The sequence below is a fragment of the Aegilops tauschii genome, chromosome 7 (assembly GCF_002575655.3).
Source record: "Aegilops tauschii subsp. strangulata cultivar AL8/78 chromosome 7, Aet v6.0, whole genome shotgun sequence".
In the NCBI taxonomy this organism is placed as follows: Eukaryota; Viridiplantae; Streptophyta; class Magnoliopsida; order Poales; family Poaceae; genus Aegilops; species Aegilops tauschii.
In genome coordinates, this window is record NC_053041.3 from 461,314,806 (window position 1) to 461,386,894 (window position 72,089).

At 47.6% G+C, this 72,089-nt stretch overlaps 3 protein-coding genes and 2 pseudogenes across 5 annotated transcripts; 2 read left to right on the top strand and 3 right to left on the bottom strand.

Moving 5' to 3' along the window:
• Positions 1–689: 689 nt before the first annotated feature.
• Positions 690–2,249, bottom strand: LOC109745835 (F-box/kelch-repeat protein At1g80440). The gene has a single exon (XM_020304945.4). The coding sequence runs from the start codon at positions 2,234–2,236 to the stop codon at positions 896–898; it is 1,341 nt and encodes a 446-aa protein (XP_020160534.3). The 5' UTR covers positions 2,237–2,249; the 3' UTR covers positions 690–895.
• A 4,350-nt stretch (positions 2,250–6,599) lies between these two features.
• On the bottom strand, positions 6,600–21,904 carry LOC109745834 (3-hydroxyisobutyryl-CoA hydrolase-like protein 3, mitochondrial). 3 transcript variants are annotated; one of them, XM_020304944.4, is made up of 11 exons: positions 21,613–21,904; positions 20,567–20,668; positions 20,370–20,414; positions 20,075–20,127; positions 18,625–18,759; positions 18,428–18,524; positions 17,697–17,826; positions 10,348–10,526; positions 9,852–9,979; positions 9,673–9,774; positions 6,600–6,839 (listed from the first exon to the last, which is right to left on the bottom strand). In XM_020304944.4, the coding sequence occupies exons 1-11, from the start codon at positions 21,818–21,820 to the stop codon at positions 6,741–6,743; spliced, it is 1,278 nt and encodes a 425-aa protein (XP_020160533.1). In that variant the 5' UTR covers positions 21,821–21,904; the 3' UTR covers positions 6,600–6,740. The 3 variants fall into 3 exon arrangements, with proteins under 3 accessions (XP_020160533.1, XP_020160531.1, XP_020160530.1); XM_020304942.4 differs by lacking the exon at positions 20,370–20,414; XM_020304941.4 differs by lacking the exon at positions 20,075–20,127 and having other exon boundaries at positions 20,350–20,414.
• LOC141027625 (uncharacterized) lies at positions 13,804–14,893 on the top strand. The gene has a single exon (XM_073504711.1). It carries the CDS (start codon positions 14,015–14,017, stop codon positions 14,861–14,863), a length of 849 nt encoding a protein of 282 aa, XP_073360812.1. The 5' UTR covers positions 13,804–14,014; the 3' UTR covers positions 14,864–14,893.
• A 629-nt stretch (positions 21,905–22,533) lies between the features above and the next one.
• Positions 22,534–25,999, bottom strand: LOC109745833 (uncharacterized; annotated as a pseudogene).
• Positions 26,000–70,975: 44,976 nt separating this feature from the next.
• The window catches only part of LOC109745832 (UDP-glycosyltransferase 75C1-like), a 3,189-nt pseudogene continuing 2,075 nt past the window's right edge, over positions 70,976–72,089 (top strand).

Here is a 72,089-nt window from a genome sequence, read left to right on the forward strand (position 1 = left end):
TCTGTAAAATTACCAGAGCCAACGTGGCATGCCAAATGTCGCCTCCACAATTGTTTTGTATGAATTTGTTACAACAGTCAAGTTGGAGGACTAGTTTTGTGGGGTTTTTTAGTTTTTTTATGAATCTATTCCCACCCCTACAAGTTTATGTACCAATTGTGGTATTAACTCGTTCTAAAATATGTCTATATATATCCGTACGTAGTTTATATTGAAATTTCTAAAAAGACTTATATTTAAATTTAAGAACGGAGGAAGTAGATTCCAAAGAAAGAGTACGCAGCAAGAACGCCAGCCGACCGGGTCGTATATGATTTTTCTCGCAGAAGTCACGGTTCAGCCCGAGCACGAACCCAAAACCGAGCGAAGGCCACATCTGGAGTGAGAAGACGACAAAAGGTGGTTCGAGTCTTCGAGGTATGATGAAATTGGGCATCGTCGTCCTTCCAAATTTAGGATAAGCCGTTGCAGAAGCTTCCCAAGACTTCACTCTCCAAAAGGACTCTTGTCTTGTCCAGCACAGAGCAAAGCAGACCGCCTCTGTTTGCAACGACATGTTCTAGAAGGCCTATCTCAATGTCCCAGCTGAACAAAACAAACAGAAAAACGGCACCCATTGGTCGGTGTAAAACAGCTCCAGAATCCTCTCAGTGGCGATCGACATCTAGTGTCGTGGCAGAACAAAATCGAAAACAGAACCGGCATCTTATCATTGAGCTTTGTTCATTGCAACGATCTTTCTGGACTCGTTTAACCATCATTTTCTTACATGGGTGCTATGCAAGCTCGAGTCATGGCGCAAAAAGGCGCAGCCCTCGCAGACGCGCATTGATGCGTTATGTGCACATATACCTCTATATACACTATTCATGGTTCTGTACATACGCTCAGGTGGTCAGATCTCTAGGAAGCATGCAGCCTGCACGTGCCCAGAGAACTCCGGCGGTGCCGGGGCGCGTGCCCAGGACGCGGCCTTGCCGGCCTCGTCGCGCAGCATGTACACGGTCTGGTCGCCTCCGTGGCAACCTGAGCCGATCACCACGACGCGGCCGCCGGGGATGGCGGAGACTGTCGAGGCGGTACGGGCGTCCTCCGGCACGGACGCCACCGTGCGCCACCCCGCCGAGGCGCCGCCGTCGCGGGCCACGAGGTTCCCGTCGCGGAGCATGTACATGCGCTCCGCTCCCGGCGCCACGCAGCAGGTTCTCGGGCACGCGCCGTCCTCTAGCAGGCCCTCCTGGACGGTGGCCCAGGCCGCCGTCGCCGGGTCGAAGGCCTCGGCGGAGCCGGCGAACCGCCCCTGCGCCTGCGTCGGGTACCCGCCGACGACAAGGAACCTGCCGCCGACGCAGAGCCCGCGCGGCTCGTCGCGCTCCTCCGCCATGTCCGGGAGCGCGGCCCACGCGTCGGCGTCCAGGTCGTACGCCAGCGCCGACCGGAGCGCGTTCTTCTCCTCATCGTGCCCGCCGGCGACGTACACGGCCCCGCCGACGGCCGCGGTGGCGAAGAAGGACCGGCGCGGGCCCGGCATGGGCGCCCCGCGCCGCCACGCGCCGGTCAAGAAGTCGTACACGTACACCGAGTCGGTCGGCGCCCACGACTCCGGGTCCCACCCGCCGACGACCACCAGCCGCTTCCTCCCCTGCGCGCCGTCCACCGCGGCCACCTGGCAGAACAGGGGCAGGCTCCCGGTCGGGCCGGGCAGCACCGGGAGCGGAGCCCACCGCCCCTCCAGCGGGTCCAGCAGCACCATCCTGTAGTTGTTCGCGGGGCCGCCGTTGGCCGCCGACGCCGACGCGTGCTTCTGCGCCGGGCCAGGCTCGACGCGCTCGGGCTGCGCCTGGACCATGGCGAGCACCGGGCGCGCCAGCCCCTCGGCGCGGCGCAGGCGGCCGTAGTCGGGCGACTCGACCTCTTCCTTCCACTGCCGCGAGATGCGGCGCACGGCCGGCAGCTGGTCGAAGCCCACCCGGATGAGGCACTCCCTCGCCACCTCCTCCGGCAACCCCGGAATCAGGTCGCTCATCGCTGACGCCGCAAAGCAGCTGCTCATTACTGAACAGCACTGGACTGGAATGAACTGAGCAAGAAACGAGTCAGAGCTTGAGCTTGCTTGATTTGTTGTGCGTGAGAGCTGCGTGCTGATGCTCTTGTGTGCGGCGAGTGGCGGGAGTGGCGCGCCGTATTTATACGGGGTGTTGGGGGCCGAGCAGAGGAAACAGAGGAACCGGTACATTTCTGAATTAAGTGGGGGCGTGCGTGTGGGCCCGGGACGGTTTGGAGCTTATCGTCGCGTACTTGCGCGGGGCGGCGGATTCTTCCAGATCTTTTAGCGGCATCGCGGTCCGCGAGAGGGACGACAGTGTCGTGGTGCAGTAAGCGATCCGTATGTAGTATGGCGGCGGTGCAAGGGAAGGGATAAGATGGATTTTCTCAAGGTTTATCACTTGCTATCCTCCTGTATCTTGTTTGTACCAGACGAGACGCCTAGCTCAAGTTCTTTTTTTGGTAATAAGGTTGCAATCTCGTATCTGGGCCAGATTTGCGTCTTCCCAAGCAAAGCCGTTCTCAAGGAAATCTCGATACCACCGGAGAAGTGGAGGGGCGTGGATCATCTGACTTTGCAATCCCTGCCATACCCTGCCTGACACTGGAGTGCTGATTTTCAGGAGTAGGGTGAAGAAAATTTCAAACCCAATTGGCGTCTCCTGCGAAAAGAAAGAAGCCGCTGCCGAGCTCGTCTACGGATGGATCTGAAAGCCGTGGTGGCGCCGGGCAACCAATGCACAAGGCCCACGTTGGCCTGAAAAATCAGTGCACCGGTGCATGATTACCTTTTTTTTTCTAGACATTGGTGCATGATTACCTTGTCGGCTTCGTCCTGCTACGAACGGATAGATTCTCCGTCCGAGTCAGCCTTCTTCTTCCCTTCAGCAGCAGCAGTTTCCGCCGCAGCCCGCAGCTGATTGAGTTCCACGGCATCGGCCCACGTGTGCGGTCCGGATGAGATAGGCATGGAGTTTAATTAAAACGCTCACACTTGAGGTGACGCGTGGCCTTGGTGTTATAGAGAAATAGCACTCCAACGATTGGGTCTCGCCGTTATGTGTCGGAAGCTGCACAGTTCACAGGTCGGAGCGCCGCGCTGCCGGCATCGATCCCGTACGTCGGTCGTCGTCACGAGAGCTGCAGGCCCGCACCAGACGCCCGAAGCCGCATGGTTTTCCATAAGGGTTCCACCATCTCTTTCTTTTTTTCTTTTTCTTTTTTGCGACTGCATAAGGGTTCCACTATCAGAGAGATAATAGCATCTCTAGCGAAAGCTGAACTGAAAGAAGAAAAGCCGCATGGTTTTCGGGCGAAGTTCCCTGTTTTTTGCTAAAAAATAGTACTAGTAATCTTGTGTCGAGCTTGTAAATTTTATATACCAATGGCGTTTTCTCTTCCTCAACTTCGCCGGTTCCTGAAGAGAAATCCCCATTCGAAACGCTGACAGAAGGTAGTACTAGAACATAGAACGATGGAAACTCAGTTGCTAACAAATAATGTCCCGTACACTTGCACTTGCTTCGGTTGGGAATACCTTTCACCTTCACCATGAGAGCAAGAACACTCCGTAAAAACGAGCCACAAGTGGAGTGGACGCATCACATCGTAAATCCGGAGCCAATTATGGAGAAAACAACGGGTAGCGCACAGGGGGACGGAACGGCCCGGCCTGTCGGCCTCGGTATAACGCAGTGGACGGGATCGCTCCCCCGCTCTGCCCGTTGCGATCCGTAATCCTATCTCCTCAAGGAGGGCCCCACGCCACATGCTGAGCCCCTCCTCCCGCGTCATCATCAGCCGTGCTATCATGGCTCCCCGGTTCCCCCGTCTCGCCGCGGCGCCGACCGCCGTCTCGCCGGAACTTATCCGGTTATTATCCCCGGAGCACCACCCGTGTCTCCTTTTTTTTGAAACGGAGGCAAAAAATTTGCCTCATCCATTAATTAAGAAGAAGTTTAGAGTCGCTTTTACAACGAAAAGCAAGGAGATTTAAATACAAAGCCACTACTCTCCCGGCATTATGAGACCCAAATGTTTGGCTCCTGCCATGACCCAAAGCTTAGCCTCCCGCTGAATGTTGAGTAATAGGACGGACGGCAGAGTAGACTTGTGTTGGAACATCCTAGCATTCCTTTCACACCAGATAGTCCAACAAGTTAACATGGTGAGGGAAGCGATGGCTTCCCGGTGTGGCACGCCGACGTCGGACATGTTGATCCACCAATCGTGGATGGAACGCCTAGTCATCCAAACCGAGGTGTTGATGAAGTCTAGATTGAGCCATCCCTTGATCATCCCCCAAATTCTAGTGGAGAAGCGACACTTGTAGAATAAGTGATGAACGGTCTCGCCCGTTTGTTTGCAAAGCGGGCAGAGCCCACAGTTGGGCCACCCCCTTTTCTGTAATCTATCCGCCGTCCAGATACGGTTTTGAATCGCAAGCCAAGCGAAAAATTTCATCTTGGGTGGCGCCCAAGCCTTCCAAACCGCGAAGTGCATGGACGAACGAACCGTCCCAAGAAGTTACGCCTTGTACGCAGAAGTGGCGGAGTAAGCTCCATCAAGAGTGTGCTTCCAGGTAATTGCGTCCTCCGTGTCCTCCGATATAGGAATGACTCGCAATCGAGCCCACAAGGTGACGATCTGCCGAATGTGCTCCATGGTCCAATGGTCGGGAAGCTTAATTGACGATAGCCATTTGTCCTCATGCATGGCCTCCCTAACAGTCCAATTCTTGCGTTTGGACGCCTCGAAGATGAGAGGGGCGATGTTGGCGGGCTTATCCCCATCAACCCAAGGGGAATCCCAGAAAGGAGCGCGCGCCCCGTTGCCTATGGTGATGTACGAAGATGCATAGAAGAGATCTCGGTCCAGAATATCACAAGGGTTGGCCATGCCCACCCACATCTTGGAGGGCTCCGCCCATTCAAACCACAACCATCTCAATCTGAGAGCTCTCGCGAATTTGATAAGATCAAGGATCCCCAAACCTCCCAACTCAGTCGGTCTGCAAACCAAATTCCAGCTGACCTTGCATTTCGCCCCTGTTACCTTGTTTGTGCCAGCCCATAAAAACGCCCTCTCAATCTTGGTAATATTACATAGTGTACTCACCGGCGGTTTGAGAGCGATGATGTGGTAGATCACCTGGGAGGTGAGGACAGATTTGACAAGAGCTCCACGCCCAATGGAGGTAATATTTTGCCCATCCCACGGCACCAGCCTGGCAGCCACCTTGTCTTCAAGGAATTGAAAGTCCGCCGCCTTCAGGTGGCGGATTGACAGTGGCAGCCCCAAATACTTGACGGGGAAGGAGGTCCGAGCAGCGGGAAGCGCGGAGAGGGTCTCATCCAAGTTTACGTTCCCGCACCGGATAGGAACAACTAAGCTCTTTTGAAAGTTTGTACATAAACCTGTAACCTTCCCAAAGTGATTCAGGATGAGGGCGAAGTTATCAATGTCCTGCTTGACCGGGGCCATGAAGACGGCCGCATCATCAGCATAAAGGGAGGTGCGAAAAATTGCACGACGCCCCTTAAACTTGTGCAACAACCCGCGCCTGGTGGCAATGTCGAGGATCTGCTGTAGGGGGTCAATGGCGAGGACGAACAACAGCGGAGAGATTGGGTCTCCTTGGCGGAAGCCACGGCCATGCATAATGAGGGGGCCGGGCACGCCATTAAGCAGGATCCGCGAGGATGAAGACCGGACCCCGCGTCTCCTTTACGCTTGCCTCTGAATTGATAGGGCTGGTCGTCGTCCGTCCGGTGAGGCGGTGACGCGACGAGACGGGAGGTATAATATCCGTCGAGAGCGCCGACGCGACGGCGTCGCTGTCAGTCCCGGTGCCCATTGGCAGCGGCAAGTTGGCCATGCTTTACGCGCACATCATGCGATGCCTCGTCGGCTCGCCGTCCGTCGCCTTATCAGGATGCTGGATGCCTGGATTGGGGTGTGGTCATGCTGAAATGGAAGGTCCTATTGTTTTGTCTCTGGCAAAACACTGGATCCATCACCGGCCTTATCGCCCGCCCGCAGGGCACACGGCGCCGCTGCCTGCTTGTATGTACGGAATATCTGCCTTGACCCACGGAAAGAAGCCACCCACCAAGAAAATTCATGAAGTCGACGACCATCTGGGTTATATACCAACATAAATATGGAAAGGCGCCCGTCCAAAGATGGTGGGGACAAACTGTTTACCATAACAGATAGCGGGCTAATTAAGGGCTGAAAACGAAATGCCGGGTATCTTCCCGTCGCCAGGCAGTTTCGTCAGTCTCCCCCATTACCAAGCTCTCAAATAAGAGTTTTAGAGTGTGGATACGTCAGTTCTACTAGATACATGTATACGCCTGTTAGAATCTGCTCGCCGGACCATGTTTTTCCAGTCCCAGTGTTGTTCCGGTGGGATTCATTGTTTTCTCAAGTAGTACGCCATATGGTATGACGCACTACCCAGTCGCACTGCAGAAGTAAAACCCTGAACCTGAATCTATGTGCTCCAGCTCCATCAAATAAACCGCTGCATCAAATGCTGATAATCAAACTTTGTTTTCAGACGATGCACTCCAGGCAAATTTATTGGCTCAATGGATAGCCGTGTGTAGGTTTGTAGTAATTTCCTATTACATCATCGGAAGGACAAAGGGTGTTCAGGTGGTCACAGCATTCTGGGCTGCTACAGAAAATCACACATTCAACTCAGCATCGGCAGCTAATGGTTCAAACACTGATTCGACCTCATCCATGTTTACCTCTTCCAGAGTTGCTGGACTCCATTTTGGATTCTGCAAGTGATGAGACGATTCAATGGAATGATTAGGGGTATGCTACTGATCCCTTTAGGTTAAATGAACCACTATCACATTAGATTTTAGATAACCCTCCCCAGCATGAATATGTAAATGACGTCGTCACACCATGATAAAATGCACAAAATGTATGCATGTAATGTGTGCCGCTGTGCCTTATACTCCCTCCCTCCAGAATTACTTGTCGTTCAAATGGGTGTATCTAGTATTAAAATACGTCTAGATACATCCATTTGAGCGACAAGTAATTTTGGATGGAGGTAGTATTTTGGTTGCTAGCTTGAACATGAGCTCTCTACCTAATCTTGCAAGATAAACAGACAGCGGTCCAAGGTGCATTATAGTTTAATGTAAAATAGACTTTTTTGCCCAACTTTGCAATACATAGATGACACCAGGGTCTAATTAGTTTATTATTTCTGATTTAATGTTCCAAAAAGTTAATAGACTATCTCAAAGCTTAAATAGAAGAACAAGATTAGGTACAAGCTATCCTACATTATGGGATTTAAGACAAATTTCAATTTATATGTGGAGAGAGCAGTCATTGCAGTTCCTACTTTAAAATATTGCCATTGCATAACAGACCAGGGGTCTACAGCTATCTGTATGCCAAAAAAGGGGAAAAGGACAGACCCAGTGCTAGAAACTCCCACCAGGTGGGGTCTGGGCAAGGATTACACGAGGCAAGCCTTAATTAACTATAACTCCCACCAGGTGGGGTCTGGGCAAGGATTTTTTTTTTTTTTTGAATGTTGGCAAAGCTTGCCAAATTCATTGATCAGAAGGGGAGTAACAAGAACACCTCCAAAGGAGGAAAGCACAGCAAAAGGGCCGGTGCAGAAAGAAAAGAAAGAAAATGGACACCCGCCGACACCAACACAAACCCAAGATCCGCCAGCAACCGTGCACACCATCGGAATCCATCGTCGAGGCCTCCAAGATGACGCCTCCAAGAAGGAAGTGGTATCGAGAACACCACCGTCATCCGATCTGGCTCCGCCAGATCTTAGGTTTTCACCCGGCGACCTCAGCCATGAGGCAGGAAGAGCAATGAGCTCCACGGCGGCACCTCCAAGGAAGAAGACGACATCCATAAATGCCGTTACCGTCGGCACCGACGAGGTCGATGCAGGATTTTCATCCGGAGCCAAGCCTTCTGCCAACCATCCAGAATCCGAGACCAACCCATCACCACCAGGCAGAACAAGGACAAGCACACACTACCAGACACGGGATAGTCGCCGCCGCACGCAGGACCTAGGCGAGCACACGCCAACCTGACCGGTCCGCACCGCCGCTCGCAGGACCTGGGCGAACCAAATCGACTCCGGCCATCCTCCGGCTCCGTGCGCAGATCTGGGCGAGAATTCGCGCCGCATCGCACAGGAAAGACCGAAGTAGAACCATAGTTGACCGGCCCGCACTGCCGCGCGCCGAAACAGAGCAAAAACCAAGCCAAAACTTAACATGCTCGCGCCGCCGCGCGCAAGGACCGGACGTCCGTGCTGGATCTGGTCTGCCCGAGCTTCCTCTATCACCAACAGGCTGGAAGGCGCCCCTGCTCCAGGAGCTGGACGTGCACACGCTTGCAAGGGGGAACCCACCAGCATCCACCGGGCCACCGCTCCCGCCTCCCCTATCCAGGCGCCACCGGCCATCGAGATCTGGGCGCAGGACCGCCCAAACTCAGATCGGGCTTGGAGCCCCTCACCGCCGTGTCGCCAACCCTCCTCGCGCACCGGCGCCGCCACAAAGCAGATCCTCGCTGGGGGCGCCGGCCGCGCTCATCCCGCGCCCGCGTCAGATCCGCGTCAGCCTGGTCTGGGCAAGGATTACACGAGGCAAGCCTTACCCCTGCACAATGCAATGCAGAGAGGCTGCGTCGAAACCAAGACCTCTTGGCACAAGTGGGCAGAGAGGCTGCGTCAAAACCAAGACCTCTTGGCACAAGTGGACAGTACTTCACCACTGCCCAGGCCTGTCCTTCTCTATCTATATGCCCAATGATTATAAAAATGTAGTCACAATTCAGGTGATTTATATAGTTAATTAAGTCAAATTCAGTGAATTGGGTCATATTTGGAGAGGAACAAGCTATGGGGAACATGCTTTTTAGCCTCTGTAAGGGCATGGGAAGAACGCATTTTTAGGCTCTAATAAGCATAGGCCATAATACCCAGGGAGGCTTAGGCCACATTTTTAGGCTCACGTAGGTTATGACACAAGGCCACCTTGGCTCAATCTTTGCTTCGGTGGGCTTTTGCAGAAGGGGAGGCTGATAAAGGCATATAAAACCACTGGATGTTCATGGTATGCACCCATCTTTGCTAATGGTATAAAAACCATGTATGGGCATGGGCCAGCACGGCCCTATGGTTTTGTGCGGTTAGCCAAAAACAGGCTTATGCACAAGCAACAGCTGAGCCAAAATCAGGGGAAGTAGCTCCTGGCCTTTTACAAGCTGAACAAGTCTTAGCTGTCTTGTTTGTTGAAACTGGCATGCGGAGTAAAGCATACTTGAGTGCTAATAATGCCAGTACAACCCATCAGGTAGGTTTAAGCTTATGTCAACTTTGAACTTACGATTTGTAGAACTTATGGTCCAAAAGTTGATAGTGGAAAGGAAAACGTTCTAACTGGTTGGACCCCCTATAGGCTTACAGCATTGATCATAGGTGGAAGTCCATGAAACACATGTACCCCACACATCTAACAATATGCGTATCTGCCTCTAGTGAAAATAAGAACCCTTTTGGACAAAACAAATTAAAATTTTGAGATTGAAAAATAAAACCATATGACTTGCCTGGTCCTTGTCAACTAAGACAGCGCGTACGCCTTCAGCAAAATCATTTCGAACCGACGATCTCAAGGCAATACGGTACTCCAATTTCATAACACCAGCCAACTGAATGTGCCAAACAACAGAATAAGGAAAACTGAAGGAAATAGAAATGTTAAGTGGTACAGGATACAGGAGACTACCTTAGATAGATAATTTTCATTGTTCCCATATGATGATGCAACTCGAGAGAAATGTTTCTGTGTTAAACAAAGAGAAAACGGAGCACCTTTCTTAAGTCCTGCTAAAGCATCATTGGCCCATTCTGACACTGCAGCCGACAAAATAAAGAACAATTTACATATACAGAAATCCAACTCGGTGCCCAGGCTCATATACGGAAATGCATTCACTCTTCTCTAGTCAGTACTGCAGTAGATTTAATTCTTCCCTCCGTTCCCAAATATAAGTCTTTTTAGAGATTCCAACAAGTGACTACATACGGAGCAAAGTGAGTGAATCTATACTCTAAAATATGTCTACATACATCCGTATGTTGTAGTCTATTTGAAATGTCTAAAAAGACTTATATTTAGGAACGGAGGGAGTAGAACAGGCCATTTTCAAATAAAAGTAGTTGGCAATGTTTTCACTATATCAGTGTTGCTGCCTTGAAAGAGAACGCTTAAAGAAGATTACCTGTGGCATCACCACTTTGAGTACGCTTCTTTAGCTCTTCCACAGATTCAGTAGCTGATTTATCAGGACCAAAAGAAGAAACGATATCCGGTAAAAGCTTTTCTAATTGGGGCACCGACTCAGGCTCCTTCTTGTACCCAGTCAGGAGTGACTCAACATCTTTGTGAGGATCAGCAGTGCTGCAATAAGACAGAGAGAACCACAATGTCAAGATACTACTAAAATAGTATAGAAATATTGCAAGCACTTGCTATGTCATGAATCTAAGATACTACTCCCTCCGTTCACAAATATAAGATGTTCTAACTTTTTTTGTGAATCAGATGTATATAGACACGTTTTAGTGTGTTTGTTCACTCATTTCAGTCTGTATGTAGTTCATACTGAAATATCCAAGACATCTTATATTTGTGAACAGAGGGAGTAATACATAGCAGAGAACTACTCCCTCCGTTCCTAAATATAAGTCTTTTTACAGATTCCAATGCGGACTACATAAGGAGCAAAATGAGTGAATCTACACTCTAAAATATGTCTATATACATCCGTATGTAGTCTTTATTGAAATCTCTAAAAAGACTTATATTTAGGAACAGAGGGAGTATAAAATATAGATAGTTACTAAAGTTGAATATTAGTGTTCAGTATGTTTTGGCCGAAATTGGTAACTAGAATGATTTCAATGATGCGGATGGCGCCCCTCCCGCTCCCCTAGCTCTCCTCCCCACCAGCCCCGCCGCCGTCGACTCCACGCCGGTAGCCCTCCTCCCTCGCCCTGCTATGGCGCCCCCCTCCCCCACCCACTCCCTCTCCGGCGAGCGCGTCTCCTCCGGGGACAGCCGCTGGTCTGACTCTGGGTCTGATAGCGCGGCTCCCTCCCGCTCCTACCGGGACGTCGCTCGCACACCACCGCCGGCTCCCGCGCCGGCGCCCAGCGTCCCCGCGCCGGCGGCCCCTAGGCTGCCTGCCTCCGCCCGCCTCGGGCCCCGCTCGGAGGTTCATCGCGTCTCGTATGGAGCCAGGGTGGACGCCAACGGCTACCAGCAGCCGCGCCGCAGGAACCGACGTCGGCCTCGCCGTGAGCCTGAGTTGAGGCCGTCGCCGCGGCGCCAACGCAGCCCATCCCCCGAGGAGCTCGCTGGGCTCTGCTTCCGCTGCCTCGACCCCCGCCACCGCGTCCGCGACTGCACCAACGACATTTGCTGCAGGCGGTGCCTCATCTCCGGCCACGACTTCCGTGGTTGCGACGACTTCCACCGCCGCACCGGTCGCGCCCCACCCGCCGCCCCACGGACGGCCGCACACCGCGCTGGCCGCGACCCACCCGCCGCCCCGCGGACTGCCGCGCCCCCGACGCCGCCCCCTGCTCCGGTTGTGCACGTCGCGCCCCAGCTACCTGCCCCCGCTCCGGTCGCGCACATGAGCGCCGCTGAGCCAGCGCGCATCATCATGTCGCGCTCCGTTGAGATGGAGAAGGCAGAGGAGGTGCTCAGCCGGGCGATGGTGGCCACCATCACTGGTACTCGGCCCCAGGTGTCCGCCGACGATGTCGCTGCGCTCCTGTGCACCACGTTCGGCTTCGAAGACGGCGACTTCACCACCCACCTCCACAAGCCTGAAGATTTCCTGATCATCTTCGGCTCCCGCGCCTCCAAGGACCGCATGAAGGGCGACCACTACATCCGATGCCCGCGCTTTTCGCTGTCGCTACGCCCATGGTGCAAGCTTGCCCATGCCGGCTCCGGTGGGTTCGAACACCGCGTCGAGCTCGAGCTCCGCGGCATCCCCGCCCAGGCCTGGCATTTAGCGACGGCGGAGCACATCCTCGGGACCAGCGTCTGGGTCGAGCGCCTCCACCCGCAGACGCGCTCCCGCGCCGACCTGGCCACGTTCCGCCTCTCCGGACGCGCGCACGACCCCGCCGGCATCCGCCGCGCCGCCACGCTGGAGATTGTCGAGGTCACTCCGGGATGCACCGCCTCCTCCGCTCCTACGGTCACCACTCTCACGTACCCCATCGCCATCGCCCTCGTTCGCTCCGACGTCGACCGAGCTCGCGCCCCCACCGGTCCTGCAGCTCGCCCGATGGGGAGGGGGACGGGCATGCGGCTGATGGTGACGGCGCTGATGGTGACAGCTCACCCGCGCCGCCGTACTGCCGCAGCTCCGGAGGGACGTGCCGACGGCATGGCTGTGGATGCCGGCGGTTGGGCGCACCCCCGTGGCCAGCACCGCGCTGACGGCCTTGCCGTCGCCGATCACTGGTCCGGGGCGTGCACCGCCGTGCGCGCTCAAACGCCGCCGCCCGTACAGTCAACCCGGCGCATGGACGCCTGGCCCACCTCCCTGGACGACGCCCGACACCCTCGTCACAAAGCCAAAAGAGGAAAGAGGGGAGGAAAGAAAAAGCGTGCAAGGATTGCGGCTGCGATTGCCAAAGCTGCTGCGGCTGCTGATCCCAGGCCGACAAGATCACCCCTACGGGCCGACGCACACGTCGCTTCGCCAGCTGGCTCCCTAGCACTGGTGCCGCGCCCTCCCACCCCAGAGGCCGGACCCGCCACGGCTGTGGATCCCAGCCCGACAAGATCACCCCAACGGACGGACGCGCACGTCGCTTCACCAACTGGCTCCCTGACGCTGGTGCCGGGCCCTCCCACCAGAGAGGTCGAACCCGCCACGACCACGCCCCTCCTGTCGCCATGCACCCAGACGAGCGCCGCAGCTGATTCAGGACCGCCCTCCACCAATCGCTGCGCGCCTAGGGATCCCGACAGCATATCCTCATGCAGCGAGGTCCCCGACTCACAACCAGAAGTGCGCCCACCCTTATCCGCTCCAGAGGCTGATGCTGCTGCTGACCTGCTGTCGGGGCAAAGCGCTGCTTTGTCTACGTCAGTTACTACCGCCCCTGACGAGGACTGATCCCCGGACCGTATCGACGCTGCGCGGGGCGATATGCAGGAAGAGATGCGGCAAGCCCACACCACTGCGCCAGAGCGCACCCAAGGCCACGACAATCCTTTGCAGGCTCCTGGCGCGGATGTGATGGGCCTCCCAGTCGCTGCCACTTCGACGGCCCATGATCCCATGCAGATCCTGCCCAGGCCACCTCCCCTCCTGGATACGGCTACCACCGGCCCGGCCATCGAGGATGTGCGCCCCGCACCGCCCACACCAGCCGTTCGGTGCGCGACCCGCTTCGCCTCACCTCCAGTCACGCTATGCCGCTGCCGGCCGAGCACTACCACGACGGGCAACTGGACCTTGGGCGACTTCCTTGCCGCGGCCACCCGACAGCTCAATCCTGTCCTTCCCGCCCCAGGCCGCAAGCAACGCAGGCAGCCTCTCAACTTCGCGCCGCCACGACGTGGGTGATCTGCGACCATAGCAAAGTCCAAGGCTGCCGAACGTCGCGCGCAGGTTCAGCTGCTGCGCACTCTGGGCATCGTTGGTGTTGACGAGCCAATCACACCGGAAGCAATGAAGGCCTACGACAACCTGTTCGCCGCGCCGATCCCCAAGACAGTCCTTGCAGCCATCGCTGCCCTGGTCGGTCGCGAGCTCCCCGCTGACCCATCAACGGCGCCGATCACCACGGTGATCAACGGCAGCCCGATCGAGGTCTGAGCGCGTGCCCTGCTCCTCCCTTGTCGACCATGTTTTCATGGATCACGCCCCGAAGATCATTGTATGGAATGTGCGCGGCCTCAACGCTCGCGCCCGGCGCACCGCAATCCGGTCGCTCATTGTATCCACGAACGCATCTGTTGTCTGCCTCCAGGAAACTAAAATGGAGTTGATCGGCTTGTCCACTGTCCTCGAGACACTTGGCTCGGACTTCGACGACTACGCGTACTTGCCTGCGATCGGCACCCGCGGCGGTATTCTGCTGGCCTGGAAGCGCGGCTTGGTGATGATCAGCAACCCCTCGCTCACCACAAACACGCTATCCGCCCTGGTGACGCCCCCCCACGGCGCCAACCCCTGGTGGCTCACTATCGTCTATGGGCCGCAGCATGACAACGACAAGATCGCGTTCCTCCAGGAAATACGTGATGTCCGAGCCAACTGTGCTGGCCCATGGATGCTTTGCGGTGATTTCAACCTGATCTATCGCGATGAGGACAAGAACAACGGAAACCTCAACCGCCGCATGATGGGGCGCTTCCGACGGGTCATCAACGACCTTGCTCTCAAGGAGATATACCTAAACGGCCGGCGCTACACTTGGTCGAACGAGCAGACCCCGCCAACTCTGGTTCACCTTGATCGCGTCCTATGCACCGCGGATTGGGAAGAGCAGCATGGCGAGTGTCACCTACGTTGTTTGGCTTCGGTCATATCTGACCACAGCCCCCTCCTCCTCGACTACTCGCCCCTACCCCCAGCACGCCGGCGCTTCCACTTCGAGGACTACTGGACACGGGTCGAGGGATTTCATGACGTGGTCGCAGACGCGTGGCACTCTGTGGACGACGCGGACCCGTTTCGCCGCATCATGCGACGCATGTAGGCCACCGCACGCAAGCTCACGAGCTGGAGCGCGCGCACCGTGGGCAATATCCGCGACCAGCTCGCGATCTCACGCGAGCTGCTGCTGCGGTTTGACACGACCCAGGAGTCGCCAATTGACGCCACATGAGGATTGGCTACGAAGACAGGTCAAGCTCTCCTACCTCGGCCTCGCCTCGTTCGAGCGCACCCTCGCGCGCCAACATGCACGTGTTACATCGCTCAAGGATGGAGACGCGAACACCTCCTTCTTCCATCGTCAATGCACGTACCGCAAGCAGAAGAATAGGATCCACACTATGACGGTTGAGGGAGCCATTCTTACTGATCCAGCTAACTTGGCCGCCGCGGCATTCGCGCACTTTGACTCCCTGCTCGGAACGGATCACCCTCGCGAGTGTGCCCTCAACCTCGACGACCTCATCGCGCCCTCCAACCTGGATGACCTGGACGCCCCCTTTGGCGAAGAGGAGATTTGGCAGGCTGTCAAGCAATTGCCGGCGCGCAAAGCGCCCGGCCCGGACGGCTTCACCGCAGAATTCCTGCGCTCCTGCTGGCCTGTTGTCAAGCAGGACTTCGTCCATGTATTCCAGCAGCTCTACGCGCTCCGAGGGCGGGGTTTCAGTTGCCTGAACCAAGCATTGCTCACGCTGATCCCAAAGCGCTCCGATGCAGCCGGGCTGGGCGATTATAGGCCCATCAGCCTAATCCACCTCGTCGCCAAGATTTTCGCAAAGGTGATGTCCCTCCGCCTAGCACCCAAACTGAATGAGCTGGTCAGCCCCATTCAGAACGCATTCATCCCGGGATGAAGCCTACACGACAATTTCGTGCTCGTCCGACAATCGGCCCGTCTTCTCCACCAGCTGGGCGCCCCGCGCATTCTCCTGAAGCTGGACCTCGCGCGGGCGTTTGACTCCGTATCCTGGCCATTCCTCTTTGAGGTCTTGCGTCGGTATGGCTTCAGCGCCCGTTTCCTTGGCTGGATCGCCATTCTCCTATCGTCGGCAAGCACAAAGGTCATCCTCAATGGTGCGCCGGGACCTGCGATCTGGCACCGCTGTGGGCTTCGTCAAGGTGATCCCGTATCGCCACAGCTCTTCGTGCTTGCTGTCGACACACTGGGACGCCTTTTTCGCCGCGCTGCCGAGCTCAACGTGCTGCAAAAACTGCACCCCCGCCGAGCGCTTCCCGTCCTCTCGCTGTACGCGGACGATGTCATACTCTTCTGCCACCCCTCGACAAGCGACACACTCGCTGTCCGGGATATCCTGCAGCTATTTGGCCGGGCGTCCGGCCTATGGGTGAACTTCCAGAAGAGCACAGCCACACTGATCAGATGCGACGGCGACATGGCTGCCCCGGCCATCGCCAACCTGGGCTGCCCAACCGCGGCGATGCATGTCACCTACCTGGGGATCCCGCTCACCCTTGGGCGCCCAACCGCTACACAACTCCAACCCCTTGTCGACAAAACTGCTGGAAAACTCCCCACTTGGAAGGCGCATCTCATGAACAAAGCTGGACACCTTGCCTTCGTCAAATCGGTACTAAGCGCGATCCCTATCCACCAGCTCCTTGTGCTCGCGTCGCCAAAGAAGATCCTCAAGCTCCTGGAGAAAATTCAACGAGGATTCCTCTGGGCGGGCCGCACAGAGGCGCACGGTAGCCACTGTCACGTCAACTGGCAACGCGTCTGCCGCCCAACTCGCCTTGGTGGACTTGGAGTGCATGACCTGGAGCGCACGGGCCTGGCCCTGCATACCAGATGGCTTTGGTTCGCCCGCACAAACGACACCCGGGCATGGTCTGGCCTCGACCTCCAATTCAGTGCTACGGAGCGCGCCTTCTTCTTCGCGTCCACCACCATGATCCTCCGCAACGGCCAGCGCGCGTTGTTCTGGGAGGACCGATGGCTTAACGGCTGCTCCATCTCGGAACTAGCACCACAACTTCATGCCCTCATCCCGAAGAATCGCCGCAAGAGCAGGACCGTGGCGGATGGCCTGCAAGCGCAACAATGGGCATCAGACATCCAGGGCACTCTCGGCATCCGAGAGATCGGCCAGTACCTGACCACCTGGCACGCGCTCGAGCACATAACGCTCAATGCCGAGCCGGATCGCCTACATTGGAAGTGGAATGCGGCAGGCAACTACACGGCGCAATCCGCCTACCTCGCCACTTTCCAAGGCTCGGCCTCCTGCCCTGCATGGAAACTGAACTGGAATGGCTGGGCACCTCCGCGTGTCAAGTTCTTCATTTGGCTCGCTCACCTGGGGCGTTGATCGCCTGGCTCGTCGCGGACTGCCACACCCCCCTCGCTGCCCGCTTTGTGATCAGGAGCCCGAATCGATCCGGCATCTTCTGCTGGAATGCTCCTTCTCCAGACAAGTGTGGCACGAGAGCCTGTCCTGGCTACGCCTGCCATGCAGCGCGCCCTCCAACGAGGAATCCCTGTCCGACTGGTGGCGCTCGGCGCGCCGGAACACGCCCAAGCCAATGAAAAAGGGCCTTACCACCGCTACTCTGCTGATCCCTTGGATGACCTGGAAGCATCGCAACGACTGCGTGTTCAACGGCACGACCCCTTCGACCAACTTGCTGATCGCACAGATCAAGGATGAAGCTACGCTCTGGGCAAGAGCGGGAACCCGTGGCCTGCGTGCCATCCTACCACAAACATGGGACGTACACTGATTTAGACTGCTGTCTGTAATCGCTCCTCCTAGGAGGCTGTAACAAACTCTATCTTTTCAATACAAAGAAACGCAAGTCTTTTGCGTTTTCTCAAAAAAAAAAGTATGTTTTGGCCAAGTAAGTTAGACACATACAAGTTAGCACTCAGGAGGGATTCCTTGAGTGAACCCAAGTCCCCGGAAGGTACATAATGGGTTCCGAGACCTATGAATAGAGCATCAGCAGGTGAAGATATTCTTTTTCCTGTCATCCCAAGGTAAGCTCCTGAAAGAAGATTTTTTATTTATTTTGCGAAGAGAAAGAAGCAGATGTTAGTGAAAAGGAGAAAGTAAATAAGGACGCTATACGATTAAACACACTTTATCCATTTGGGAACAGAGAAAGACGCAACAGTGTCACAGTATTAGTGCAAAGAACAACTCAGGGTAGCATAAGTAAAGATCTGGCATACAGCCCATTCACCATAACTGAACAACAATTGCATAAGTAGCATGAAAGATTCGGAGTTTAGAACTGTCCAGCACGTTCCAGAATACAGAAAACAAAGAACTTGTATTAAATATTCAAATGATTATGCTCCACTAAAAATGATCATCCAGACACCCACACAACAGAACTGGAGATAAAAGGATAGCAAAAGTAAGATAACAGAGAAACACAACGAGGTGTGGATATCAAGACACATAGGAGTGCATGATGTAGGGAGGGAGGGTATGGTTCTGACTACTGTAAAACTAGCTAGCGTTGCAATACATGATATCAAGTTGGAAACATGACGGTTATATGATCATAGAGAAATTAGTAGCAGAAGATACCACCTACAAATTGATAAACTAGAGGGAGGAAGAGGGATACAGAAGCATACCGACTGCACCCCCTCCTGGCGCTTTTGCACCGATGTAAGCAAAGCCAACATCTGGGAACAAGCCAATACCATTTTCCGGCATGGCCAGCAGTGTTCTCTGTAATAGTAGCACATTGAAAAGCATGATCAGTCTTTATAATGCAGAAGTTGAAAGTAGACCTCATTAATAAAGGGAAAATTGAGTTGAAAACAATTGCCTCCGTAATAATGCGGTAGCGCCCATGTCCAGACAATCCAATTCCAAACCCCATGGTCACACCATCCATCAAGCATATATAAGGTTTTGCATACTCATGTATCTTGCAAATCAAAGAGTACTCAGCTGTGAAGACCTGAAAAGGAACAATGTATCTCTTTAGTGATGCAAATGATAAAAATATACATTCGGCTATTTTCATTTAACAATGCAATACAGAAGAGACACCAAGGAACAGAAGCTAAGGTTAGTGCATGCAGAATTATGTGTATTGATCATAGTTCAAAAAAGCGCTAGGAGTTAATTATGCGTTTTGCCACCGACTTACGCTTTTCTAACCAAAGCGCACACTTCTGCACAATTATGCGCAGTTATGCCCTAGGCATTTTGCTATCGCCTAAGCCTAGGCGCACTTAAGCGCCTGCTTAGGCGCGCCTTTTTTAACTATGATATTAAACATTACTTTATACTGGGAAACACAGCAAGGAGCAGCTAGGCATACAAAACCTTAGCACTGCGCAATATTCGCATTTAGCAAATACCAATGCTACAAGAAGGAAACACAGCAAGGAGCACAAGGTGCTAGTAAGACAAGCAGATTTGTATCTATTAAACATTCGTTATTCAACAATAATATATGGAGGGTGCTTCTCAGCAGCGTACCAGTTACAAAATCAGCTAAGAATTACAAAGTCTTAGTAATATGAATAAATAGGTGTATTGTACGATTCTAGAGAACTGGTCCTGATTATATTGGTATCGTAATGTTAGATGGAGAGTGGGTAAAAGAAGCAGATAGTGTTACAAGAATAGATAGTGAGTAGTGACTTGCGGGTGATATATAAACCCTCTTTAAAATATGCACATTCCATAACTTCAGAGATAACAAAAAGCATAAATATCAGTACAGGAAAACTATAGCTCGTTATAAACTTTCATTTCCCATGTAATTGGAATCAATCAATATAATGCTTGTAACTCGGATTTGTCTTTTTCCTTTTCATGCTATGAAAATCAACCAATGGAATGACAATATCTCGTTTTTTACTGTTGATGTGATATACAACATCGCTTTCTAGTCTTTTATATCCCAGAAATGGGGTAACCGTTGGAGTTGATATTTTGTTTGGAATTGTACTCATGGACATTATATATCAATCCTTCCAACTTAACAGGGCACTGAATTCATATGTTCCGCTATATGGCACCATTAGTGGTTCACAGTCAACAATTAAGTAAATGTTACAATGTTTAGATGCATCAATGAGTGAGATATTGAATTATAATTCATAGTGTTGCAGAATCATTTGAATTATTACATTAGTTTGAAGTTGGCTGCGAAATTCAGGTTTTTCAATTGTTCCTTCAGATTGGAGTACAATCTCAACTATGTATTTTATAACAGTGCAACTCATTTCTCGGATACAAACAAGGTCTTATTGCTAGTAGACCTCTATTATCTCTGGCATAGTGCAATCAATAGCAAGTCTCTTCACATCCCCACCTGCAGTTTACACTAAGCAGCAGTCACTATTTGTGCAAATTTAAGCAATGCTATATACAACAACATACTGATGCCACATACTCCCTCCGTCCCATAATATAAGAGCGTTTTTTACACTAGCGTAGTATAAAAAACGCTCTTATATTATGGGACGGAGGGAGTACATTTTTGAACAAAAAAATAATAATAATAAAAGAACCATCAGTTCTAAAAATGAAAAACCTTTTGCACAAGTGATGTGCTCTTGTCCTTTTGAATTTCCGCTGCAACGCCCTTAATATCCATCCCTGCATTGGCCATGAATCATATTTGAAAACATATCCAATGCTCCGGACACAAAAAGGCAATACAGCATGTTCAATGTTCAAGGCATATCTTATTCACCACGTAGAAGAGGGGGGGGGGGGGGGGGGGGGGGCAAAATGAAGAAAATAAATACCAGCTGAGAAGGCACGCGGAGAACTGCTTTCCACAAGAATGCACTTCACGTTTGGATTTGTTTCCCAGTCATCAAGAAATGTCTTGTACCTAAGGTCCATTTCTGCACCATTTGAGGTAACAACTATGTGAGTGGAGCTCAATCAGGTATCAAACAAACATTCTATGGGGGAGGGGGGAGATGTAAATGGGGTAGGCCCATTAGGTGTCGCACAAGGCAGTTAGTTCGTGTAAAACATAACATTTTACTTAATGACAAAACACCTCTAGGACGCCATTTCCGTCCCAAAATAAGTGTCTCAACTTTCACTTGTTTTGGGACGGAGGGAGTATTTCCTAACAAGGGAGTAGTAAATTGCCCTTCGCAGCAGCTCAATATACACATGTTGCACCAAACCATCTTAATTTGGACATCAAGTTCACACAGCAGGAACCATATTTTTCGTAGGACTTCAAGAGATTTTCTAATATTAGAATCCCTCTCATCAATACTATCAATCATATGCCCCCCGGTGTTCATGTTTCCTGGTTCCATCACTTGGCAAACAGAAGACATCTCCCGCCTGAACCAAGCATGTACTCCCGCCATCAACTGCCACACGATCGCTGTGCAGCAAGAAACGAGGCACATGTGTGACATCTTTGTGTGGGCCTACTATGTGAGCATGCCAGCTTCGAGTGGCCAGCCAGATCAATGGACTCCATGATTGCCCAAAAGATACACATGCTGGTGCTGCCATACTGTCATGTGAAATTAATGGCAGCATCTGGTGTTGTCACTGTAGGTGGAGTATTTAGCAGCGAATTTATTCAGTACTAGATGTCTAGTCACTCACTACTTCGGATGTACAAGCCGAACTGAAATCCCGCTAAACACTACTTAAAAAACTACACTGAACGCAGCGCAACGCGAATTTCACCTAATCATCCGCAACCTAGCAAACCAGGGGGGGTCGCGCGAGTAAATCAAGGGGCTCCTGCCAAAATCACGCCGCAAGGCACGCCGGCGCAACCGATCAGCCGAAAGAGGAGGAGGGCGATCCGCACCGAGGTTCATGGCGTTGAGGGCCTTGGGGCGGTCGAGGGTGATGACCGCGACGCCGTTGGGGAAGACGCGACCCTTCACGAACTCCTCCGCGGCGGCGGCGGCCATGGCGACGAAGCGGTGGCCGAGGCGGAGGGGGGCTAGGGTTTGGGATGAGGAGGAGAAGAAAGCAGCAGGGGAGATCGGGATGCGAGAGAGCAGAGCTCGCATAGCGACGTGACTGAAGGTGAAGTGCTGGGCGACAGGTGGACACGAGTACACGACAATGATGCCTCCATTGGTTCGTATCTTAGGATAGGAACTACTCAGAAGCATATGCGCGCTTTGCTGCGCTGTTGTTCTCTGTTGGCGATTTTCCCTTTCGCTCATTGCTTTCTTTTCTCCCAGTGAATCGCTATTTGCTAGCTAATTTTGAAGGACTGTTAATTTAATTCTGTGACCACCATCTTGTTGCACCAGGCATTGTCATTTTAAACAATGCTATTTTCCCTTCTCCTTTTCTAAGAGGTTTGGTTAGTAGGTTGTTCGAGTATATTTGCATAAACCTCAATAGCATTGTAAAAATCTTCACAGTTGGTGTCCTCGAGGATGTGGATTCATCTCAGCATTCCATCCACTGTTTGCTTGAAGAATAGCAAGATCTTTTAGCATGCTCTCAAAGAAAGAGCAAGCGTCAGGGAAGAAGAAAGGTGTGTATTACTCGGCAAAATTATATTTAGCCCAGGGGGTAAAAGGCCACCTGAGTAAAACTATCACTGTTGTGCAATTGCTTTGGCAAGTCAATTAAAATGTCCATATTTGCATTACTGGTCTCAACTAATACAAAATGTTGGTATAAAAATGGTGAATACATGACCAATTACTACAGACGAAAAAATTACTATATTTTGGAAATTGAGTAAGATCCACAGAACTCACAACATGTACACTTTCGTTTGTAATTAAGAGTTCCTTTATAAATCAATTATCTTGGTAATCAGCAGAGTATTGACTGAAAATAGTGCAGCTTGGTACAATAGAATGCAAGCCCCTGATTCAACAAAAACAAGGTAGCTGAATGTATGAGGAATAGAACAGTTTGAAATGCACGTGCCTTTTTTTGGGCATTCTTTATTTGATTCGTTCCCACATGATCGGTCCAAATTAGGGAAATATTGTAACAAACATGGTATTGGAGAATGAAAATGAGCCCTTCTAATGACACCTTGCATGGTAAACCTCTTGTGTGTACTTGCACTGGAACCAGATAACATCTGATGGAGGAGATTCAGAAGTACAACATCATTCATCCACGTTTGATCGAACATGCTTATTATTCCTTTGGTAGTCTGGTATATTAGATTTTATAGATATTTGCTGGGGTACAACCTTCTTGCTGTAACGGAAATCCCGTTTTGGATCAAAATCCAGGGGTAAGTTACCTTGTGTAGGATAAACAGTTAAACACCCTGCACCACATTGTATAAAAGCTCGGACGGTCTTCCGTGAAACAAATTGGGCTAACTTTGTTGTACCATGCCCTTTGGCACTTCCAGAATCAAATCTACCGTTACTCCGTGAGTAACTGTAATGTCATAGACATACAAATGATGTACAAGACTAAGTGCTTGCTAAAGAGTAGAAAGTAAGATAGAGATGCCTTTCATCAACTTTTCTTTCTTCTTGATTATGCATCTAACATACCTTTTTTGTGTGTTGTACGTTCTCTGATCTGAAAGTTTCAGTTCTGCTGATGGTGCTGTCAGTTCTAACATTTCCTCCTTTAAACCTGCAAATTAAGTTTGAAGACTCTGCAGCGCCGAGGGGATCTGGTGGGGCATGTAGAGAACGAAGCCAAGAAGTTCCTTCACGACGCGGAACACCTTTGATCGTTCAAGTGCCACTGCAGCACAAATGCGCATCCACTGATCCTGACCCCGGCTCATGTCGGCTCACGTCATCTTCATCCTGCGCTAGGTCGCCACTTGCCGTGGACCCAAATTGGACATGTATGTATGCACATACCAAGGAAGCATGGTGCTCTCACTTAAATTTTGGTTGTTCCAGTCACTTCTGAAAGAACCAGTTACACGGCACCATGATTGAAACTAATAAGTACACCTGAAACATAGCAGATGGCATACATTGGTTTAGTTGCAGGATTAAGAAGTTATATCTGCAACTTAAATGTAAAAGTAATATATGAACGGAAAAACTAACGCCCACACGTGTGGGCGTTTGCACATCGCTCACACGCCTCCATCACCACTCATTTTGCCACGTATGGACAAATGACATCAGCAGAAATATTTTTGGTTTTCGGCTTAAAAATATTTTATCTCGTAATTAAAAAAGCGAATTAAAAATCCGTTTTCACCATTACATCCGTCTCGACGAGATCTTCAAAACTAGACCCCATGTTAATATGTTTCGACGAAATTTTTTTTTGCCCAAAAGTTGTCATGATGTTTACACTGTAGTTGCCGTAGTGCTTAAACTAAAGTTGCCATGTGGCAATTTTAGTTTGTAGATCATGGCAATTTTAGTTTTTCGATGATGACAATTCCAGTACTTTGACCATGAAAATATTTTTTTGTATGAACCATGACAATTTTAAGTGCATGTATCATGGCAATTTTAATTTATGGTGCATGGCAAGTCTAGTTTCTTACCCCGCTTTATAACATGTCAAAATTTACTTTTAAATATAGAAGAAAATAGCTGAAACATATCATGGCAACTTCAGTGTAAATATCATGGCAATTCATGTGCAATAGACACGGCAACTTTTAACCCAAAAAAATCGTCGAAATATATTGATATGAGATCTAGTTTCGAAGATCTCGTCGCGAGGGATTTAATGGTGAAAACGGATCTTCAATCGGATTTTTTATTTAAGAGATAAAACATTTTAAAAACAGAAAATCCAAAAAGATTTCCACATGTATGCATGCAGTGACATGACGTAGTCTGTGTGCTATAGGGCGTGTGGGCGGGTTTGGCTCTCACCATACGTGTGGGCGTTAGCGTTGTCCTATATGAAATATCAATCTGAAGCGTTACTCTTGTGAGCTTATCTTCCTTGGATTGCCGTAGCTTCAAGATAGCTAGGCTCAACCCCTGCAATGCAAGCTCCATCAAACACTAAAAAAAATCTTTGAACAGATTTATGGTTCATAGGCACGGTGGTTTGCAGAGAAGTGCTACCAACTTATACATAGTAATGTGAGATGTGTGAAGTAATTGCAAACATGTTTCCTCTTATTTATAGGACTGTATCCAGCAAAAGGGGTTGCCTATCGGTTGAAGTCTACACATATTTTAAAGACAAATTCATAAACCGTTAAGGATCTCCCTAGATAGTAAGAACAAACGAACAACGGACCATGCAATACAATGATTTTGATTTGCAGTTTTACTGTTGACACAACCAGATTTACTACGTCATGACAGAAATTCAAACAAAGAACATGTCATCTACTCAGACATCACAAAAGATTGGTCAAAACATACATGAAGCAGAAAAAAAAAACGGATCTGCTATGTTCTAGTTTAATAAATGAAACTACCACGTCTAGATCTGGGCCACAAGAACTTACAGTTTAATAAGATATTAACGGGTGAAGATGGAGGTCGTTGCCACAGGGATGAGGAGGGCCATGGTGGTTGGTGGAGCCCAAATCCCGGCCATCCATGGAGAGCTTGAATCTGCTAGTTGTCAGAGTTGGGAAGGACCACGGCATGAATGTTGCTGCAGAGGCGAGGGAGAGGGTCGTGGAGGTTCTGGATTGCTGCTCAACCGTGCTGGGGACGACTACCACCTGAGAACCACCTCTTCTCCCCGTGGCGACCAGATTTGCCGCACCCCGGGCAAGCATCCCACGCGGACTGCACAAGCCCCAGACGCAGCACCGTCCGAGAGGCCGCATGTCGCTTCGGTCTACTAAACCGCACACGTGCCAAGCACAGCTGCAATCCCCATCTCCTCCGCCGCTGTAAACGAATCAGCGCGTCCACTGCCCTTCATCGATGCGTTCCCAGACTCCCCAGTCTCTTACGCCGTCCTACACTCCCCTCAATCCAGCAAGCTCCCTTGTACCTGTCACCGCGGCTTCTCCGTCGTGGCGTTCCCTTCGCCGTGGTCTCTCTTCTGTGGGCGAGGGGATCTGGACGGTGGCGACGAAGGGTGAGGAGAATCACCGAGAGGCTGCTGCCAGGGCTGGGCCCGGAGAAGGCAGAGACAAGTAAAACGAAAATGGAACCGACTATGGGAGGTCAGACCGCCATACCCAGAGAGTGTTCATACCTGACAGCGTTGACCCAAATGCCTCCCAACACCATGCTGCATGAGAGGGCTTCAATTCGTGGGAGCTTAGTAACTCTAGGGACAAGGTTGAAACAGGAATCTGAAGTGAGATGTCATGCATCTCATAGCATTTTCGACATCCACCAGAGGCTTTATTTAGCGTCGACAGTCAAACATTATCCCAGTTATGTCCTCAGAGCAACTCCAACGCGTCGACCCGAACGGACGACGCTTTTGTCTGCTTTTTATCCGTTTGGGTCGGCCGCCCGCTCGGTGTTCGCCCCGTTTGAGATTTGGGTCGGCAGTGCGCCTAACGCGCCGACCCATTTCATATCCGCACGTAAATTTTGAAAAAGGTCCACGGCCATAGTTCATGCCAGCGGCCATGTCGTCGCCCGAAATTCATGCCGGTACCATGCCAGCTTCAGAAAACACCACACAGTTCGGTTGGCGCACTTGCCAGCGGCCGGCACACATGCCAGCACACAAAAAAGGGCGGGAGTTCGACCATGCCATCACGGCCGTGGTCATGCCGGCACACTTGCCGGCATACAAAAAAGGATGGCGCTCGCTGCTATAGGTCACTCGTCGTCAAACTTGAGCATGTAGGCCTGCATCTTCTCGAACCACGACCTCTTCCTTAGCGACACGGTGTTGAGATCCACCTTCATGATCTCCACCCCGGGCATCATGCGAGCGAGAGCCACTTCTTTCGCCTTGGTCTTGGCGTTGGCGGCCTCGATCTCTAGCATTTTGGCTTGCTTCTCCGCCTCCATCTCAAGCATCTTGGCTTGCTTCTCCGCATCCATCTCAAGCCTCCTCCTTTGGATCTCTATGAAGGCGTCCATTTGCTCTTCTTTGTATCGTCAGAGCTCCTCATTCCTTGAGTCCTTCTTGCTCATCATGCCCTCCACGCTTGCGATCAAGGCGTTCAACACCACTGAAGGAAATATGCCCTAGAGGCAATAATAAAGTTGTTATTTATATTTCCTTATATCATGATAAATGTTTATTATTCATGCTAGAATTTATTAACCAGAAACTTGATACATGTGTGGATACATAGACAAAACACAGTGTCCCTGGTAAGCCTCTACTAGACTAGCTCGTTAATCAAAGATGGTTAAGTTTTCTAACCATAGACATGTGTTTTCATTTGATGAACGGGATCACATCATTAGGAGAATGATGTGATGGACAAGACCCATCCATTAGCTTAGCATAAAGATCATTATGTTTTATTGCTATTGCTTTCTTCATGGAATATACATATTCCTTTGACTATGAGATTATGCAACTCCCGGATACCGAAGGAATACCTTGTGTGCTATCAAACGTCACAATGTAACTGGGTGATTATAAAGATGCTCTACAGGTATCTCCGAAGCTGTTTGTTGGGTTGACATAGATCGAGATTAGGATTTGTCACTCCGAGTATCGGAGAGGTATCTCTGGGCCCTCTCGGTAATGCACATCATAATAAGCCTTGCAAGCAATGTAACTAATGAGTTAATTACGGGATGATGTATTACGGAACGAGTAAAGAGACTTGCCGATAACGAGATTGAACTAGGTATGAAGATACCGACGATCGAATCTCGGGCAAGTAACATACCGATGACAAAGGGAATTACGTATGTTGTCATTGCGGTACGACCAATAAAGATCTTCATAGAATATGTAGGAACCAATATGAGCATCCAGGTTCCCTTGTTGGTTATTGACCGGAGAGGTGTCTCGGTCATGTCTACATAGTTCTCGAACCCATAGGGTCCGCACGCTTAACGTTTGATGACGATTTTGTATTATATGAGTTATGTGATTTGGTGACCGAATGTTGTTCGGAGTCCCGGATGAGATCACAGACATGACGAGGAGTCTCGAAATGGTCGAGAGGTAAAGATTCATATATAGGACGATAGTATTCGGACACCGGAAGTGTTCCGAGGGTATCGGGTCATCGGAAGGGGTTCCGGTCATCCCCCCCCCCCCCGGCAACTACATGGGCCTAATGGGACAAGAAGGGGACAGACCAGCCCCTAGGGGTCTGGTGCGCCCCATGTAGGCCAAAATAAGGGGGAAGGAAAGAGGGAAAGAGAGAAAGGAAGGGGAGCAATTCGGCCTCCTCCTTCCTTCCCCCTCCGGATGGATATGGAAGGGGTGAGGCCGAATAGGGAGGCGCCCAAGTAGGATTCCTCCTACTTGGGGCGCCCTCTTGGCTGCCTCTCCTCCCCTCCAACCTATATATATATATATATATATGAGCGGGGGCACTGCTAGAACATAAATCAACAGTTGTTAGTTGTGTGCGGCGCCCCCCTCCACAGTTTACGCCTCCGGTCATATTCACATAGTGCTTAGGCGAAGCCCTGAGCGAATCACTTCACCATCACTGTCACCACGCCGTCGTGCTGACGAAACTATCCATCGACACTTTGCTGGATCAAGAGTTCGAGGGACGTCATCAAGCTGAACGTGTGCAGAACTCGGAGGTGCCGTACTTTCGGTGCTTGATCGGTCGGAACGAGAAGAAGTTCGACTACATCAACCGCGTTGTCAAACGCTTCCGCTTTCGGTCTAGGGGGTACGTGGACACACTCTTCCCCTCTCGTTGCTATGCATCTCCTAGATAGATCTTGCTTGAGCGTAGGAATTTTTTTGAAATTGCATGCTATGTTCCCCAACAGTGGCATCAGAGCCAGGTCTATGCGTAGATGATATGCATGAGTATAACATAAAGAGTTGTGCGCGGTGATCATCATACTGCTTACCACCAATGTCTTATTTTGATTCGGCGGTATTGTTGGATGAAGCGGCCCGGACCAACCTTACATGACCACGTTCATGAGACCGTTTCCACCGACAGACATGCAACTAGTTTTGCATAAAGATGGCTGGCAGGTGTCTGTTTCTCCAACTATAGTTGAATCGAATTTGACTGCGGCCGGTCCTTGTTGAAGGTTAAAACATCAAACTTGATAAATCTCCGTTGTGGTTTTGATGCGTAGGTAAGAGCGGTTCTTACTAGAAGCCCGTACCAGCCACGTAAAACTTGCAACAACAAAGTAGAGGACGTCTAACTTGTTTTCGTAGGGCATGTTGTGATGTGATATGGTCAAGACATGATGTGATATAAGTTATTGTATGAGATGATCATGTTTTGTAAAATTTATCGGCAACTGGCAGGAGCCTTATGGTTGTCGCTTTATTGTATGAAATGCAAACGCCATGTAATTGCTTTACTTTATCACTATGCGTTAGTGATAGTTGTAGAAGCAATAGTTGGCAAGACGACCACGACGCTACGATGGATATCAAGGTGTCAAGCCTGTGACAATGGAGATCATGACGGTGCTTTGGAGATCGAGATCAAAGGCACAAGATGATGATGGCCATATCATGTCACATATTTTGATTGCATGTGATGTTTATCTTTTATGCATATTATTTTGCTTAGTACGGCGGTACATTATAAGATGATCCCTTACTAAAATTTCAAGGTATAAGTGTTCTTCCTGAGTATGCACCGTTGCGATAGTTCGTCGTGCTGAGACACCACGTGATGATCGGGTGTGATAACCTCTAAGTTCACATACAACGGGTGCAAGACAGTTTTGCACATACAGAATACTCGGGTTAAACTTGACGAGCCTAGCATGTACAGACATGGCCTCGGAACACTAGAGACCGAAAGGTCGAACGTGAATCATATAGTAGATATGATCAACATAGAGATGTTCACCATTGAAGACTACTCCATCTCACGTGATGATCGGACATGGTTTTGTTGATTTGGATCACGTAATCATTTAGATGACTCGAGGGATGTCTATCTAAGTGGGAGTTCTTAAGTAACATAATTAATTGAACTTAATTTAACATGAACTTAGTCCTGATAGTATTTGCATATCTATGTTGTAGATCAATAGCTAGCGTATAGCTCCACTGTTTTATTTTTGATATGTTCCTAGAGAAAACTAAGTTGAAAGATAATAGTAGCAATGATGCGGACTGGGTCCGTGATATGAGGATTATCCTCATTACTGCACAGAAGAATTATGTCCTTGATGCACCACTAGGTGACGAACCTGTTGCAGGAGCAGATGCAGACGTTATGAACGTTTTACAAGCTCGGTATGATGACTACTTGATAGTTTTGTGCACCATGCTTTACGGCTTAGAACCGGGACTTCAAAAATGTTCGGAACGCCATGGAGCATATGAGATGTCCCAAGAAGATGAAAATGATATTTCAGACTCATGCCTGTGTTAAGAGGTATGAGACCTCTGACAAGTACTTTGCCTACAAGTGGAGGATAATAGCTCAGCTAGTGAGCATGTGCTCAAAATATCTGGGTACTACAATCGCTTGAATCAAGTGGGAGTTAATCTTCCAGATAAGATAGTGATTGACAGAGTTCTCTAGTCACTATCACCAAGTTACTAGAACTTCGTGATGAACTATAATATGCAAGGGATGACGAAAATGATTCCCAAGCTCTTCGCGATGCTGAAATCAGCGAAGGTAGAAATCAAGAAATAGCATCAAGTGCTGATGGTTAACAAGACCACTAGTTTCAAGAAAAAGGGCAAGGGAAAGAAAAGAAAACTTCAAAAAGAATGGCAAGAAAGTTGCCACTTCCATGAAGAAGCCCAAAGCTAGACCCAAGCCTAAAACCGAGTGCTTCTACTACAAAGGAAATGGTCACTGAAAGTGGAACTGTGCCCTAGATACTTGGCGGATAAGAAGGATGGCAAAGTGAACAAAGGTATATTTGATATACATGTTATTGATGTGTACTTTACTAGTGTTTATAGCAACCCCTCGGTATTTGATACTGGTTCAGTTGCTAAGAGTAGTAACTCGAAATAGGAGTTGCAAAATAATCAGAGACTAGTTAAGGACGAGGTGACGATGTGTGTTGGAAGTAATTCCAAGGTTGATACGATCACCATCGCACACTCCCTCTACCTTCGGGATTAGAATTGAACCTAAATAAATGTTATTTGGTGTTTGCACTGAGCATTAATATGATTAAATCATGTTTTATTGCAATACGGTTATTCATTTAAGTCAGAGAATAATAGTTGTTCTGTTTATATGAATAAAACCTTCTATGGTCATACACCCAAAGTTAATGGTTTGTTGAATCTCGATCGTGGTGATACACATATTCATAATATTGATGCCAAAAGATGCAAAGTTGATAATGATAGTGCAACATATTTGTGGCACTTCCGTTTAGCTCATATTGGTGTAAAGCGCATGAAGAAACTCCATGCGGATGGACTTTTGGATCACTTGATTATGAATCATTTGATGCTTGCGAACCATGTCTCATGGGAAAGATGACTAAAACTTCGTTCTCCAAAACAATGGAGCGAGCCACTGACTTATTGGAAATAATACATACCGATGTATGCGGTCCAATGAGTGTTGAGGCTCGTGGCGGGTATCGTTATTTTCTGACCTTCACAGATGATTTGAGCAGATATGGGTATATCTACTTAATGAAACACAAGTCTGAAACATTTGAAAAGTTCAAAGAATTTCAGAGTGAAGTGGAGAATCATCGTAACAAGAAAATAATTTTTCTATGATCTGATCGTGGAGGCGAATATTTGAGTTATGAGTTTGGCCTTCATTTAAAACAATGTGGAATAGTTTCACAACTCACGCCACCTGGAACACCACAATGTAATGGTGTGTCCGAACATCGTAACCGTACTTTATTAGATATGGTGCGATCTATGATGTCTCTTACCGATTTACCACTATCTTTGGGGTTATGCATTAGAGACAGTTGCATTCATGTTAAATAGGGCACCATCTAAATCCGTTGAGACGACAACGTATGAACTATGGTTTGGCAAGAAACCTAAGCTGTCGTTTCTTAAAGTTTGGGGTTGCGATGCTTATGTGAAAAAGCTTCAGCCTGATAAGCTTGAACCCAAATCGGAGAAGTGCGTCTTCATAGGATACCCAAAAGAAACTGTTGGGTACACCTTCTATCACAGATCCGAAGGCAAGATCTTTGTTGCTAAGAATGGATCCTTTCTAGAGAAGGAGTTTATCTCGAAAGAAGTGAGTGGGAGAAAAGTAGAACTTGATGAGGTAATTGTACCTTCTCTCGAATTAGAAAGTAGCTCATCACAGAAAACCGTTCCCGTGATGCCTACACCAACTAGAGAGGAAGCTAATGATAATGATCATGAAACTTCAGATCAAGTTACTACCAAACCTCATAGGTCAACCATAGCACGTTCCGCACCAGAGTGGTACAGTAATCCTGTCCTGGCAGTCATGTTACTAGACCATGACGAACCTACGAACTATGAGGAAGCGATAATGAGCCCAGATTCCGATAAATGGCTTGAGGCCATGAAATCTGAGATAGGATCCATATATAAGAACAAAAGTGTGGACTTTGGTGGACTTGCCCGATGATCGGTAAGCCATTGAGAATAAATGTATCTTCAAGAGGAAGACGGACGTGATGGTAGTGTTACTATCTACAAAGCTCGAATTGTCACAAAAAGTTTTTCGACCAATTCAAGGTGTTGAATACGATGAGTTTTTCTCACTCGTATCGATGCTTAAGTCTGTCTGAATCATGTTAGCAATTGCCACATTTTATGAAATCTGGCAAATGGATATAAAAACTACATTCCTTAATGGATTTATTGAAGAAGAGTTGTATATGATGCAACCAGAAGGTATTGTCAATCCTAAAGGTGCTAACAAAATGTGCAAGCTCCAGCGATCCATCTATGGACTAGTGCAAGCATCTCGGAGTTGGAATATATGCTTTGATGAGTTGATCAAAGCATATAGTTTTATACAGACTTGCGGTGAAGCCTGTATTTACAAGAAAGTGAGTGGGAGCACTACAGCCTTTATGATAAGTATATGTGAATGACATATTGTTGATCGAAAATGATGTAGAATTTTCTGGAAAGCATAAAGGAGTGTTTGAAAGGAGTTTTTCAAAGAAAGACCTCAGTGAAGCTGCTTACATGTTGGGCATCAAGATCTATAGAGATAGATCAAGACGCTTGATAAGATTTTTCAATGAGTACATACCTTGACAAGATTTTGAAGTAGTTCAAAATGGAACATCATATAGTTTTATACAGACTTGATTATGAATCACTTGATGCTTGTGAACCATGCCTCATGGGCAAGATGACTAAGACTCCGTTCTCCAGAACAATGGAGCGAGCCACTGACTTATTGGAAATTATGCATACCGATGTATGCGGTCTAATGAGTGTTGAGGCTCGCGGCGGGTATCGTTATTTTCTGACCTTCACAGACGATTTAAGCAGATATGGGCATATCTACTTGATAAAACACAAGTCTGAAACATTTGAAAGGTTCAAAGAATTTCAGAGTAAAGTGGAGAATCATCGTAACAAGAAAATAAAGTTTCTACGATCTGATCGCGGAGGCAAATATTTGAGTTAGAAGTTTGGCCTTCAATTAAAACAATATGGAATAGTTTCACAAACTCATGCCACCTGGAACACCACAGCATAATGGTGTGTCCGAACATCGTAACCGTACTTTATTAGATGGTGCGATCTATGATGTCTCTTACCGATTTACCACTATCGTTTTGGGGTTATGCATTATAGACAGCTGCATTCACGTTAAATAGGGCACCATCTAAATCCGTTGAGACGACACCGTATGAACTGTGGTTTGGTAAGAAACCTAAGCTGTCGTTTCTTAAAGTTTGGGGCTGCGATGCTTATGTGAAAAAGCTTCAGCCTGATAAGCTCGAACCCAAATCGGAGAAATGCATCTTCATAGGATACCCAAAAAGAAACTGTTGGGTACACCTTCTATCACAGATCCGAAAGGCAAGATATTCGTTGCTAAGAATGGATCCTTTCTAGAGAAGGAGTTTCTCTCGAAAGAAGTGAGTGGGAGGAAAGTAGAACTTGATGAGGTAATTGTACCTTCTCTTGAATTGGAAAGTAGTTCATCACAGAAAACTATTCCCGTGGTGCCTACACCAATTGATGAGGAAGCTAATGATGATGATCATGAAACTTCAGATCAAGTTACTACCAAACCTCGTAGGTCAACCAGAGTATGTTCCGCACCAAAGTGGTACGGTAATCCTGTTCTCGAAGTCATGTTACTAGACCATGATGAACCTACGAACTATGAGGAAGCGATGATGAGCCCAGATTTCGCAAAATGGCTTGAGGCCATGAAATCTGAGATGGGATCCATGTATGAGAACAAAGTATGGACTTTGGTTGACTTGCTCGATGATCAGCAAGCCATTGAGAATAAATGGATCTTCAAAAGGAAGACGGGCGCTGATAGTAGTGTTACTATCTACAAAGCTCGAATTGTCGCAAAAGGTTTTCGAAAAGTTCAAGGTGTTGACTACGATGAGATTTTCTCACTCGTAGTGATGCTTAAGTCTGTCCGAATCATATTAGCAATTGCCATATTTTATGAAATCTGGCAAATGGATGTCAAAACTGCATTCCTTAATGGATTTCTTAAAGAAGAGTTGTATATGATGCAACCAGAAGGTTTTGTCAATCCTAAAGGTGCTAAACATAATGTGCAAGCTCTAGCGATCCATCTATGGACTGGTGCAAGCATCTCAGAGTTGGAATATACGCTTTGATGAGTTGATCAAAGCATATAGTTTTATACATACTTGAAGTGAAGCCTGTATTTACAAGAAAGTGAGTGGGAGCACTACAGCCTTTATGATAAGTATATGTGAATGACATATTGTTGATCGAAAATGATGTAGAATTTTCTGGAAAGCATAAAGGAGTGTTTGAAAGGAGTTTTTCAAAGAAATACCTCGGTGAAGCTGCTTACATATTGGGCATCAAGATCTATAGATATAGATCAAGACGCTTGATAAGATTTTTCAATGAGTACATACCTTGACAAGATTTTGATGTAGTTCAAAATGGAACAGTCAAAGAAGGAGTTCTTGCCTGTATTGCAAGGTGTAAAGTTGAGTAAGACTCAAAACCCGACCACGGCAGAAAATAGAAAGAGAATGAAAGTCATTCCCTATGCCTCAGCCATAGGTTCTATAAAGTATGCTATGCCGTTTACCAGACCTATTGTGTACCTTGCCATGAGTTTGGCAAGGGGGTATGATAGTGATCCAAGAGTGGATCACTGGACATCAGTCAAAGTTATCCTTAGTTACCTAAGAGGACAAGGAAATATTTCTCGGTTATGGAGGTAATAAAGAGTTCGTCGTAAAGAGGTACGTCGATGCAAGCTTTTACACCGATCCGGATGACTCTGAGTCTCAATCTGGATACATATTGAAAGTGTGAGCAATTAGCTAGAGTAGCTCCATGCAGAGCATTGTAGACATAGAAAATTTGCAAAATACATACGGCTCTGAATGTAGCAGACCCGTTGACTAAACTTCTCTCACAAGTAAAACATGATCACACCTTAGTACTCTTTGGGTGTTAATCACATAGCAACGTGAACTAGATTATTGACTCTAGTAAACCCTTTGAGTGTTAGTCACATGGCGATGTGAATTAATCACATAAAGATGTGAACTATTGTTATTAAATCACATGACGATGTGAACTACATTATTGACTCTAGTGCAAGTGGGAGACTGAAGGAAATATGCCCTAGAGGCAATAATAAAGTTGTTATTTATATTTCCTTATATCATGATAAATGTTTATTATTCATGCTAGAATTGTATTAACAGGAAACTTGATACATGTGTGGATACATAGACAAAACACAGTGTCCCTAGTAAGCTACTAGACTAGCTCGTTAATCAAAGATGGTTAAGTTTCCTAACCATGGACATGTGTTGTCATTTGATGAACGGGATCACATCATTAGGAGAACGATGTGATGGACAAGACCCATCCGTTAGCTTAGCATAAAGATCATTAAGTTTTATTGCTATTGCTTTCTTCATGGAATATACATATTCCTTTGACAATGAGATTATGCAACTCCCGGATACTGGAGGAATACCTTATGTGCTATCAAATGTCACAACGTAACTGAGTGATTATAAAGATGCTCTACAGGTATCTCCGATGGTGTTTGTTGGGTTGGCATAGACGAGATTAGGATTTGTCACTCCGAGTATCGGAGAGGTATCTCTGGGCCCTCTCGGTAATGCACATCATAATAAGCCTTGCAAGCAATGTGACTAATGAGTTAGTTGCGGGATGCTATATTACATAACGAGTAAAGAGACTTGCCGGTAACGAGATTGAACTAGGTATGAAGTTATCGACGATCGAATCTCGGGCAAGTAACATACCGATGACAAAGGGAATTACGTATGTTGTCATTGCGGTACGACCGATAAAGATCTTCGTAGAATATGTAGGTGAAGGAAATATGCCCTAGAGGCAATAATATAGTTGTTATTTATATTTCCTTATATCATGATAAATGTTTATTATTCGTGCTAGAATTGTATTAACTGGAAACTTAGTACATGTGTGAATACATAGACAAAACAGAATGTCCCTAGTATGCCTCTACTTGACTAGCTCGTTAATCAAAGATGGTTAAGTTTCCTAACCATAGACATGTGTTGTCATTTGATGAACGGGATCACATCATTAGAGAATGATGTGATGGACAAGAATCATCTGTTAGCTTAGCATTATGATCGTTTAGTTTTATTGCTATTGCTTTCTTCATGACTTATACATATTCCTCTAACTGTGAGATTATGAAACTCCCGAATACCGGAGGAACACCTTGTGTGCTATCAAACGTCACAACGTAACTGGGTGATTATAAAGATGCTCTACAGATGTCTTCGAAGGTGTTTGTTGGGTTGGTATAGATCAAGATTAGGATTTGTCACTCCGTGTATCGGAGAGGTATCTTTGGGCCCTCTCAGTAATGCACATCTCAATAAGCCTTGCAAGCAATGTGACTAATGAGTTAGTTGTGGGATGATGAATTACGGAACGAGTAAAGAGACTTGCCGGTAACGAGATTGAACTAGGTATGAAGATACCGACGATCGAATCTCGGGCAAGTAACATACCGATGACAAAGGGAATAACGTATGTTGTCATTGCGGTTTGACCGATAAAGATCTTCGTAGAATATGTAGGAACCAATATGATCATCCAGGTTCCGCTGTTGGTTATTGACCGAAATGTGTCTTTGTCATGTCTACATAGTTCTCGAACCCGTAGGGTCCGCACGCTTAACGTTCGATGATGATTTGTATTATGAGTTATGTGTTTTGGTGACCGGAGATTGTTCGGAATCCCGGATGAGATCATGGACATGATGAGGAGTCTCGAAATAGTCGAGAGGTAAAGATTGATATATTGGATGATAGTATTCGGACACCGGAATGGTTCTAGATCGTTTCCGGTATTTTTCGGAGTACCGGGAGGTTACCGGAACCCCCCGGGGAAAGTAATGGGCCTCATGGGCCATAGGGGAGAGAGGAAGCAGCCCACAAGGGGTGGCCGCCCCCCATGGGAGTCTGAATTGGACATGGGGAGGGGGTGGTGCCCCCCTTTCCTTCTCCTCCTCCCTCTCCCTTCCCTCTTCCCCCCTCCATGAGAAGGAAAGGGGAAGCCTACTAGGACTAGGAGTCCTAGTGGGTTTCCCCCCACTTGGGCGCGCCCCTAGGCCGCCGGCCTCCTCCCCTCCTCCTTTATATACGGGGGCAGGGGGCACCCCATAGCACATCAATTGTTCTCTTAGCCGTGTGCGGTGCCCCCTCCACAGTTTACTCCTCCGGTCATAGCGTCGTAGTGCTTAGGCGAAGCCCTGCGTGGATAACATCACCAACACCGTCACCACGCCGTTGTGCTGACGAAACTCTCCCTTGACCCTCTACTAGATCAAGAGTTCGAGGGACGTCATCGAGCTAAACGTGTGCTGAACACGGAGGTGCCGTACGTTCGGTACTTGGATCGGTTGGATCGTGAAGACGTTCGACTACATCAACCGTGTTAACCTAACGCTTCCGCTTTCAGTCTACGAGGGTACATGGACACACTCTCCCCCTCTCGTTGTTTTGCATAAAGGTGGCTGGTGGGTGTCTGTTTCTCCTTGTTGAAGGTTAAAACAGCACACTTGACGAAAAATTGTTGTGGTTTTGATGCGTAGGTAAGAACGGTTCTTACTAGAAGCCCGTAGCAGCCACGTAAAATTGCAACAACAAAGTAGAAGATGTCTAACTTGTTTTTGCAGGGCTTATTGTGATGTGATATGGTTGAAGACATGATGTGATATAAGTTATTGTATGAGATGATCATGTTTTGTAAAATTTATCGGCAACTAGCAGGAGCCTTATGGTTGTCGCTTTATTGTATGAAATGCAATCGCCATGTAAGTGCTTTACTTTATCACTAAGCGGTAGCGATAGTCGTAGAAGAAATAGTTGGTGAGACGACAATGATGCTACGATGGAAATCAAGGTGTTAAGCCGGTGACGATGGAGATCATGACGGTGCTTTGGAGATGGAGATCAAAGAAACAAAATGATGATGGCCATATCATGTCACATATTTTGATTGCATGTGATGTTTATCTTTTATGGATCTTATTTTGCTTAGTACGGCGGTAGCATTATAAGATGATCCCTCACTAAATTGCAAGGTATAAGTGTTCTCCCTGAGTATGCACCATTGCTACAGTTTGTCGTGCCGAGACACCACGTGATGATCGGGTGTGATATGCTCTATGTTCACATACAACGGGTGCAAGCCAGTTTTGCATGTGCAGAATACTCGGGTTAAACTTGACGAGCCTAGCATATGCAGATATGGCCTCGGAACACTAAGACCGAAAGGTCGAATGTGAATCATATAGTAGATATGATCAACATAGAGATGTTCACCGTTGAAAACTACTCCATCTCAAGTGATGATAGGACATGGTTTAGTTGATATGGCTCACGTGATCATTTAGATGACTCGAGGGATGTCTATCTAAGTGGGAGTTCTTAAGTAATATGATTAATTGAACTTAATTTATCATGAACTTAGTCCTGATAGTATTTGCATATCTATGTTGTTGTAGATCAATGGCCCGTGCTACCGTTCCCTTGAATTTTAACGCGTTCCTAGAGAAAGCTAAGTTGAAAAATGATGGTAGCAACTACACAGACTGGGTCCATAACTTGAGAATTATCCTCATTGCTGCAGAGAAGAATTATATCCTTGAAGCACCGCTAGGTGAGGGAGTCCTGGATTATGGGGTCCTCGGGGAGCCGGCCTATGTTACGTGGGCCGGACTAATGGGCCATGAAGATACAAGATAGAAGGCCTTCCCTCGTGTCCGGATGGGACTCTCCTTTGCGTGGATGGCAATCTTGGCGTCCGGATGTTTAGTTTCCTAACCGACTTTGTGTAACCCTAGGCCCCTCCGGTGTCTATATAAACCGGAGGGTTTAGTCCGTAGAGGCTAACACAAATCATACAGGCTAGACATCTAGGGTTTAGCCATTACGATCTTGAGGTAGATCAACTCTTGTAACCCCTATACTTATCAAAGTCAATCAAGCAGGAAGTAGGGTATTACCTCCATTAAGAGGTCCTAAACCTGGGTAAACATCGTGTCCCCTGCCTCTTGTTACCTTCGATCCTCAAACACACAGTTCGGGACCCCTACCCGAGATCGGCCGGTTTTGACACCGACACTAGGTGTGCCACCCCCCAACAACTGCAGACATTGTGAAGACATCGGAGCATATTGATGACCCACAAGTATAGGGGATCAATTGTAGCTCTTTTCGATAAGTGAGAGTGTCGAACCCAACGAGGAGCAGAAGGAAATGACAAGTAGTTTTCAGTAAGGTAATGTCTGCAAGTGCTGAAATTGTAAGTAGCGAGTAGTTTGATAGCAAGGTAATTTGTAACGAGCAAGTAATGATAATTGTAACAAGTATGCAGCAAGGTAGCCCAATCCTTTTGAGGCAAAGGACATGCCAAAATGGTCTCTTATAATAATCAAAGTGTTCTTGAGGGTACACGGGAATTTCATCTAGTCACTTTCATCATGTTGGTTTGATTTGTATTCGCTACTTTGATAATTTGATATGTGGGTGGACCGGTGCTTAGGTGCTGTTCTTACTTGAACAAACCTCCTACTTATGATTAACCCTCCCGTGAGCATCCGCAACTACGAGAAAGTATTAAGGATAAATCCTAACCATAGCATTAAACTCTAGGATCCAATCGGTCCCTTACAGAATAGTGCATAAACTGGGGTTTAAGTTTCTGTCACTCTCGCAACCCACCATCTATTTACTACTCCACAATGCATTACCTTAGGCCCAAATATGGTGAAGTGTCATGTAGTCGACGTTCACATGACACCAATAAGGGAATTACAACATACATACCGTCAAAATATCGAACACATATCAAATTCACATGATTACTTGCAACATGATTTATCCCGTGACCTCAAGAACGAAAGTAACTACTCACAAACAATAAACATGCTCATGATCAGAGGGGTATGAATATGCATAATGGATCTGAACATATAATCTTCCACCAAATAAACCATATAGTAAGCAACTATAAGATGTAATCAACACTACTAGTCACCCCCTAGCGACAATCTATAGTTCCGGTAACAAGATTGAATACAAGAGATGAACTAGGGTTTGAGATGAGATGGTGCTGGTGAAGATGTTGATGGAGATTGCCCTCCCCAAGATGGGAGAGTTGTTGGTGATGATGATGACTATGATTTCCCCCTCCGGGAGGGACTCCTGCCCTCAAGCGGAGCGATTCTGCTAGGGGAACTTCCCTCCCGGAGGGGGAAATCATCGTCATCATCATCACCAACAACTCTCCCATCTTGGGGAGGGCAATCTCCATCAACATCTTCACCATCGAAAACACCGAAAGTTCGGTTTCTACTGTTCGGTGTTTTTTGAAATTCGGTTAGGAAACTTAAAAACTGAATATGGTAGTTTAAAACAGCTAACCGAAAATTCGGTTAACCGACTAATTCGGTTCGGTCTTCGGTTTATACCGAAAGGACCACGTCTGCATAATTGGGAACAAACTACAGCAGCGACAACCTATTATATAGCCCAAAATCCCACCCTCAACTCCTCGGCTGGGCGAGGTGGGACTAATGTAATGAGATGTCTGTTGCATGCTCGTACGCACGGGTACACACTTAACAAAAAAGCTCACGTGGAGCTGGGCCTTCCATCATTTTGCATGCATAGGTTAGGGCCCATGTCCTGTCACACGCGCAGGCAGCAGCGCTAGCAAGTAGCGACACGGGCGCTCCTCCTGGGAGATGGTTCTTCCTGACTTTGCACTGCTTTATACGCTACTTCACGTCCGTTCGGTTTTTCTTCGGTTAACTGTGATAAAAACCGAACTGAACAAACTATGTTTGGTTAGTGAACATCAAAACCAAATTTTTCTGTGGTAGTATAAGAAACCGAAAATTTGGTTTATTCGGTTTCGGCATCGGTTCGGTCTTCGGTTCGTCGGTTTTTATGCCCACCCCTACTCCCCAAGATGGGAGAGTTGTTGGTGATGATGATGACGATGATTTCCCCCTCCGGGAGGGAAGTTCCCCCAGCAAAATCGCTCCGCTGGAGGGCAAAAGTGCTCCTGCCCAAATTCCGCCTCGAGACGGCGGCACTCCGTCCCGAAAGTCTCCTCCTTATTTTTTCTAGGTCAAAATCACGTATATACCAGAAGATGGGCACCGGAGGTGGGCCGAGGAGGCCTCAACCCACCAGGGCGCGCCAGGGGGGCCTGGCGCACCCAGGTGGGTTGTGCCCACCTGGTGGCCCGCCTTTGATGTTTATTGGCTCCAGTATTTTTAAATATTCCATAAAAAATCCTCGTGGAGTTTCAACTCATTTGGAGTTGTGCAGAATAGGTGGCCTGACGTAGCTTTTTTAGGTCCAGATTTCCAAATGCCGGAATTCTCCCTCTTGGTGTGTACCTTGCAAATTATGAGAGAAAAGGCATGAGAATTACTCCAAAAAGCATTATTATGGATAAAAACATTATAAATAACAGTAAGAAAACATGATGCAAAATGGACGTATCAACTCCCCCAAGCTTAGACCTCACTTGTCCTCAAGCGAAAACCGAAATCGAAAAACATGTCCACATGCTTTGAGAGAGAAGTGTCGATAAAAACAAAATACAGACATAGAAGCATCATGTTGATTATTATAACAACAACAAAATTAAGCATAGGACTTTTATCATACACTTCTCATGAATAAGTAATAGTTCATCAGACAATCAAAGTATAAAGCAAAAACTCTATTAGAAACCAACAAACTATGTTCTCAGTCAACTTTGCAACTACAATTCATCATCTTTTCAGGAAGGGTCACATGTCGGAGCCTTTTAAGCAAGTCCACATACTCAACCATCATATAGTCTTCTATGATTGCTAACACTCACCTCATACCCATGAGCAAAACGTTTCAACCGGACACATAGAAAGATAGGGGCTTATAGTTTCGCCTCCCAACATACTCACCTCAAGGGTGATGTCAACAATAATAACTCATGCTATATATATTCAACTGGACATATGTGCATATATCTTTCCCCACCACATGATGCTTGCCAAAAGAGAAAATAAAAAGGAATAGAAGGCAAACTTTGACTCTTTGCATAAAAGTAAATACATAAAAGTAAAATATAGGCCCTTCGCAGAGGGAAGCAGAGGTTGCCATGCGCTTATTTGTTTGCATGCTCAATCCCTTAGTGCAAGAGAATGTCACGTTGTATTGCCCCTTAAGATGACAACCTTTATTATGCAGTCTATCGCTTTTATTCTTTGTCATCCAAGTTCGTACAACGCTCAATTTTCTCTTACACTAAATGATCTCACATATTTAGAAGCAATTTTTATTGCCTTTTTGCACCAATGACAACTTACTTGAGGGATCTTGTTCAATCCCTAGGTAGGTATGGTGGACACTCGAAAAAGATTTGGGTTTAAGGGTTTTTGGATGCACAAGTAGTATCTCTACTTAGTGCGGAATTTTTGGCTAGCAAAGATAGGGGCAAGCACCACATGTTAAAATCTATGACAATATGACTTCTATGTGAATATAAACAAACATAAACCATTATGTTGTCTTCCTTGTCCAACGTCAACAATTTTTGCATATAATATTTTGATGAGGGCTCACAATCACAAAAGATTTCTAGGATAGTATATTTATATGTGAATCTTCCCTTCCCTTATTAATTCTTTCATGAGTTGCATCACTGACCAATGCTATGTTTGTCAATCTCTAATAAAATTTTCTTACTTATACTTTTCCTTATGTGGTGCTATCACCTACCATGGGATTAGTATATGATCTTATTGATTTATTTCCTTTCTTTCGTTTGCTTTCTTTCTCTTTTTCTTTTCTTTATTTGCAACTTGAAAGTAAAAAAATTAAAAACTCAAACTAACTTTATTATATAACTTGCACATGATAACAATGATAGATCACTAAGCAAACTCTCAAAGAAGAAAAGATCGAACTAAACTTTATTCATCTAAGCAAAAGATTGAACTAAGATAAGTAAAAGCAAAAGGATAGTGGGATGATACGATACCGGGGCACCTCCCCCAAGCTTGGCGGAAGCCAAGCGGAGTGCCCATACCCGATACTCAATTCTCCTTTGGTGGTCAAGAAGGTGATGGTGGTGATGAAGAAGAAATCTTGTCCTTGGAGGAACCTGAAGATGCCATTGTAGATGGGATCTGACAGAAAACATCAAGAAAAGAGAACAAAGGATTTTCTCCGCGATAGGGTGGTTAACAGGTTTGGGAAGTATATATAGATTTTCTTATCTTAGAGGACAAGTAAACAGAAGAAAAACAGAGTCCGGAAGGTGCCCCAGATGGGCACAACCCACCTGGGCGCGGCAGGCATGCCTGGCGCGCCCTGGTGTCTTATGCCCACCAGGGGACGCTTCCTAGAAGTTTCTTTATTCACAAAATTCTAAAATATTCCAAAAATGACAGAAAATATTTTTGTAGATTTTTCGGAGTCTGTTTACTTACCGTACTACGTACCTCCTTATTTTGACGATTCTGGAGTGTTCCAGAAGGACTCTTTTATGTGTTCTTCCGGTGTCAAAGTCTGGACAATATTGCTTTCAACATCAATAGGTGTACCTGAGATATAATGGTTTATTCGTTGCCCGTTGACAACCTTCGGGTTAGTGCCTTCGAAATTATTTATTTTGATGGCTCCGGACCAGTAAACCTCCTCGATGACATATGGGCCTTCCCATTTCGAGAGGAGCTTTCCTGCAAAAAATCTAAAACGAGAGTTGTACAAAAGAACATACTCTCGGACTTTAAACTCACGCTTTTGAATTATTTTGCCATGCCACCTTTTAACTTTTTCTTTGAATAACTTTGCATTTTCATAAGCTTGGGTTCTCCATTCATCTAATGAGCTTATATCAAATAGCCTCTTTTCACCAGCAAGTTTGAAGTCATAGTTAAGTTCTTTAATTGCCCAATATGCTTTATGTTCTAACTCAAGAGGTAAATGACAAGCTTTTTCATAAACCATTTTATAAGGAGACATACCCATAGGATTTTTATAAGTTGTTCTAAAAGCCCAAAGTGCATCATCTAGTTTCTTAGACCAATTCTTCCTGGACCTATTAACAGTCTTTTGCAAAATTAATTTTATTTCTATATTGCTAAGCTCAACTTGACCACTAGACTGAGGATGATAAGGTGATGCAATTCTATGGTTAACATCATACTTAGCAAGCATCTTACGAAAAGCACCATGAATAAAGTGTGAACCTCCATCAGCCATTAAATATCTAGGGACTCCAAACCTTGGGAAAATAACTTGAGCATTTTAATAGAGGTGTTGTGATCAACACTACTAGTTGGAATAGCTTCTACCCATTTAGTAACATAATCAACAACAACCAAAATGTGTGTATACCCATTAGAAGAAGGAAAAGGTCCCATGTAATCAAATCCCCAAACATCAAATGGTTCAACAACAAGAGAATAGTTCAGAGGCATTTCTTGATGCTTACCAATATTACCTATTCTTTGGCATTCATCACAAGATGAGACATACTTACGAGCATCCTTGAAGAAAGTAGGCCAATAAAATCCAGACTGCAATACCTTGTGGGCAGTTCTATCTCCAGCATGATGCCCTCCATAAGCTTCAGAGTGACATTTCCGTAGGATTTGTCCCTGTTTTTGCTCAGGTACACAACGTCTAATAATACCATCTACTCCTTCTTTATAAAGATGCAGGTCATCCCAAAAGCAAGGGACAATTGCATTTTTACCCCTAGTTGGTTCCTACCCACGGGTTTTGCCCTTACTTTTCGAGCTTGCTCAGTTTTGCCCTTACCTTTTCCGTCATGGTCCCTCGAATTCCCTTTGACCATTTGACCAAAACTTTGAAAATTCATAACTAATTCATATGAACTCAGAAAAATGAAAATAAGATATCAAAATGTTCAGATAAACATTACCTTTATGTGCATATCATTGGCATTCAGGACAAAAGCACCCTTTAAACTACCTGAGATAATTAGTGTTATTAACATTATTAAAAATAAAAAGGTATAAACAATATTTTTTCATGAATAAAAATTATATGAAAATGTAGTGATGTTTTCTGAACATCCAGATATCTTATTCGCATTTTTCTGAGTTCGTATCATCTTGTTAAGAATGTTCTAACGACTTTGACCATTATTTGGAAACTTCATAACAAGTTGATACGAACTCAGAAAAATGCAAATAAGATATGAGGATGTTCAGAAAACATCACCTACATCTGCATGTAATTTTTATTCATGAAAAATATTGCTTATACTTTTTTATTTTTAATAATGTTAATAACATTAATTACCTCAGGTTGTTTATAGGGTGCTTTTGTCCTAAATGCAAATGATATGCACATAAAGGTAATGTTTATGTGAACATTTTGATATCTTATTTGCATTTTTTTAGTTCATATGAATTAGTTATGAATTTTCAAAGTTTTGGTCAAACGGTCAAAGGGCATTCGAGGAACCTCGACGGAAAAAGTAAGGGCAAAACTGAGCAAGCTCGAAAAGTAAGGGCAAAACCCGTGGGTAGGAACCAACTAGGGGTAAAAATGCAATTGTCCCCAAAAGTAATGTCTTAAATCATAGAAGAATTTTTTCTTTTGTTGGTAAGTAAAGCTAGGTGGTAAATTTTTAGCAACAATGTAATTAGCATAGTCAGCATACCAAGGAGTACTATTAGCAACATTTATTGCAGCTAACTGCTCATCAGGAAAACTATCATCAATAGGTAGTGGGTCATCAAGCACATTTTCAAGCCTAGACAAGTTATCAGCTACAGGGTTCTCATCTCCTTTTCTGTCAATTATATGTAAATCAAATTCTTGTAACAAGAGAACCCAACGAATAAGTGTAGGTTTAGCATCTTTCTTCTCCATAAGATATTTAATAGTAGCATGGTCTGTGTGAACAGTTACTTTAGAATCAACAATATAAGGTCTAAACTTATCACAAGCAAACACCACTGCTAATAATTCTTTTTCAGTTGTAGCATAATTTCTTTGAGCACTGTTTAGAGTTTTACTAGCATAATGAATAACATTCAATTTGTTATCAACTCTTTGTCCTCAAACAACACCAACAACATAATCACTAGCATCACACATAATTTCAAAAGGCAAGTTCCAATCAGGTGGTTGAACAATAGGTGCAGAGATTAAAGCTTTCTTGAGTGTTTCAAAGGCTTCAAGACAATCATCATAAAAACAGAAGGAATATCCTTTTGCAAAAGATTAGGAAGAGGCCTAGAAATTTTAGAAAAGTCCTTGATAAACCTCCAATAGAAACCAGCATGACCTAGGAAACTACGAATACCTTTTATGTCCTTAGGACATGGCATTTTCTCAATTGCATCAACCTTAGCTTGGTCCACTTCAATACCTCTTTCGGAAATTTTATGACCCAAGACAATGCCTTCATTAACCATAAAGTGGCACTTCTCCCAATTCAAGACAAGATTTGTTTGTTCATATCTCTGCAAAACTTGATCAAGATTGCTTAAACAATCATCAAAAGACTTCCCATAGACAGAAAAGTCATCCATGAAAACCTCAACAATCTTTTCACAAAAGTCAAAGAATATAGCCATCATACATCTTTGAAAGGTAGCAGGTGCATTACATAAACCAAAAGGCATACGTCTATAAGCATAGGTTCCAAAAGGACAAGTAGAAGTGGTCTTTTCTTGATTAGGAGAAACAGGTATTTGTGAAAAGCCAGAATATCCATCAAGGAAGCAAAAGTGTGTGTGCTTAGATAATCTTTCAAGCATTTGATCAATAAAAGGCAAAGGGTAATGATCTTTCCTAGTTGCTTTGTTTAATTTCTAAAATCAATTACCATTCTATAGCCTGTAACAATTCTTTGTGGAATAAGTTCATTCTTATCATTAGGAACAACAGTTATACCTCCTTTCTTAGGGACACAATGAACATGACTTACCCATCTACTATCAGCTATAGGATAGATTATACCTGCTTCCAGAAGTTTTACCATTTCCGTTCTTACCATCTCTTTCATCTTCGGATTTAACAGACGTTGGTGATCAACAACTGGTTTAGCATCAGGTTCCATATTAATTTTGTGCTGACATAGAGTGGGACTAATGCCCTTTAAATCATCAAGAGTATATCCAATAGCAGCTCGATGCTTCCTTAGAACTTTCAATAATCTTTCTTCTTCATGTTCTGAAAGGTTAGCACTGATAATAACAGGATATATTTTCTTTTCATCAAGATAAGCATATTTCAAAGTGTCAAACACAGGATCACCTTTAGGTGGAGGAGGACCTCCAAGAGTTTCAATAGGCAAATTGTGTTTAAGCAGAGGACGTTGTTCAAAGAAAATCTTATCTATTTATTTCTTTCATGCATATGTAGATCATTTTCATGATCTAGCAAGTATTGTTCTAAAGGATCAGTAGGTGGCACAGCAATAGAAGCAAGACCAATTAATTCATCCTTACTAGGAAATTCTTTTTCATGATGATTTCTACTAAACTTGGAAAAATTAAACTCATGAGACTCATCACCAAACCTAACACCAACAGTTTGCTTCTTGGAATCTATCTTAGCATTGACTGTGTTCAAGAAAGGTCTACCAAAGATAATGGGACAGAAGTCATCTTGCGGGGTACCAAGAACAAGAAAATCAGTAGGATATTTTATTTCCCCACACAAGACTTCAACATCTCTAATAATCCCACAAGGTGATATGGTGTCTCTATTAGCAAGTTTAATAGTAACATCTATGTCTTCTAACTCTGCAGGTGCTATGTCTTTTATAATTTCTTTATATAAAGTGTAATGAATAGCACTCACACTAGCACCCATGTCACATAAACCATGATAACAGTGATCTCCTATTTTAACTGAAATAACAGGCATGCCAACAACATGTCTATGTTTGTCTTTTCCATTTGGCTTAGCAATTCTAGCAGCTTCTTCACAGAAGTAAATAACATGCCCATCCATATCTTCTTCCAAGAGATCTTTAACCATAGCAATGCTAGGTTCTACTTTAATTTGTTCATCAGGTTTAGGTGTTCTAACAAAGCTTTTGTAAACCACAGTTGAAACTTTAGCATGTTCCTTTATCCTAACAGGAAAAGGTGGTTTCTCAATATAAGCAGTAGGAACAACTGGAACAACATTATAGAGTATAGTTTCTTCTTTAACTGGTACCGGTTCTTTAATTTCTTCTTTAATAGGCGGGTGATATTTAAACCACTTCTCTTTAGGGAGTTCAACATGAGTAGCAAATGATTCACAAAAGGAGGCTATTATCTCAGAGTCAAGTCCATATTTAGTGCTAAACTTTTGAAAAGCATCGGTATCCATAAAAGATTTAACACAATCATACTTAAGCTTTATACCTGACTCTTTACCTTCGCCGAGTTCCCAATCTTCAGAGTTGCGTTTAATTCTTTCCAAAAGATCCCACCGGAATTCAATAGTTTTCTTCATAAAAGAACCAACACAAGAAGTATCCAGCATGGTTTGATCATTACGAGAAAGCCGAGCATAAAAGTTTTGAATAATATTTCTCTTGAGAGCTCATGATTGGGGCATGAATATAACATTGACTTAAGCCTGCCCCAAGCTAGAGCGATACTTTCTCCTTCACAAGGCCAAAAATTATATATATAATTCTGATCACGATGAACTAGATGCATAGGATAAATTTTTTGGTGGAACTCCAATTTTAAATGATTCCAATTCCATGATCCAATATCATCGCATAGCCTATACCATGCCAATGCTTTTCCCTTCAAAGATAAAGGGAAAACCTTTTTCATGACCTCATCTCTGGGTAAACCTGCAAGCTTGAACAATCCACAAATTTGTTCTACATATATCAAGTGCATATCAGGATGTTCGGTTCCATCTCCTGCATAAGGATTAGCTAGCAGTTGTTCTATCATACCCGAAGGAATTTCATATTCAATATTTTCAGTAGGTGCAGTAGGTTGAGGGGTAGCTTATTGTGGTTCCAGACGAGGTGAAGATACCTTTAACAAACCCCTCAAAGGATTGTTTTCCATAGCAACAAGTGACAATAAATTTCAGCACACTATATAAATGTTTCCTTACCGAATTCCACTTACCAAAGGCGCTTCACTCCCCGGCAATGGCGCCAGAAAATAGCCTTGATGACCCACAAGTATAGGGGATCAATTGTAGCTCTTTTCGATAAGTAAGAGTGTCGAACCCAACGAGGAGCAGAAGGAAATGACAAGTAGTTTTCAGTAAGGTAATGTCTGCAAGTGATGAAATTGTAAGTAGCGAGTAGTTTGATAGCAAGGTAATTTGTAACGAGCAAGTAACGATAATTGTAACAAGTATGCAGCAAGGTAGCCCAATCCTTTTGACGCAAAGGACAGGCCAAAACGGTCCCTTATAATAATCAAAGTGTTCTTGAGGGTACACGGGAATTTCATCTAGTCACTTTCATCATGTTGGTTTGATTTGTGTTTGCTACTTTGATAATTTGATATGTGGGTGGACCGGTGCTTAGGTGCCGTTCTTACTTGAAAAAACCTCCTACTTATGATTAACCCTCCCGCAAGCATCCGCAACTACGAGAAAAGTATTAAGGATAAATCCTAACCATAGCATTAAACTCTAGTGCATAAACTGGGGTTTAAGTTTCTGTCACTCTCGAAACCCACCATCTATTTACTACTCCACAATGCATTCCCTTAGGCCCAAATATGGTGAAGTGTCATGTAGTCTACGTTCACATGACACCACTAAGGGAATCACACCATACATACCATCAAAATATCGAACACATATCAAATTCACATGATTACTTGCAACATGATTTATCCCGTGACCTCAAGAACGAAAGTAACTACTCGCAAACAATAAACATGCTCATGATCAGGGGGATATTAATATGCATAATGGATCTGAACATATAATCTTCCACCAAATAAACCATATAGTAATCAACTACAAGATGTAATCAACACTACTAGTCAACCCCTAGCAACAATCTATAGTTTCGGTAATAGGATTGAATACAAGAGATGAACTAGGGTTTGAGATGAGATGGTGATGGTGAAGATGTTGATGGAGATTGCCCTCTCCAAGATGGGAGAGTTGTTGGTGATGATGATTTCCCCCTCCGGGAGGGAAGTTCCCCCGGCAGAATCGCTCCGCTGGAGGGCAAAAGTGCTCCTACCCAAGTTCCGCCTCGAGACGGCAGCGCTCCATCCCGAAAGTCTCCTCCTTATTTTTTATAGGTCAAAATCACTTATATACCAGAAGATGGGCACCGGAGGTGGGCCGAGGAGGCCACAACCCACCAGGGCGCCCAGGGGGGCCTGGCGCGCCCAGGTGGGTTGTTCCCACCTGCTGGCCCCCCTTTGGTGTTTATTGGCTCTAGTATTTCTTAAATATTCCATAAAAAATCCTCTTGGAGTTTCAACTCATTTGGAGTTGTGCATAATAGGTGGCCTTACGTAGCTTTTTTCAGGTCCAGATTTCCAGCTGCAGCGCATTCTCCCTCTTGGTGTGTACCTTGCAAATTATGAGAGAAAAGGCATTAGAATTACTCCAAAAAGCATTATTATGGATAAAAAAATTATAAGTAACATTACGAAAACATGATGCAAAATGGACGTATTACATATCACCGGGTCCGAAGATGGAAGTTTAGAACCCGCCGGACTCTCTGCAACTATGGAGCTCGCCATCGGAGATCCGGAGAGGACTGCGTCACCGGTAGGCCCGAAGTTAAACCGGGTTCCCCCTGTCATCGGAAAGCCGGACTCGCCTCTGGATACCAGCTCCGAACTCTCGAGATCCACATCACATGAGCTTGGCCAGGAGACTCCTGCCCTGCCTAGCTCCACGGACTCTCGCTTCCCCGTCCAAACCTCGCCCTTAAACGAGGCTCTGGATTTAATGCGATCCCTTGCCATTACAGAGGAATCACTTCCAAACTGCGCCCAGCCCGGACTAGGGGCTGAGAGCGGGGAATTCTACGTCCCACCCACCACCCACTTCATAGCCACTGCCGAGGACTTAACCGACATGCTGGACTATGCCTCTGAAGACATCGACAGTATGCACGACGATGCCGGAGACGAACAAGGCCAAGACCCACCGTTTACCGGACGTTGGACAGCCACCTCCACATATGACGTGTATATGGTGGACACACCCAAAGAAGATGACGGCGACGGTAGGAAGGATCCGGCCGAGGACGAGCCTGTTGAGGCACCACTGAAGCGTCAACGTCAGCGGTGCCGTTCAAAATCGCGTCGCGAAAAAGATAGTAATACCGGCACCGGAGACAATAACACTCCGGAGAATGTCGAAGAACCCGAAGCCCCCGTCGAACCAACATCCGAACATGATGATTGGGAGGAGGGGCAAGTTAACCCTGACGATCCGGTCGGGAACGAGGACTCGGAGGACAGCAATTATCTACCACCCTCTGAGGATGACCTGAGCCTCGGCGACGAAGACGTCATCGTATCAGAGGAACCACTTGAGCAGGAGCGCTTTAAGCGCCAACTAATCGCCACGGCAAGAAGCCTAAAAAAGAAGCAACAACAGTTCCAAGCCGAACAGGATACACTCAACGACAGATGGACCCGGGTCCTAGCTGCCGAAGAGTATGGTCTTCAATGCCCACCAAAAAGTTATCCGAAGTGTCGGCTACTACCACAATTCGACGACGAGGCCCTCGAGCCAATACCATCAAGACATGACCGCACTGATGAACTAGACCGGCCACCGCGTGGACGGGATAGAGCGGCCACCCAGGCCGAACACCAGCCCGCACCACCCCGCCGTAGAGGTAGAGAGACAATGGCCCCAGGATATACCTACGACCTACGACAGGACCTGGACAATAGAGTAGGCCAAGCTAGATCAATTTATGGATCAAGGGGGCATGCCTCAACGCGAGAAGATGGCCATCAGGCCTGACGCGACAGGCACAACCTCACCCGGGCCGAAAACCGCATACTGACTTCATTCGAACTGCGTCGCGTCATCGCCCGATACAGAGGCACCGCACACCCTTTATGCTTCACTGATGAGGTAATGGAGCACCAGTTCCCAGAAGGGTTTAAACCCGTGAACATTGAATCATATGATGGAACGACAGACCCCGCAATATGGATCGAAAATTTTCTTCTCCATATCCACATGGCTCGCGGTGATGATCTCCACGCCATCGAGTACCTCCCCCTAAAGCTCAAGGGACCAGCACGACACTGGTTAAACAGCCTCCCAGAAAATTTTATTGGTAGCTGGGAAGATTTGGAAGATGCCTTCAGAGACAACTTCCAAGGCACATATGTTCGGCCTCCAGACGCCGATGACCTTAGCCATATAGTCCAGCAGCCGGGAGAATAAGCCCGGAAGCTCTAGACCAGGTTCTTAACTAAAAAGAACCAAATTGTCGATTTCCCGGACGACGAAGCCCTCGCGGCCTTCAAACACAGCGTCCGAGATGAGTGGCTCGCCAGACACCTCGGCCAAGAAAAACCGAAGTCCATGGCAGCTCTTTACCGCACTTATGACTCGCTTTTGTGCGGGAGAGGATAGCTGGCTAGCTCGTCAAAACAATAGCACCAGCGACCCTGAGGCTAGAGACGGCAACGGTAGGCCACGACGCAACAAATATAAGCGCCGAAAGAAAAATAATGATACCGAAGACATGGCGGTCAACGCCGGATTCAGCGGCTCCAAATCTAGACATCAGAAGAAGCCATTCAAACAAAACAAAGATGGTCCATCCAGTTTGGACAAAATACTTGATCGGCCTTGCCAGATTCATGGCACCCCTGACAAGCCTGCCAATCATACCAACAGAAATTGTTGGGTCTTTAAACAGGCCGGTAAGCTAAATGTCGAGCATAAGGGTAAAGAGCTGCCTAGCGAGGACGACGATGAAGAGCCTCACCAACCGAACAGAGGGGGGCAGAGGAGATTTTCCCCCGAGGTAAAAATAGTGAATATGATATACGTTACACATATCCCCAATAGGGAGCGCAAGTGTGCACTAAGGGACGTCTACGCCATAGAGCCGGTCGCCCCAAAATTCAACCCATGGTCAGCCTGTCCGATCACTTTCGATCGTAGAGACCATCCGACCAGCATCCATCATGGAGGTTCTGCAGCATTGGTTCTCGATCCAATTATCGACGGATTCCATCTCACACGAGTCCTCATGGACGGCGGCAGCAGTCTTAACCTGCTTTATCAGGACACTGTCCGCAAAATGGGTATTGATCCGTCAAGAATCAAGCCCACCAAAACCACCTTTAAAGGAGTAATTCCTGGTGTTGAAGCCCGTTGTACGGGCACCATAACATTGGAAGTAGCCTTCGGTTCGCCGAAAAACTTCCAAAGCGAAGACTTGATCTTCGACATCGTCCCCTTCCGCAGTGGCTATCACACACTGCTCGGACGAACCGCCTTCGCCCACTTCAACGCGGTCCCGCATTATGCTTACTTAAAGCTCAAAATGCCCGGACCCCGCGGTGTCATTACAGTTAATGGAAACACAGAGCGCTCCCTCCGTACCGAGGAGCACACCGCGGCCCTCGCGGCCGAGGTACAAAGCAGCCCTATTAAGCCGCATACCTCATCGGCCATCAAGCCCCCAGACAAACTAGTCCGATCAACTCTGTGCGATGACAGCTCGGCAACTCCAAAGCTAGCCTAGCAGTTTCGTCTCCGTCGATTGCCACACACATCCGCGGCATTTGTACCGCGTGTGCATAATTACACACTCAAAATACCTTGGGCATCAACGGAGGCACAATACGGATGGGTCTATAGCACGACCTTGACCTTTCTTTTCTCTTTAATTATTTTTCCTCTCGTCTTCAATACCACAGGTGCATTAAAACCTAGCTATTCCATGGATGAACAAGGACTCTCTCCGAGCTCGGTTTCGTAAGGATAACCGTGGACCGTTCCTTTTAAGGAACCTCCCTCAAAGGCGAAAGCGACACAGACATGCGGCAGGATCTTCAAAGACCACCTTTTTTTAAGGACATGTATGGAGCTTTTCCCTTATTTACAAATTCTTGGCATGTAAAATAGCCTCGACCTGTACGCCATCCTCTGAAAGATCATGTTTTAACGTATCAAATCAGACCATAATGGAAACAGTTTTTTCCTACCTTATTCGGTATTGACCTACTCCGTAATCTGCATTCCGTCTTCATGACTAATGGACATGCACACATCGACATCAATGGCCAGGGGCTTTATTTGGCCACAAAACATTCAGAAACACAAAGTCCGAACACTTTCATAGTACACTTCAACATCCCGAATATAGCATTATATGCATCGGCTCCGAATCATGTCTTTGGTCAATAGTTGGGTTGCCCGGCTCCTGTGCTTACCACCTTACGTTCCGCTTGTTCGACTAAGGTAGTAAAGGGAGAACTACTGCGATTGTGTTTCTAGCTCGCCCAGTCAAGCACCTCAGTAGAGAAAGCCGAAAAATGACTGTCATGATGCGGCGAGAGCTGGTCAACAATCGGCGACTCACTAAATCTCTAGCGGTTTCTTCCGTATTATATGAAGGATTGGTCTCCACCCAGTCAGGCGTCTTAAGTACCCAAGTTCGGATAGCCGAACAACACTAGGGGCTACGCCTCTAATCCCATCGTCAAACTCCTCTGGCTAAGTGAGAGTGTTAAAGCCGCATAGTCTGATTGCCTCGTTTACTACACGATCACCTCCTTTACGGACCAAGACGTTGGAACAAGTGCGGTCACGTGCTATTCTGAACACCCTCATAGCATCTACGTGGGGGTTGAAGCCGACGACCGGCAAACTTTCAGATATAACAAACAGCCGCACAAGAGGAAAATAATTTGAGATAAACAAGCAAGCATATTATACATAGGCCTTGTTTCATAAACAAAATGTCTGGACAACTCGGAAACATTCACTCGAACATGAGATCCTTCGAGCATTGAACCTCTATCAAACGGGCACCCTCTAGGACGCCTTCAAAATAACGCTCCAGCATGTGGTGGTCCTTTCCTCCAGGCGGGCCCTCAACTGCCACAAAGGCGGCCTTCATTTTCGCCCAGTGCATCTTGACACGGGCGAAGGCCATCCGCGCACCTTCTATGCATGCCGACCGCTTGATTGCATCAATTCGGGGTAGCGCGTCGATGAGTCGCTGCACCAGGCCGAAGTAGCTGCTCGGAACGGGTTCGGTTGGCCATGACTGGGCTATGACGTCCCTCATGGACAACCCGGACATCCTATGCAGCTCGGCCCACTGCGCCATCTGGTCGTTCAACAGCGCCGGGCGCTCTTGCGCCGCGAATTGCGTCCAGAATAGCTTCTCCGTCGTGTGCCCCTCCGGGGCCCGGAAGAACTGCGCAGCGCCGACAGCACTCTTCGGAAGATCCGCAAATGCGTTTGGAAAACTCCATAGAGTAAGGCATACTTCGGACTGCTGAATTTACTCTGTAAAAGAAAGCGCTTACCAGTCGCTATCTGCTTGGCCTGCTCGATCTCCTCGTGTGCCGCACGGGACTCGTTCCGCGCCTCCTTGGCTCCCTTGAGAGCCTTGGCCAGCTCGGTCGCTTGGGTTTTATTATTCTCTTCCAAGGACTCGCACTTGCTGGCGGCGTCCTTGAGTGCTTGCTCTACTTCGGTCACCCGCTCCTCATACCGGCGGCGGACAGCCTGTTCGGCCTTTAAATCCACGGCCGCTTTGTCAGTAGCCACTTGGCTCATCTGCGCCTGCTCCTTGGCCTGTGCGAGGTCGCCCTTCAGGGTCTCGACCACGGCCGCCCTTCTTGCAAATGAACAGGGCAACACAGGAGCTTAGACTCTGCCTAATATATTATTTTGGGTGTGTAAACATTTTTCTTTTTCTCGAAAACATACCCTGTGCTTCATCAAACCTCTTGTTGATGTCGACGAGATCCTCATCAGCCAGCCCCAGCTTCCACTTGAGCTCGGATACTTCGGCGGCCTGAGCGGCTGCCGCTAACAGTGATGCCTGTTTTTCAAAATAGACAAGTACATTATCTCCTGCGTATACTATCGATCCTCTGTTCGGCCGTTTTTCCACAAACCGAACAGAGTCTCAGGGGCTACTATCTATACACAGGCATATTTTTTCATATGAACCGTGGCTAGAAGTTCTTACATCGCATACCTAGAAACCTGTTAACAAGTTAGTGAAGGCTTCGTTCAGCCCACTCTTGGCGGACTGAACCTTTTTAACCACCGCACCCATTAGGGTGCGGTGCTCCTCCATGATGTAAGCGCGTTGAAGCATCTCCATCAGTGTGTTCGGCGCCTCCGGATTAGTGGAGGTCGCCGCTGGAGTTGGCGCTCCCCCCTCCTTTGAAGGGGGGCGCTTGTTCGGCTCTGGAACCACTTGGGTATCCGGAGTAGTGTTCGGCTGGGGGCCGGATTGGTCAGGGCCCCCACCATAAGTCTCCATGGGGATTGCGCCCCCCATGTTTTCAGCAGCCGAGGCATTATCCCCTGGCGCCGTCTTGGCGGTCCCCTGCGCCTCTCCATGGACTGGAGAGGTCCTTTGGGATAATACCTCGGCGTCGTCTGCAGTAGGTGGCGGGGAGGTTCGCGGAGGCGATTCGCTCTCCATCATCTCCGACGCCAGAGAATTCCCCGACGATGAAGATAGTTGGGGAAGATCGCGGGCCGGACTGCAGCACATGATTTAATATGATTCCCACGATTCGAAAAAGACTGGACGTGTGTAGAGCATCCTCAGATACTTACGATTCGGCTAGGGGCTTGACCCTGGGGCGATGCTTGGGGACGGCTTCAGCGTCCGAATCCGAGTCATCAGACAGGGATATTTTTCCCCTCTTGGACGCCTCCGCCTCCGGGTCCACGGAGGCCGCCCTCTTCCTCCCCTTGGGAGGAGGGTTATCTTCTTCCTCCTCTTCATCCCCCTCGTGGGAGGAGGGAGCCTTGGCCCCTCCGGACGTGGCGTCCGAAGTACCTTTATGGTGGAGGCCACTTTCGGCCTCCTTGCCTTTCTTCTTCTTCCTGTCCTTCTTCGCCGGCGCCTGGTATGGCGCCAAAACCAGCATCTTCATTAGCAGAGGATTAGCTGGGTCTTCGGGGAGTGGGGCCGGACACCTGATCGGCTCCGCCTTTTTCGTCCAACCCTGTTTGGAGGAGGGAATTCTCAACACCCCCTTTTTCTTTGATGAACTAAGCTATGTTTGGAAATTCAATACTTACCAGGGTGGCCGGGTGATTGCAGTCAAGGCCAATGTCCTCGGACGTCTTTGGCCACGACTTCTGAGTCTTGAAGAGCAATTTCCAGATCTCTTTGTGCGTCGTGCCGAAGAAATGCTGCAGGGGCCGCAACCCTTCCGGATTAAACTCCCACATATGGAGAGGCCGTCGCTGGCAGGGAAGGGTTCGACGGACGAGCATCACCTGGATCATGTCAGTGAGGCTGGTGTTCTTTTCTATGATACTCTTGATGCGCTTTTGCAGCATCAACACCTCGTCAGACGATCCCCAATCCAGACCTTTGTTGGTCCACGACGCGAGCCGCAGCGGGGGTCCAGATCTGAATGCAGGAGCGGCCGCCCACTTGGTGCCGCGTGGTTCGGTGATGTAGAACCACTCCTGCGGCCATGTGTTGATGGTCTCCATGAAGGCCCCTTTGGGCCAGGTGACATTGGGGAGCTTGCTCACCATGGCGCCGCCGTAGTCCGCATGTTGCCCCTTGACCACCTTCGGCTTCACATTGAAGACCTTGAGCCACAGGCCGAAGTGTGGGGGGATGCGGAGACATGCCTCACACACGACGATGAACGCCGAGATGTGAAGGAAGGAGTTCGGGGCTAGATCATGAAAATCTAGCCCGTAATAGAACATGAGATCGCGCACGAAGGGGCGAAGGCTAAAACCTAACCCGCGGAGGAAGTGAGGTATGAACACGACCCTCTCGCCAGGCTCTGGTGTGGGGATTAATTGCCCTTTTGCGGGGAGTCTGTGTGTGATTTCCGCAGTCAAGTACCTCGCTTCCCGGAGTTCTTTGACGTTCTCCTCCGTCACAGAGGAGGCCATCCACTTGCCTTGAGCAGCGGATCCGGACATTGCTGGAAGGATTGGTGGTGGTGGGAAAGATTGGAGTTTGAGCGCTGGAGCTTGAGGATGGGAAGGCAGAGGAAAGAAGAGGACGTGGGGTGAGAAGATGGATCTTTATCCATTTATATAGGCCGTGAATATCAAGCGCCCCTACCTCAAGTATTAAAACTCGCCTGGTCCCAAGGGGTCGTGCAAATGACACGGTTGGATTACCCAAGCCCGTTTTGATGAGAATCCCGCAATAAGGGGACATGATCTCTACTTTGACAAGATGTGTCAATAGAGGCCACACCTCAAAACGCGAAGCAGGAGGCCAAAGAACGGTTCGAAATAATAATAAGGCCAGACGTAACGCCTTGCCAAAAAAGCTGTCAGTGGACGTGACTTATTTTGTTCAAGTATCTTGCCTTTGTGATTTAGGGTTGTAACTGTTATACAGAGCCGGATATAGTTCCCTTGTTCAACTGCTTTGGAGTATTCGGAGGAGGAACCCGCCTTGCAATGCCGAAGACAATCTGCGCGCCGGATACATCATCATTGAAGTCTGGTTCAGGGGCTACTGAGGGACTTCCTGGATTATGGGGTCCTCGGGGAGCCGGCCTATGTTACGTGGGCCGGACTAATGGGCCGTGAAGATACAAGACAGAAGGCCTTCCCCCGTGTCCGGATGGGACTCTCCTTTGCATGGATGGCAAACTTGGCGTCTGGATGTTTAGTTTCCTTTCTCTATAAACCGACTTTGTGTAACCCTAGGCCCCTCCGGTGTCTATATAAACCAGAGGGTTTAGTCCGTAGAGGCTAACACAAATCATACAGGCTAGACATATAGGGTTTAGACATTACGATCTTGAGGTAGATCAACTCTTGTAACCCCTGTACTCATCAAAGTCAATCAAGCAGGAAGTAGGGTATTGCTTCCATTAAGAGGGCCTGAACCTGGGTAAACATCGTGTCCCCTTCCTCCTGTTACCTTCAATCCTCAGACGCACAGTTCGGGACCCCCTACCCGAGATCGGCCGGTTTTGACACTGACACTAGGTGTGCCACCCCCCAGCAACTGCAGACATTGTGAATGCTTGGCAGTCGCGTGTTGATGACTACTCGATAGTTTAGTGTGCCATGCTTTACGACTTAGAATCAGGACTTTAAACACGTTTTGAACGTCATGGAGCATATGAGATGTTCCAGGAGTTGAAGTTAATATTTCAAGCAAATGCCCGAGTTGAGAGATATGAAGTCTCCAACAAGTTCTATAGCTGCAAGATGGAGGAGAACAGTTTTGCCAGTGAACACATACTCAGAATGTATGGGTACCATAACCACTTGACTCAGCTGGGAGTTAATCTTCCTGATGATAGTGTCATTGACAGAGTTCTTCAATCACTGCCACCAAGCTATAAAGGCTTCGTGATGAACTATAATGTGCAAGGGATGGAAAAGACAATTCCCGAGCTCTTCGCAATGCTAAAGGCCGCGGAGGTAGAAATCAAGAAGGAGCATCAAGTGTCGTTGGTTAACAAGACCACTAGTTTCAAGAAAAAGGGCAAAGGGAAGAAGGGGAACTTCAAGAAGAATAGCAAGCAAGTTGCTACTCCCAGGAAGAAGCCCAAGTCTGGACCTAAGCCTGAAACTGAGTGCTTCTACTGCAAAGGGACTGGTCACTGGAAGCGGAACTGCCCCAAGTATTTGGCGGATAAGAACGATGGCAAAGTGAAAGGTATATTTGATATACATGTTATTGATGTGTACCTTACTAATGCTCGTAGTAGCGCCTGGGTATTTGATACTGGTTCTGTTGCTCATATTTGCAACTCGAAAACAGGGGCTACGGATTAAACGAAGATTGGCTAAGGACGAGGTACCGGTGACGATGCGCGTGGGAAATGGTTCCAAAGTCGATGTGATCGCCGTCGGCACGCTACCTCTACATCTACCTTCGGGATTAGTTTTATACCTAAATAATTGTTATTTGGTGCCAGCTTTGAGCATGAACATTATATCTGGATCTTGTTTGATGCAAGATGGTTATTCATTTAAATCAGAGAATAATGGTTGTTCTATTTATATGAGTAATGTCTTTTATGGTCATGCACCCTTGATGAGTGGTCTATTTTTGTTGAATCTCGATTGTAGTGATACACATATTCATAATATTGAAGCCAAAAGATGCAAAGTTAATAATGATAGTGCAACTTAATTTGTGGCACTACCGTTTAGGTCATATTGGTGTAAAGTGCATGAAGAAACTCCATGCTGATGGGCTTTTGGAATCGCTTGATGCTTGCGAACCATGCCTCATGGGCAAGATGACTAAGACTCCGTTCTCCGGAACAATGGAGCGAGCAAGTGACTTATTGGAAATAATACATACTGATGTATGCAGTCCGATGAGTGTTGAGGCTCGCGACGGGTATCGTTATTTTCTGACCTTCACACATGATTTGAGCAGATATGGGAATATCTACTTAATGAAACAAAAGTCTGAAACATTTGAAAACTTCAAAGAATTTCAGAGTGAAGTGGAAAATCATCGTAACAAGAAAATAAAGTTTCTACGATCTGATCATGGAGGTGAATATTTGAGTTATGAGTTTGGTCTTCATTTGAAACAATGTGGAATAGTTTTGCAATTCACGCCACCTGGAACACCACAACATAATGGTGTGTCCGAACGTCGTAACCATACTTTATTAGATATGATGTGATCTATGATGTCTCTTACCGATTTACCACTATTGTTTTGGGGTTATGCTTTAGAGACGGCTGCATTCACGTTAAATAGGGCACCATCTAACTCCGTTGAGACGACACCATATGAAATGTGGTTTGGTAAGAAACCTAAGCTGTCATTTCTTAAAGTTTGGGGCTGTGATGCTTATGTGAAAAAGCTTCATCTGATAAGCTCGAACCCAAATCAGAGAAATGCGTCTTCATAGGATACCCAAAGGAGACTGTTGGGTACACCTTCTATCACAGATCCGAAGGCAAGATTTTCGTTGCCAAGAATGGATCCTTTCTAGAGAAGGAGTTTCTCTCGAAAGAAATGAGTGGGAGGAAAGTAGAACTTGATGAGGTAATTGTACCTTCTCTCGAATTAGAATATGGTTCATCACATAAATCAGTTCCAGTGATGCCTACACCAATTAGTGAGGAAGTTAATGATGATGATCATGAAACTTCAGATCAAGTTACTACCGAACCTCGTAGGTCAACCAGAGTACGTTCCGCACCAAAGTGGTACGGTAATCCTGTTCTGGAGGTCATGTTACTAGATCATGACGAACCTACGGACTATGAGGAAGCAATGATGAGCCCAGATTCCGCGAAATGGCTTGGGGCCATGAAATCTGAGATGGGATCCATGTATGAGAACAAAGTGTGGACTCTGGTTGACTTGCCCGATGATCGGCAAGCCATAGAGAATAAATGGATTTTCAAGAAGAAGACTGACGCTGACGGTAATGTTAATGTCTACAAAGCTCGACTTGTTGCGAAAGGTTTTCGACAAGTTTAATGAGTTCACTATGATGAGACCTTCTCACCCGTAGCGATGCTTAAGTCTGTCCGAATCATGTTAGCAATTGCCACATTTTATGATTATGAAATTTGGCAAATGGACTCTGTAGCATTTCTAATATTATATGTGGACCACATATTGTTGATTGGAAACGATATAGAATTTCTGGATAGCATAAAAGGATACTTGAATAAGAATTTTTAATGAAAGACCTCGGTGAAGCTGCTTATAGATTGGCATCAAGATCTATAGAGATAGATCAAGACGCTTAATTGGACTTTCACAAAGCACATACCTTGATAAAGTTTTGAAGAAGTTCAAAATGGATCAGTCAAAGAAAGGGTTCTTGCCTGTGTTACAAGGTGTAAAGTTGAGTTAGACTCAATGCCCGATAACTGCAGAAGATAGAGAGAAAATGAAAGCCATTCCCTCTGCCTCAGCCATAGGATCTATCATGTATGCAATGTTGTGTACCAGACCTGATGTGTGCCTTGCTATAAGTTTAGCAGGGAGGTACCAAAGTAATCCAGGAGTGGATCACTGGACAACGGCCAAGAACATCCTGAAATACCTGAAAAGGACTAAGGATATGTTTCTCGTTTATGGAGGTGACAAAGAGCTTGTCGTAAATGGTTACATTGATGCAAGCTTTGACACTGATCCGGATGACTCTAAGTCACAAACTGGATACATATTTATATTGAATGGTGGAGCTGTCAGTTGGTGCAATTCCAAGCAGAGCGTCGTGGCGGGATCTACGTGTGAAGCGGAGTACATAGCTGCTTCGGAAGCAGCAAATGAAGGAGTCCGGATGAAGGAGTTCATATCCGATCTAGGTGTAATACCTAGTGCATCGGGTCCAATGAAAATCTTTTGTGACAATACTGGAGCAATTGCCTTGGCGAAGGAATCCAAATTTCACAGGAGAACCAAACACATCAAGAGACGCTTCAATTTCATCCGCGATCAAGTCAAGGAGGAAGAGATAGAGATTTGCAAAATACATACGGATCTGAATGTTGAAGACCCGTTGACTAAGCCTCTTCCACGAGCAAAACATGATCAGCACCAGGACTCCATGGGTGTTAGAATCATTACAATGTAATCTAGATTATTGACTCTAGCGCAAGTGGGAGACTAAACAAATATGCCCTAGAGGCAATAATAAAGTTGTTATTTATATTTCCTATCATGATAAATGTTTATTATTCATGCTAGAATTGTATTAACCGGAAACTTAGTACATGTGTGAATACATAGACAAAACAAAATGTCCCTAGTATGCCTCTACTTGACTAACTCTTTAATCAAAGATGGTTAAGTTTCCTAACCATAGACATGTGTTGTCATTTGATGAATGGGATCACATCACTAGAGAATGATGTGATGGACAAGACCCATCCGTTAGCTTAGCATTATGATCGTTTAGTTTTATTGTTATTGCTTTCTTCATGACTTATACATATTCCTCTGACTATGAGATTATGCAACTTCCGAATACCGGAGGAACACCTTGTGTGCTATCAAACATCACAACGTAACTGGGTGATTATAAAGATGCTCTACATGTATCTCTGAAGGTGTTTGTTGGGTTGGTATAGATCAAGATTAGGATTTGTCACTCCGTGTATCGGAGAGGTATCTCTGGGCCCTCTCGGTAATGCACATCACAATAAGCCTTGCAAGCAATGTGACTAATGAGTTAGTTGCGGGATGATGCGTTACAGAACGAGTAAAGAGATTTGCCGGTAACGAGATTGAACTAGGTATGAGGATATCGACGATCGAATCTCGGCAAGTAACATACCGATGACAAAGGGAATAACGTATGTTGTCATTGCGGTTTGACCGATAAAGATCTTCGTAGAATATGTAGGAACCAATATGAGCATCTAGGTCCCGCTGTTGGTTATTGACCGGAGATGTGTCTAGGTCATGTCTACATAGTTCTCAAACCCGTAGGGTCTGCACGCTTAACGTTCGATGACGATTTGTATTATGAGTTATGTGTTTTGGTGACCGAGGATTGTTCGGAGTCCCGGATGAGATCACGGACATGACGAGGAGTCTCGAAATAGTTGAGAGGTAAAAATTGATATATTGGACGATAGTATTCAGACACCGGAATGGTTCCGGATCGTTTCGGGTATTTTTTGGAGTACCGGGAGGTTACCGGAACCCCCCGGGGAAAGTAATGGGCCTCATGGTCCATAGGGGAGAGAAGAGGCAGCCCACAAGGGGTGGCCGCGCCCCCCCCATGGGAGTCCGAATTGGACAAGGGGAGGGGGTGGCGCCCCCCCTTTCCTTCTCCTCCTCCCTCTCCCTTCCCTCTTTCCCCCTTCATGAGAAGGAAAGGGGAAACCTACTAGGACTAGGATTCCTAGTGGGTTTCCCCCCACTTTGGCATGCCCCTAGGCCGCCAACCTCCTCCCATCCTCCTTTATATACGGGGGCAGGGGCACCCCATAGCACATCAATTGTTCTCTTAGCCGTGTGCGGTGCCCCCCTCCACAGTATACTCCTCTGGTCATAGCGTCGTAGTGCTTAGGCAAAGCCCTGCGCGAATCACATCACCAACACCGTCACCACGCCGTCGTGCTGACGGAACTCTCCCTCAACCCTCTACTGGATCAAGAGTTTAAGGGACGTCATCGAGCTGAACGTGTGTTGAACACGGAGGTGTCGTACGTTCGGTACTTGGATCGGTTGGATCGTGAAGACATTCGACTACATCAACCGCGTTAACCTAACGCTTCCGCTTTCGGTTTACGAGGGTACGTGGACACACTCTCCCCCTCTCGTTGCTATGCATCTCCTAGATATATCTTGCGTGATCGTAGGAATTTTTTTGAAATTGCATGCTACGTTCCCCAACAGTAGGAACCAATATGAGCATCCAGGTTCCACTGTTGGTTATTGATCGGAGAGGTGTCTCAGTCATGTCTACATAGTTCTCGAACCCGTAGGGTCCGCACGCTTAACGTTTGATGACGACTTTGTATTATATGAGCTATGTGATTTGGTGACCGAATGTTGTTCAGAGTCCCGGATGAGATCACGGACATGACGAGGAGTCTTGAAATGGTCGAGAGGTAAAGATTCATATATAGGACGATAGTATTCGGACACCGGAAGTGTTCCGAGGGTACCGGGTACGTATCGGGTCACCGGAAGGGGTTCCGGGCATCCCCCCGGCAACTACATGGGCCTAATGGGCCAAGAAGGGGACAAACCAGCCCCTAGGGGGCTGGTGCGCCCCATGTAGCCCAAAATAAGGGGGAAGGAAAGAGGGAAGAGAGAAAGGAAGGGGAGCAATTCGGCCTCCCCCTTCCTTCTCTCCTCCCTCCTCCTTCCTTCCCCCTCCGGATGGATATTGAAGGGGGGAGGCCGAATAGGGAGGCGCCCAAGTAGGATTCCTCCTACTTGGGGCGCCCCCTTGGCTGCCTCTCCTCCCCTCCAACCTGTATATATGAGGGGGGGCACCGCTAGAACATAAATCAATAGTTTGTTAGCCGTGTGCGGCGCCCCCTCCACAGTTTACGCCTCCGGTCATATTCACGTAGTGATTAGGCGAAGCCTTGCGCGGATCACTTCACCATCACCGTCACCACGCCGTCATGCTGAAGAAACTCTCCCTCGACACTTTGCTAGATCAAGAGTTCGAGGGACGTCAGAACTCGGAGGTGCCGTATGTTCGGTGCTTGATCGGTCGGAACGAGAAGAAGTTAGACTACATCAACCACGTTGTCAAACGCTTTTGCTTTTGGTCTACGAGGGTACGTGGACACACTCTCCCCATCTCGTTGGTATGCATCTCCTAGATAGATCTTGTGTGAGCGTAGGAATTGTTTTGAAATTGCATGCTATGTTCCCAACAGCCGCATCCCGCTTGTCCTCCTTCTTGTAGTTGGTCTTCCCCCACGGCTGTGGCTTCTCGCCATCTTCCTCCTCCACGGCCTTCTCAACCCCCCCCCCCCCGCGACTTGAGGTGGCATATTGCGCCTTGAACTTCTCCTCGTCTTTGATGACCCTCCAACAATGGGAGAGGTTGAAGCACTTGCCATCGTATTGGACCTTGAATGCCTCGAAAGCTTGGAATGCCTACAAATGTATTACATGCAAGCATGTTAGCAAATGGATATGGAAATGGACATGCAAGCATAAATGGAATGACACAAAAGCGGGCCGCTTGCTAGCATACCATGTCTTGCATGTCGATGCCGTTCATGGGGCGTGCCTTTGATGCTCTCAAGAGTGGCACAAAACTTGTTGCACTCTTGTTGGATCACCCTCCATCGCTTCGAAATGGACACCCACCCGCGCGTGCTTTGCATTTGGTATGGCGGAAACTTCTTGTGCTCATGGAACTCACGGTGAACACGAATCCAAAAGGTTGATGCCTTTTGTTCGGCGCCGACCTTGGGGTCTTGCCCAATGTCCCTCCAACACTCACAAAGGAGCTTGTCCTTGGCCGTAGTGTATGCCTTCGTCTGCTTGCTCTTGCGCTTCAGCTTCGCCCCGGCGGCTTGGTTGGCGAACTCGTCCTCGAACAAAGGCTCCCCTTCGATGTCCAACTCATCCTCTTCCTCTTGTCCTTTGTCCTCCGGAAACTCGTGGTCGAGCGGGAAGCTGTCCAGGTCGAGGCCGACCAGATCATGCATGAAGGCGACCTGATCTTGATCAAAGGTGGACGGCGTGAACGCCCTCGGCCGTCCTGACTTTATGTCTCTTCGGGATTGTAGCCGGCCCCGGCGGCACCGCCAGCGGCCGCTGCACCACCCTCGAAGATGATGTTCTGCATGTAGTCGTCATCGCCGGAGGCCGGCATTCTGTCGAACAGGGTTGCATGCGCCCAACAGCACGTCGGCTGGCATGTGTTGCGCGTGTTTTCTCGCCCCTTCGGATGACGAGCCACCGGTGTGGCGTTGAGGTCGATGGGCGCGGGCGTGGAAGGCGCCACCATGCTCACCTCGGGCGAGAACTCCCCGAAGAGTCGGGAGGCCTGCGGGTAGGCCTGTGGGTAGACGTGGAATCCGGGTGCCGGCTGCGTCGCTGACGTGCGGGGCGAGTCGGGCAGCACCATCCGAGGGAACGCAGATGAGCCGGTGCTGGCCGCGGCCATGACTACATTGAGGAGGCCGTGCTGGCCAGGGTTTAACCCTAGCAGAATTAGCGCCTCCCTCATTGCTGCCGTGACGCGGGCGTTGGTGGCCACCTGCTGTGCGGCGGCGGTGATGGCGGCCGCCGCGTGCCTCCGACCCTTTCTCTTCGCCGACTCCCTTGCCTGCTCTTCGGCTGCCAGCTTCTTATTCGGCTTGGGCACGACGGTGGTCTTGCGGGGGGCGCGAGGCTTGCCTTTGCCGGGAGGGGGCGGTCGTGATGCCGGACGAGGCGAGGGAGGCGAGGCCGGCGGCGGCATCGAGGTCGTCGTTCATGGCGGGCGGCAGGAGCGCGTGCGGGCGGGAGGGTTTTGGGGGAAATGGAGGGAAATGGTGGAGGCTGCCACCGACCAGCGGGCCAGAGTGGAGGAGAAGGCGGACGCGCGCGTGTCCGCCCTGACGCAAATCCGGCTAAAAAATGGACCGGGAATGGGTCGGCAGGCGGACGAAAAGCGGACGCGCATCCGTTTGGGTCGGCGCAACGGACGCGCGCGGATGAAATGGGTCGCCGCATTAGAGTTGCTCTCACCATCTCGTTTTGCGTTGAAGTTGGCCAAAATTACATCTGGCGATCCCAACCCAAACCCAGGGAGCCGGGGACGCCGGAGCTATTATTTACACGCAACACGCCCACTGTCAGCCTCCCACTCCCTCTCCCCTCTCTCTCTCTCTCTTGCATGCAACAGATCCACCTACGTGCATGCCTCCAACTCGCACATTGTTCATCTCTTTTTCCTCTCGCTCTCTTGTCTTTTACTGTTGGGTGGGGGCACGGCTGGGAACGCCCCCCCCCCCCAATGCCAAAATTTTCGCCGGCATGACCCCAACCGGCTGAAAAAATGGCTCCTGGGAGGGCAAACGAGTGGAGATGCTCTTTATTCTTATAGAGAAATAGATGTCATTTGATGCATAAGATAATTTTTTTCATTGAGTCTAGGTTAATTTTTTTCTTTGAAATGTGAAGGATTTGATCCTATTCTACATAGGAATAGTAATTCATTCCTACAAACCAAAGGGCTTCATAGGGATTTTCCCTTTGAAAAATTGAAAATCCTATTCTATGAAATTCCTACAAAACCAAAGGAGGCCTTGGTTTGCTCAAAATGCCGTAATAGTGATGGAGATCAAGGGGTGAACTGGCACATTTTCTTTTTTAGAATCAAGTACAATCAAAGTCCCTTGCATACATGAAGCATACACTCATTCATATGAACGCGCGCACACACACATTCTATCCCTATGAACATCTTAAGATTGACGAAGTCACCACACGCGTCTCGTAGTTGACGGAAACGTCTCCTTTCACTGAACAAACCTCGCTGAAAAGCCTGAAATACACACATGAAAACACGAGCAACAATGTCTAGTCTAAGACTTGAACCCTCGTGGGTTGAGAACACCACTATTCTCCTAACCATCCAATCATAAGTTGGTTGGCGACTAGAGCCTAGATAATTGTTTCCATGGATATAAGAGTATCCACATCCACCTCTGAATGCAATATTAGTAAGCAACATCTCCTTCCCCGGAACAAGAGCCTTTTCTTGCCATGCAAACACCTCACTATACTCCTATATCCTTCGAACAGACAAAAGAAAGCTTCGCCGCCCCATTTCTACCCGCTGCAGCAGCTCGCCATGGCCCACGACCCAACCTACTTGCTTCGGTTATTTGTGGACCTTGCTTGAAATATTAAGGCTGGCGGATTAGACCTCAACGATCTGATGGGCGAAGCAAGCGCCACCAAGATGGAACCATCGATGTATTAGTTACATATACGAATTTAATGCATTGAATGAATCTCTAATGAAAATAACCGATGTGTAGCGCAAGAGATGTTCGTCACTTTTGCCATCTAGCTTCAGGTTCTATCTCACGGATATGGATCTAATGGAACACCTTGAAGCCAAAGTTAGGGACAGATATCTCACTCTATGATTGATCTCTTCATACTCACTGTAGCCGTCAAATAAGGAATGTGCTATATTCATCCTCAAAACCTTCCAGGATCATGTAATGTATGAGGTAAGTATTCGTAGTATGTAGTCTATGGAGGTGAGAGTTGAGTTTTGTCTGAGGCTCTTCCTTCTGCCTATTTCTAATCAAGCAAAAACATTGTTTGAGGAATCAGTCACAAAGCCTTAGAAAAATGGCTTGAATGCTTTGACCAATATTCATCGTTTCAGTTTCAAAAAGAAGTTTATGAGTTTTGATAAGAAGCTATGTATAGTTCACGGAGTTTCTCAATTGTGTTTGGCCCTTGCGCCACGGGCTGCCTACTCACTACAAAACGAGCGTTACTCTACGACGTTTCACTTGTGTCACGTAGAAACATTTTTCATCATAAATATGTCCAGGTGACGCCTTTTCGGCCATCACCCCCACCGTCACTGAAGCGCCGTCACAACAAATAAATCTCGATGGTATCACTTTTTCTGTCTCACCAGACCGTGTCTTCGGTGATGAACTCAAATTTGGCACTGACGGCCATTTTCGATGACGGCCCAGACTGTCATCTATGATATGCCAATCTGTCACCTAAGATCGTTTTTTATGACGATAATTTGTCAGTAGTAATCTTTTCGTGGGTTTGACCAGTCAAAGATTCCGACAAATGGGTCCAGGAGTTGCTGACGTGGTAGCTTCCAAGTGGGCCCGATGTAGCTTTTATCCGTCCCATCTCGTCCCGTCCACTCACGTCGCTCCGGCAATAAACAGACGTGGCGACCAGGACGCGGCACGTGTGGCACTCTCGGCTGGCGTGCTTGTTCAATGCCGTCACGAGTGAGAGGCCGCGCCCCTTCCAGGCTGGCATGAATGCGACGTAGGCGCTCTTGAACAACATCAATGTGCGGCAACCGTTTCGCACGGGAGAAGCTTTTGGGTGAAGCTGGGCTATCGGATATGTGCATGTCAACGGTCCGGAAGCTCGCAAAGCCCCTCGTATGCTATCAGTTTGTGAAAACGGACGTCCAAACCATGGACCGATGAGGCACCGCATTGGATGATTGCAGTGTACCGCATGTATGCGAGCAGTTTGAATGTTAATCGTTGGAGACGCTGTTAGTGCCAAACCAAACCGGGCGCCGGTGCTGACCGCTAGCAGAAGACCAGTCGGAGAGGCCAGGCCGGGCCGCTCCGAGACTGCGGCGGTCGACACGAGGGACGCGCGGGGATCTTGGTTGTAGTGCTGCTCTCGCTGTCCTCGAGCCCTCCGCTGACAGCGTCCGAGTCCCGGTTGATCGGCCTCGTACTCCCTCCGCTTCTTTTTAGTCTGCATATAAGGTTTGATCAAAGTCAAACATTGTTTACTTTGACTAAGTTTATAGAAAAATATATCGAGATTCATAATATGAAATCAATAATGTTAGATGTATCATGAAATTAATTTTCATACCATATAGCTTTAGTACTATAGATGTTGATATTTTTTCCTACAAAGTTTGTCAAACTTTATAAAGTTTGACTTTGACCAAATTTTATATACAGACTAAAAAGGAACGGAGGGAGCAACAAGAAGAGGGAATTCTCAAAACAAAAACAAAGAACCAGAAGAGGGAGCACGTGCGTTGATCGCTGTGTCCGGAAGACCATTGATTTCTGCTTATATCCACAACGATCAGGGAGAGGGAACCGTTGATCGCTCTGTGAGCCAGAAGAGGGAGAGTAGATCACAGAGCGATCAATATCACAGATCTACTAAGTCAATGGCAAATCACAGAGCGATCAATACAACACAATGCTGCGCATGACTGGCATGTGCATGGCGTTCGCTTGACACATGGAGCTATGGAGCCCTCCTCTCCCAGACCACATGGGTGCGCCGGCCGCACGCAATTAGTTCCCGACAGCGTCATGGATGCACCAGCTTCCTCGCGAGGGCATCGCGGGCCGCGTGAGAGCCATAAAACCCAAGGTCTCTCGCGCTAGTATACCACTCAAATCGGAAAGCTTGCCAGCCGTCGCTGCAGATCGAGTGACGCTCTCTCGAGCTACGCGAAAGCGACGCGAGTCAGCCTCAGGAAAGGAGGACAAGCATGTCTCCGCAGCCGCACTTCCTCTTGCTCACGTACCCGCTCCAGGGACACATCGCGCCGGCGCTCCGCCTCGCCCGGCGCTCCGCCTCGCCCGGCGCGCTCGTCACGTTCTCCACCACCGCGACCGCGCACCGCCGCATGTTCCCGGCGGAGGCAGACGCGCCCGACGGCGGCGACGGCCGCCTCGAGTTCCTCCCGTTCTCGGACGGCTTCGACAACGGGTACGACAGGACCACCGACCCCGCGGCGTGCACCGACTACATGGCGTCCTTCCACTCCGCGGGCGCGCGCAGCGCCGGGGAGCTGGTGGACGCGCTCTCCGCGCGCGGCCGCCCCGTGACCCGCGTCGTCTACACGATGCTCCTCCCGTGGGCCGCGGACGTCGCGCGCGAGAAAGGCGTGCCGTCCGCGCTCTACTGGATCCAGCCGGCTGCCGTGTTGTTCGTCTACTACCATTTCTTCCACGGCCACGCCGGCGTCGTGACCGACAACCGCCACGACCCGTCTTCCGTCGTGCGGCTCCCGGGCCTCCCTCCGCTGCCCGTGCGGGACCTCCCGTCCATGATCACGGAGTCCACCGACCCCTCCGAGTTCTACCACAGCATCTACACTACCGTCCGCGACCTGTTCGACACGCTCGACAGGGAAACCCCCAGAGCAAACGTGCTCGTCAACACGTGCCAGGAACTCGAGGAGGGCGCGCTCACCGCCGTGGGAACGTACGACGCGCTGCCGATCGGCCCAGTGGCCCCTTCCGGCGACGAGGCCGGCCTCTTCGAGCAGGACGACGTCAAGTACATGGAGTGGCTCGA

Excerpts from the sequence above, each read along its gene's own strand:
- LOC109745835 (XM_020304945.4), bottom strand. The coding sequence starts at position 2,236 with ATGTACCGGTTCCTCTGTTTCCTCTGCTCGGCCCCCAACACCCCGTAT.
- LOC141027625 (XM_073504711.1), top strand. The coding sequence starts at position 14,015 with ATGGATCACGCCCCGAAGATCATTGTATGGAATGTGCGCGGCCTCAAC.
- LOC109745834 (XM_020304944.4), bottom strand. The coding sequence starts at position 21,820 with ATGCGAGCTCTGCTCTCTCGCATCCCGATCTCCCCTGCTGCTTTCTTC. Across the intron at positions 18,525-18,624 it reads GCTACCGCATTATTACGGAG|AGAACACTGCTGGCCATGCC; the intron begins GCAATTGTTTTC and ends CTACTATTACAG. Across the intron at positions 9,775-9,851 it reads ATGAAAATTATCTATCTAAG|TTGGCTGGTGTTATGAAATT; the intron begins GTAGTCTCCTGT and ends TGGCACATTCAG.